At 40.0% G+C, this 72,089-nt stretch overlaps 1 protein-coding gene and 1 pseudogene across 1 annotated transcript; one reads left to right on the top strand and one right to left on the bottom strand.

Annotated features, from left to right (window-relative positions):
- The first annotated feature begins 4,660 nt into the window (after nucleotides 1–4,660).
- LOC138873658 (uncharacterized) lies at nucleotides 4,661–5,503 on the top strand. The gene has a single exon (XM_070152134.1). It carries the CDS (start codon nucleotides 4,661–4,663, stop codon nucleotides 5,501–5,503), a length of 843 nt encoding a protein of 280 aa, XP_070008235.1.
- A 28,847-nt stretch (nucleotides 5,504–34,350) lies between these two features.
- Nucleotides 34,351–49,519, bottom strand: LOC104250086 (protein HYPER-SENSITIVITY-RELATED 4-like; annotated as a pseudogene).
- Nucleotides 49,520–72,089: the final 22,570 nt, after the last annotated feature.

The following is a 72,089-nucleotide window of genomic DNA, read 5'->3' on the forward strand; positions in this document are numbered from 1 at the left end:
TAAGACTTCAAAGCTCCAAATAGCTTAATTTCATTTTGTAATATCTATATAGCTTAGAATCACTCCTACAGGGCATAGAACACATAAGTAGTGCAAAAACTAGCGATTAAACCTCAAACTCAATTAAAGTGCGATAAGCGACTAAAATACGTAATTATAGCCTACCATAAACACCCCACACTTAAAACACTGCTCATACTCGAGCAATCAAACTACACTTTATATAGACACGATATTTTTAAACAATTCTCCTAACTCGTCACACCAAGAATATTTAAAATAGACTAAGCACAAGAGTGCAATATCTTTACCTCAAGATTTGACTCACAAGTAACACACATTGTTCACACTCACTCACTTACTCTAACATAGATGTCAATGACATTACCTCTCCTTCATGAATCAAGTGCCCTCACACGATAAAAGAGAGTAGTTGTAATGACCCGACTGGTCGTCTTGCTTTTTAGAACCCTGTTCTCCTAAATGAAACTTTCCATGCTTGCTTTAACTAATTTATGACCTACGGGGATGGTTGGTTCGGGATTTGGAAGAACTTAGGTTGAAATATGCTCATTTGATTCCTTAAGATTTCTAAAAAGGCTAAGTTTGACTTTGGTCAACATTTTTAGCAAATGGACTCAGATTCGTGTTTTGATGGTCCCAAAGGATCTGTAGGAAAATATAGGACCTGGGCGTATGCCTGGAATTGAATTCTGAGGTCCCTAGCCCGAGTAGTGAATTTTTGTTAGAAATTGTTAAACTGAAATTCTAAGGATTTAAATAGAAAGTAATAATGCTTGATCATGTTTGTACCGGGCCCGTATGTTAGTTCCGGATCCTGGTACAGGTCCAATATAATATTTTAATCTTATCTATGAAATTTGGTGAGAAACGGGACTGATTTGACGTGATTCTGACATCCGGTTGTAAAAATAGGAATTTGAATGTTCTTAAATATTTCATGCGTCATAGTCTTAGGTGTTATTTTGACGATTTGATCGCTCGAGCAAGTTTGTACAATATTGTTGGACATGTGTGAGTGTTCAGAGTGGAGCTCCAAGGGCTCGGGTGAGTTTCGGGCATGGGTTGGGAGTAGAAAAGCACACCAGTTTTCTAGTGTTTTTGCTATTGCTGTAGATCTCGCAATTGCGAGATATTAATCTCAATTGCGATCTCGCAATTACGAGTTTAACTTCGCATTTGCGATGAGGCCGGCTGGGGGGCAGTGGTCGCAATTGCGACTTTTTCTTCGCATTTGCGAACCCAACAGGGTCCGCATTTCCGACCCCTCTATCGCAATTGCGATCAAGGCAGAAGGAGGCCCAGTTTGCATTTGCGAACATTTTGTCGCAATTGCGGCTTCGCATTTGCGAGCCTGGTGTTGCAAATGCGACATCAGAGGCTTGGACACAGTTCTTAAAAATGGGACTTAGGCAATTTATTTCATTTCACTTCTACACTTGGGCGATTTGGGAACTTTCAAAGAGAGGATTTCAACCTAGCATTGTGAGGTAAGCTATTCCAACTTAATGTGAGTTTAATACTTGGGTTTTGGGTAGATTAGCACACTAGAATTAATGAAAATCATGGGATTTGAGTGAAAACCTAGGATTTTAATAAAAGTTAGATTTGCCCACAAAATTTGTTATGAAATGGATTAGAAATCATATACTATTGATCCTTGGGTATAAAGAACAACTTTCTTCAAAAAATTTCAGAATCCGGGCACGTGGGCCCGGGGCCGAATTTTAGAAAACTTGTGTTTAAGGTTGGGAAATTGCTTAAGTAGTTAGAATACAATCTTGTGAGTTTTTATTGACTAGTTCCTACATTGTTTATCTAGTTTTGGATCGTTCGGCTCCAAATTTGAGAGTTTGAGCTCGTTCTTGGTATTGGAAGTACGCTTTAAAGCGAGGTGAGTCTCCTATCTAACCTTGTAAGAGGGAATTGTCCTCATAGTTGATGTAGTCTAATAATTTTCCATTAAATGCGGGGGCTACATATGCACTAGGTGACGAGAGTCTGTGCGTAGCTAATATTGAGCTAAGTCCGGGTAGTTTAGGACCCAAAAACATGCTTTTTGTGGTATTCTTGCAACTCTATGTTTAATTTTAATTTTTTAATTCATGGAGATTTTGATAAATGAGATTAGTTAAGAGGAACATGATCTTTCTTGGCTTTTAAAAGAGAATTTGATAGTTATGTGAGTAATTGCTCCCCAGTTATATGTTCATGTCTTCTTGTTGTTGTGTTTAATTATGTTTGACCGCGTCGCATGGTTGATTCGCTAGCGGGGTAATAGATGCATCTATGGTTCGTGTTGTTCGACCCTTGGCATTGCACAATTTACTTTTATGTTGGATCGAGCCGTACGACCTCGGCACTACTTGCGCATGCTTTACTCAGTATTTTCTATGACTTGAGTTAATTATTTGTCCTAGAATGGAAGTTTCCAGCTGAGACATTATCTAGGAGAGGACCTATTAGCTCTTGCTATACACTGCTAATTAATTATTTTATCCATGCTTAGTATTATTCATCTCTCATATTATTTGACCCTAGTAAGTGTCAAGTCGACTTCTCGTCTCTACTTCTTTGAGATTAGAGAGGATACTTACTAAGTACATATTGTTTATGTACTCATACTACACTTCTGTACCTAATGGTACAGGATCTGAGGTAGGTACATGCTATCAGTTTGGTGCGCATCCCTGAGCATATTTTGAGACTTCCACGGTGAGTTGCTTCCCTTCCTGTGCCGATTAGCAGCTTGATAGAGCCTTTCTTACTTCTGACTGTCTATTCTGTTTCAGACAGTAGGATAGGTCTATTATTTTGTATATTCTACTAGTTGCCCACAGCTTGTGACACCAAGTCTTGGCACACATATTAGTAGACTATTCTTTTTGGGTTGTATAACTTTTATTGAATATTGCTTATCCTCACATGTTTTTAATTGCAAATTAAGAAAATTATTTTAAGTGTTTTTAGTAAGTAAAATAAGGATTCACTAATATTTCCGCGTTGGCTTGCCTGAGAACGGGGTTGGGCGCCATCACGACCTGAGGTGAAATTGGGTTGTGACAACATGGTATCAGAGCACTAGGTTCACCTAGGTCTCACAAGTCATGGGCAAACCTAATAGAGTCTTGCGGATCGGTATGTAAACGTTTGTATTTATCTTCGAGAGGCTATAGGGTGTTAGGAAAACAATTCTTCATTTATTTCCTATCGTGCAGTGGTTGGTATACTAAATTTCCCTCTTCTATTCTCTCACAGATGGTGAGGACACGTATGACTGATATTCCATAACCGGGGGGAGCTTGTTGGAGGCCGAGATAGAGGCCGGGGGAGGGCACCGGCCTGAGGTAAGGGATGAGGGTGTCCCAGAGCTGTCCTAGTAGCACCACCAGTAGATCCTACGGGAGATCCTATCGTTGAGGAGCAGGGCGAGGTGCCCGCAGCCGAGCCTACCCTAACGGACATTATGATAGCACCGAGCTTCCAAGAGGTCATAGGACATATGCAGCGGTTCATGGACACCATGACTCAGGCTAGTTTATGTCCAGCAGACCCAGCTACATCACAGGCAAGAGGGGGAGCACAACCCCTACTGCTCAGGCTCCTGGTCACGCAGCTGTAGTGTATCAAACTTCGGGTGCACTACCCACAGATGGGGCTTAGCCAATCGCTGCAGTGGTGCCCGAGCCCAGACCAGCTACGGATGGTGACCGACCCGCAGAAGTTATTAGATAGATGGACTAGACTTCACCCTCCTATCTTCGGGGGTGAGCATCATGAGGATGCCCATGATTTCATTGATAGGTGCAGGGATAGACTGCACAATATGAGGATACTAGAGTCACATGGAGTTGACTTCACTACTTTTCAGTTGGAGGGTAGGGCCCGTAGATGATGGGAATCCTATGTTCTTGGCAGGCCAGCAGATTCTCCTCCCCTCACTTGGGGTCAGTTCACACAGTTATTTTTGGATAGGTATATTCCACCCTCTAAGAGGGAAGTGCTGCGGTATCAGTTTGAGCATCTTGAGCAGGGTCAGATATCCGTGACCGATTATGAGGCGAGGTTCTCTGAGTTATCTTGCTATGCACTCATGATACTTCCCATGGATGCAGAGAGAGTGCGGAGATTTGTTGCGGGGTTTCACCCCGATATTCGAGCTAGCATGGACCGAGAGGTAGAGATGGGTACTAAGTATCAGCTAGTGGTAGAGATTGCTCGCAGGATTAAGGGTTATCGCCAGAGGGGTAGAGAGCAGTTTCAGCAGGACAAGAGAGCCCAATTTTCTAGAGATTTTAGAGGTGCCCCAGCTAGGGGTTGGGGGCACACAGGTAGAGGTCAGCCTAGTAGGCCCCCGTATTCAGCACCACCACCACCTCCCCGAGGTGCTCCAGTGAGACCTTATTTCAGTGCGATGCTTGAGAGTTCTTACCGCCCACCAGCTATTAAGGGTTCCTCCGGCGAGTATTTTGGTCATTAGGGTTCTTCCAGTGCTTACTTCAGTGCCATGCAATAGAGTTCGTATTTCCCGCCAGCCATTTAGGGTTCTTCTGGTATATATTTAGGTTAGCAGACTCAGACTTCAGGGCAACAGGCTATGGTGCCGAGGGGTTGCTATGAGTGTCGAGATCCGGGTCACATGAAGAGGACCTGCCCCAGGCTTCGGGGTAAGGCAGTACAACAAGGTCAACAGCCTATGATTTTAGCACTGGTTGCACAGCCTCCTAGAGGCAGGGGACAGGCGGGTAGAGACCATCCTAGAGGTGGAGGCCAAGCAAGGAGAAGTCAGTCAGCTACTGCTCAATCAGGTGGAGGCCAGCCAGCCGACGCTCCAGCCAGATTCTATGCCCTTCCAGCTAGGCCAGATGCATTGGCCTTAGATACCGTCATCACAAGTATTATTTCCATCTACGGTAGAGATGCTTCGATATTGTTTGATCCAGGGTCCACCTGTTTATATGTATCATCTCTGTTTGCTCGTTTCCTAGTTGTTCCTCCTGTGCCTTTGGGCACTCTTGTTCATGTGTCCATTCTTGTGGGAGATTCTGTGGTTGTGGATCTGATCTATCGGTTTTGTGTGGTCACATTCTGTGGTTTCGAGACTAGAGTGGATTTCCTGTTGCTTGATATGATCGACTTTGAGATCATCCTTGGCATGGATTGGCTATCTCCATATCACACCATCCTAGATTGTCATGCCAAGACTGTTACATTAGCAATGCCAGGATTGCCAAGGTTGGAATGGAAGGGTTCCACAGTTGATACATCTAGCCGGGTTATCTCTTTCTTGAAGGCTCGGCATATGGTCGAGAAGGGGTGTTTGGCTTATTTGGCTTATGTTCGGGATACCACCGCAGAGACTCCGACGATTGATTCAGTTCCAGTAGTTCGAGAGTTCTCCGATGTGTTTCCTTCTGATCTTCCTAACATACCACCAGATCGTGACATTGATTTCTGTATTGATTTGGCTCCAGGAACCTAGCCTATATCTATCACACCGTACAGTATGGCTCTGAAGGAGTTTAAGGAGTTGAAGGGCAGCTTGAGGAGTTGTTAGCAAAGGGGTTTGTTAGACCCAGTGTATCACCTTAGGGTGCACCCGTGTTATTTGTGAAGAAGAAGGATGGGACTATGTGGATGTGCATTGATTACCGCTAGTTGAACAAAGTTACCATCAAGAACAAGTATCCATTGCCTCGTATCGACGATTTGTTTGACCAGTTGCAGGGTGCTAGGGTGTTCTCTAAGATCAACTTGAGGTTAGGGTACCATCAGTTGAAGATTCGGGACTCAGATGTTTCGAAGACTGCATTTCGGACTAGATATGGCCATTATGAGTTTCTGGTGATGTCCTTTGGCTTGACTAATTCCCCAGCAACATTTATGGACTTGATGAACAGTGTGTTCAGACCTTATATTGATTTCTTTGTCATCATCTTCATTGACGACATCTTGATATACTCACGTAGCCTGGGGGAGCACGAGCAACATTTGAGAGTAGTGCTTCAGACCTTGTGAGAACAGAAGCTATATTCTAAGTTCTCCAAGTATGAGTTTTGGCTAGAGTCAGTGGTATTCTTGGGGCATGTTGTATCAGGAGAGGGTATTAAGGTGGATCCCAAGAAGATTGAGGCAGTTCAGGGTTGGCCACGCCTTACTTCCGTGACCAAGATCAGGCGTTTCCTGGGGTTAGCAGGTTATTACAGATGATTCGTGCAGGGCTTTTCATCTATTGCATCACCTCAGACTAGATTGACCCAGAAGGGTGCTCCATTCCATTGGTTCAATGATTGTGAGGCGAACTTTCAGAAGCTCAAGACAGCTTTGACTACAACACCAGTTCTTGTGTTGCCTTCCGGTTCAGGGATGTATACGGTATATTGCGACGCTTCACACGTTATATTAGGATGTGTATTGATGCAGGAGGGGCGAGTTATTGCATATGCTTTGCGTCAGCTGAAGATCTATGAGAAGAATTATCTTGTGCACGATTTGGAGTTGGCCACGATTGTTCATGCTCTGAAGATATGGAGGCATTATCTGTATGGGGCATCATGTGAGGTTTATACTGATTATCTCAGCTTACATCACTTGTTCAAGCATAGGGATCTCAATTTGAGACAGCGTAGATGGCTTGAGTTGCTGAAGGATTATGACTTCTTTATCATCCAGGCAAGGCAAATGTGGTTGCGGATGCCTTAAGCAGGAAAGCAGAGAGTATGGGTAGCTTGGCATTCATTCCAGCAGAGGAGAGACCACTAGCTTCGGACATTCAGTCCTTGGCTAACAGACTTGTGAGGTTGGATATTTCAGAGCCCAGCCGATTTCTTGTGTGTGTTGTTGCTCAGTCTTCATTATTGGGGCAGATCAAGGCCCGACAGTTCGATGATCCACATTTGGCGGTTCTCAGAGAGACGATGATTCAGGCCAGTGCCAAGGAGGTTTCTATTGGAGAGGATGATGTTCTGCGACTCCAGGGTCTCCTATGTGTTCCTAATGTGGATGGTATGAGGGAGAGGATACTAGAGGAGGCACACAATTTGCGATATTCCATCCATCCGGGTACGATGAAGATGTATCGTGACTTGAGACAGCATTATTAGTGGTGGATAATTAAGAAGGACATAGTGGAGTATGTGGCTAAGTGTTTGAATTGCCAGCAAGCTAAGTATGAGCACCACAGGCCGGGTAGCCTATTTCAGCAGATGCCTATACTATAGCGGAAGTGGGAGCGCATTACTATGGACTTCGTAGTTGGATTGTCCCAGACCTTGCGGAAGTTTAATGCAGTTGGGTCATTATTGACAGACTGACCAAGTCGGCGCACTTTATTCCGGTTGTGACTACTTACACTTCAGAGAGACTGACCCAGATTTACATTCGGGAGATAGTCAGGTTGCACGGTGTGCCCATTTACATCGTATTAGATAGAGGCCCTCAGTTCACTTCCTATTTCTGGAGAGCCGTTCAGAATGGGTTAGGGACACGTGTAGAGCTTAGCATAATATTTCATCCTCAGACTAACAGGCAGTCAGAGTGGACAGTTCAGATTTTGGAGGACATGCTTAGAGCATGTGTGATTGACTTTGGAGGACATTGGGATCAGTTCTTGCCTTTGGTAGAGTTTGCTTACAACAACAGCTATCAGTCCAGCATTGAGATGGCTCTATTTGAGGCTTTATACGGTCGACGGTGTCGTTCTCCTATCGGGTGGTTTGAGCCTGGTGAGGCTATGTTATACGGTACAAATTTGGTGCAAGATGTCTTGGACAAGGTAAAGTTGATTCAGGAGAGGCTTCGCACAGCTCAGTCCAGACAGAAGAGTTACGCGGATCAGAAGGCGCGTGATGTATCATTCATGGTTGGTGAGAAGGTCCTCTTGAAAGTCTCGCCAATGAAGGTCGTTGTGAGGTTCAGGAATAAGGGCAAGTTGAGCCCAAGGTTTATTGGCCCATTTGAGGTATTGAGGCAAGTTGGGGAGGTTTCTTACGAGCTTGCTCCACCCCCAGTTTATCGGGAGTTCACCTAGTTTTTCATGTGTCTATGCTTTGGAGGTATCACGCCGACTTGTCCCATGTGTTAGACTTCAGTACTATTCAACTGGATGAGAGTCTGAGTTATAAAGAGGAGCCAGTTGCCATTATTGATAGGCAGGATTGCCAGCTAAGATCCAAGAGGATTTCAGCGGTGAATGTCCAGTGAAAGGGCCAACCAGTCGAGGAGGCAACCTGGGAGTCCGAGGAGGATGTGCGGAGTAGATATCCACATTTACTCAGCACCTCAGGTACTTTTCTATGTCCATTCGAGGACGAACGTTTGTTTAAGCGGTGGAGAATGTAACAACCCAACTAGTCGTCTTGCTTTTTAGAACCCCGTTCACCTAAATGAAACTTCTTGTGCTTGCTTTAACAAATTTACGACCTGCGGGGATGGTTGGTTCGGGATTTGAAAGAACTTGGGTAGAAATATGCTCATTTGATTCCTTAAGATTTCTTAAAAGGCTAAGTTTGGCTTTGGTTAATATTATTAGCAAACGGAACAGTCCCAGAGGGTCCGTAGGAAAATATGGGACCTGGGCGTATGCTTGGAATCAAATTTCGAGGTCCCTAGCATGAGTAGTGAATTTTTGTTAGAAATTGTTAAACTAGAATTCTAAGGATTTAAATGGAAAGGAATAATGCTTGATCATGTTGGTACCGGGCCTGTATATTGGTTCCGGAGCCCGGTACAGGTCCAATATAATATTTTATTCTTGTCTGCGAAATTTGGTGAGAAACGGGACTAATTTGACGTGATTTGGACGTACGGTTGTAAAGATAGGAATTTGAATGTTCTTAAGGATTTCATGCGTTTTGGTCTTGAATCCATGGTTTTTGGTGTTATTTCGGTGATTTGATCACTCCAGCAAGTTTGTACAATGTTGTTGGATGTGTGTGAGTGTTCGGAGTGGAGCCCCGAGGGCTCGGGTGAGTTTCGGGCATGGGTTGGGAGTAGAAAAGCACACTAGTTTTCTGGTGTTGTTGCTGTTGCTGTTGTAGATCTCACAATTGCGAGATATTGATTGCAATTGCGATCTCGCAATTGCGAGATATTGATCGCAATTGCGAGGTTAACTTCGCATTTGCGGTGAGGCCGGCTGGGGGCAGTGGTCGCAATTGCGACTTTTGCTTCGCATTTGCCAACCCAGCAGGGTCCGCATTTGCGACCCCTCTATTGCAATTGTGATCAAGGCAGAAGGAGGGACAGTTCGCATTTGTGAACATTTTGTCGCAATTGCGGCTTCGCATTTTTGAGCCTGGTGTCGCAAATGCGATATCAGAGGCCTGGACACAGCTCTTAAAAACGGGACCTAGGCCATTTATTTTATTTCACTTCTACACTTAGGCGATTTGGGAACTTTAAAACAGAGGATTTCAACCTAGCATTGTCAGGTAAGTTATTCCTACTTAATGTTAGTTTAATACTTGGGTTTTGGGTAGATTAACACACTAGAATTAGTGAAAATCATGGGATTTGAGTGAAAACCTAGGGTTTTGATAAAAGTTAGATTTGCCCACGAAATGTGTTATGAAATGGATTAGAAATCATATATTATTGATCCTTGGGTTATAAAGAACACTTTCTTCGAAAAATTTTGGAATCCGGGCACGTGGGCCCGGGGTCGGATTTTAGGAAACTTGTGTTTAAGGTTGGGAAATTGCTTAAGTAGTTAGAATATGATCTTGTGAGCTTGTATTGACTAGTTCCTACCCCGTTTATCTAGTTTTGAATCATTCGGCTCCAAATTTGAGAGTCTGAGCTCGTTCTTGGTATTGGAAGTACGCTTTGGAGCGAGGTGAGTCTCCTATCTAACCTTGTAAGAGGTAATTGTCCCCATAGATGATGTAATCTAGTAATTTGCCATTAAATGCGGGGGCTACGTAGGCACTAGGTGACGAGAGTCCATGTGTAGCTACTATTGTGCTATGTCCGGGTAGTTTAGGACCCAAAAGCATGCTTTTTGTGGTATTCTTGCAACTCTATGTTTAATTTGGATTGTTTAAGTCATGGAGATTATGATAAATGAGATTAGTTAAGAGTAAAATGATCTTTCTTGGCTTTTAAAAGAAAAGTTGATAGTTCAGTGAGTAATTGCTCCCCAGTTATGTTCTTGTCTGCTTGTTGCTGTGTTTAATTACATTTGACTGCATCGCATGGTTGATTCGCGAGCGGGGTAATAGATGCATCTATGGTTTGTGTTGTTCGACCCTCGGTAGTGCATAATTTACTTTTATGTTGGATCAGGCCGTACGACCTCGGCACTACATGCGCATGCTTTACTCAGTATTTTCTATGAATTGAGTTTATTATTTGTCCTGGAATGGAAGTTGCCAGCTGAGAAATTATCTAGGAGAGGACCTATTAGTTCTTGCTATACACTGCTAATTAATTTTTTTATCCATGCTCAGTATAATTCATCTCTCATATTATTTGACCCTAGTAAGTGTCAAGTCAACTTCTCGTCTCTACTTATTTGAGATTAGATAGGATACTTACTGGGTACATATTATTTATGTACTCATACTACACTTATGTACTTAATGGTACGGGATCTGAGGCAGGTACATCTGGCTATCAGTCTGGTGCGCATCCCTGAGCATATTTCGAGACTTCCACGGTGAGCTGCTTCCCTTCCTGTGCCGATCAGCAGCTTGATGGAGTCTTTCTTACTTTTGACTATCTATTCTATTTCAGACAGTAGGATAGGTCTATTATTTTGTATATTCTACTAATTGTCCACAACTTGTGACACCAGGTCTTGGCACACACATTAGTAGACTATTCTTTTTGGGTTGTATAACTTTTAATGAATATTGCTTATCTTCACATGTTTTTAATTGCAAATTAAGAAAACTGTTTTAACTGTTTTTAGTAAGTATAATAAGAATTCACTAATATTTCCGCGTTGGCTTGCCTGATAACGGGGTTTGGCGCCATCACGACCTGAGGTGAAATTTGGTCGTGACAGTAGTTCCACACACAATAAAATTAAGAACAATTAGGAACTCAAGATGGAAAGAATTCACTCGCTCTTAAAAATAACATTCACATGCCACACAAGATGCACCATAGGCTTGCTCGTAGTATACTACTCTACTAATCGAGCTCAGTAAGTCTAGGCTCAAGTAGGACTTTAATTGGTTGTAATGTAGGTTTTGGGACGGGTAAGATACTTTTAGATATAAGAGTGACTACACCTCCCAAAGAACTTTAATACATACACTATAATATTTAAAACCACACACTTATGTCAAACCATAACTCCACCTTCACATCAATATATATTAACTCCATACTTCTTTAAGCACAATTACATCAAGAGTTACCACTATCATGAAATATTTTTCACAACAATACAATTATTTTTCTTTCTTTTTCAATTCAAGTGGCTCATACTTTTTCAAAACAATGCACATTTCTCCTTATTTCATTAGTTCCAATCAAAAGCTAAACCAACCACCCCACACTTTAACTTTTACAAAGTTCATAACAATTCAAGTGCTCATGAGAGGTGAAAAGGTTCAAACAGAAGTTAATTCAAATAAATGGGTAAGGCTTGTTATGTGATTGCCAAAGAAACAGGATTACGGTCTAAAATGGTTAACTACGATACATAACAATTAGGCGGGTAAATTATATATATATATATATATATATATATATATATATATATATATATATATATATATCAATTAGAATGCATAGAATAACACACAAACCTCTCACACACATGGCACATAACTCACTTAGGATTGGACTCATCAAGACGCTCTAGTCAAAGCAGTTAAGCAAAGTTAAGATCATACAATTTAAGGTACTTATACAAGAGTAAAAAACTGAGCCTAAGCGTTACCACCAAAGTACTCACTCTCAAGGCATAACAAAGTCAAGAGATATTACTTCAATTCCAATCATATCACAATGGCTCCTACTCCTAAAAAAATTAAACTAACTACACCCGGTTCGACTTAAATCCCTTAAGAAAACTGTCTAAGAGATCCATCATCGAGAAAAGTCTCAAATTTCTAATTTTTTAAAACAAAAACTACTACATTAAGAATGGGTACTATAACTAAGCTAAGATAGCACAGAAAATCATCCGGACAATCTCTTCACCCCACACTTAAATTTTTTGCAATGTCCTCAATGCACACTATAAATAACAAGAGGGTAAAAGAGACTCCCTGGTAGTCCAAAGGCAGAGGAATTAGTAGCTCACGGGATATTCAACTTCTCCCGATTGTTATCCTTTGTGTGGGCACCCCACACCTAGTTCTCACCATCTAGCTCGCTTTTGCACCCTTCCAATGGCTTTGCTTCCTATGCTTATAATCCTACAAAAGAAAAAAGACACTACACAAATACTATAATACAAAAATAAGAAAACAAAAAGCAGTAAAGCTGGGTTGCCTTCCAACAAGCACTTGATTTAACGTCGCAACACGACACCATCACTTTCAGCACTTTTCCTTCCACTTTGAGGATAGGAATTGCGCCCCCAGTATTGCATGAACTTTTCTGTAACGTTCTTGAGGCGATGGTGTCACGACTCAGGTTCTCCCTCCATGAATTGTCATGACGGCACCTAGTCTCTATGACTAGGTAAGCCTAACCATTTGCAGAAAATGAAACAAAGATACGAAAACTAACAATTAACAAGTAAATATAATAAAGGAGTTTAAAATGTTGCTCGTCATATACAATAAAACACTGTCGAGCTGAACATAAGCACTCCCAAAACCCAGAATCTCATGAATCACAAGCTACAAAAGTACATAGTGTTTTTAGCTCCAAAAATCTACCAACGAAGAAGTAATACAGGAAGTCTATAACTGAAGGAGGAATAGAGAGGGACTTCTAGGTCCGGGGATGCGGCAAATATACCTTGAAGTCTCTGAGATTGTCTTGCCTCACTGGAAGTATGGCTGAGAAGAAGTACTTGGATCTGCATACGAAAAATATGTGCAGGAGAGGGCATGAGTACACCACAACAGTACCGAGTAAGTGCCAAGCCTAACCTATGTCTAGTAGTGATGAGATCAGGTCAAGGCCCTACTGGTTTATACAGTTAATAAGATTATACAATATGAAATATAGTAGTAAAGTAAAAATGCTAACAGTTAATGAAAAACAAAATCATAGGAAGAAATAACTCAGTACACAGAGATAGCAACAGGGGATCTCCGGGATACCGTCCCGTAGTCCCAAACGAAAATGTACAGAGGATCTTCTGGGATACCGTCCTATAGTCCAAATCGTAAATGTGCAGGAAAATCTCCCGAAATACCATTCCGTAGTCCCAAAGTAAATATCCAATTATTACGCCCTGTTGTATTACGTCAATATTACACCCTGCAATATTATATTATGACGATGTTACACCATGTAGTATTATACGAGAAATTGTCATAAGATAATTAACCTGAGTTCAAGGACAAGATTATTTGGAGATTATAAACATTATGCTATTTCAAACAAGTGATAAATTAATTCGTGAAGATGAGAGGGTAAGCAAATCAAAAAAAAAATTGTCCTCAAAGTTTGACATTTTGGGATAAAATATGATACGAGCTAAAATATCTGGTACTTATGGACTAGTACTATACAAGGTACCACATGACCATGATAGTAAGGTGTATAAGGTGTGTTAAAAGTGAGTAGTATTCTAAGTAATTCGAGATAATCCTTAATTATGTGGATAATTGATTAATTGTGGAGATAATTATAATATTAAGTGGAAAAATATCTTTTGGGGATTGCCACATGGAATAGACTAAGCCAAAGTGGCAAAATGCATAAAATGAGTCATAAGGCAAAAAGGCCATCTTGTTTACACGTATAGATACTTTGCCTATCTATTAGTAAGGTATGGAGTTTTTCTAAGACTAAGTAAAATGACATTCCAACATTATTAAGAGAGAAATAATAGTGAGCAACGTGAGATTCTCTAAAATACTACAAGGTGCAACGTGAAATTCTAATTCAAAGAAGGCCCGATACAATCGTTCTCAAGAATATCATAAGGATCTTTCCTTACTTCGGTCCTCAGTTACGTGTTTTCACAAAAGAGAATCGGTTCAGGTATGTTAAGGCTAAGCTTTTCCTTCATTTTGCATGATCTGGTAATTACACGAGTTTGATAACGAAGCATAAAGAAAAATTTATATCCCGGAATTTACGTATATTTTGCTAGTCTCGCAAGTTACAATATTCTCTTTATCGGGACTTCATATTTATTTAGTATTTCCTTTTTTCAGTCAAGAGAGCAGAGAGTCTACATATACAGTATTACAATATTTTCATTACCATCGAGCTATAATCGATGGGCAGGCCCCTATTTGGCTACCTTTGATCAGATGGTAAGTTATATACCGAGCCTACTGTGGTCGAGCGCCTATGAGCGAGCTAGTTGGTCGAGATACAGAGCCTAGTATGGCCGAACGCCTATGAGCGAGTCTACTATGGCAGAGTAGTTATATATATACCGAGCCTTATAGGGTCGGACAACTATTTTACTTACTATATTGAGAGAGTTAAGTCAGTATCAGCAGGTAAGTATATCCTCAGATTATCTTTGACTTCCAGTTACTTTTAGTTATTATATTATTAGTGTAGTTTTAGCTTTCAGTATATTGCTTTACATACTCAGTACATTATTTCATACTGATGTCCCTTTTCTGGAGGCGCTGCATTTCATGCGTGCAGGTTCAGACAGATAGGCGGGTAGACATTCTCATTAAGTGTTGCCGAGTTTAGCTTGATTGTTAAGCTCCATGCCTTTCTGAGTTGCCGGGTCTAGAGCTTTATGTACATCTTGTGTATATATGTTATGAGTAGGTTTGGGAGCTATTACGATCATAATATATCCATCAGTAGAGGCTTGTAGACATATCTTGGCAGTTAGTCCAATATGTTGGGCTTGTAGGCCTTGTATGTATATTTGGTTGGTTTGTCAGCCATAATAATTATGATGGCCTTGTCCGCCCAGCTTTATATTGATATTCCGTCAGCATTTGAAGTTGTCTTGCAATGTGGCCCATGGCTAAGTATGACATCATATGTCTAGAGTCTCTTAGTCGCAAGTTGGTACACAAGGATAGGTGAGGCACCAGGTGCCGGTCTTGCCCCACAGGGTCGGGGCGTGACACCAATGCAGGGGGATCTTTCAGGATACCGTCCTGTAGTCCCAAACGTAAATGTACAGAGGATCTCCTGGAATACCGTCCCTTCGTCCAAATCGTAAATGTATAGGGGAATCTCCCGGAATACCATTCCGTAGTCCCAAAGTAAATATCCAGTGCAAGGGTATCTCCCGGGATACCATCCCGTAGTCCCAAACATAAACATACAGCGGTATCTCCCAGTATACCGTTCCATAGTCCCAAAGTAAATACACAACTCATTTAATATACACAACAATTCCAACAAGGAAAAATCTACAGATCTAATCAAGTTCTAATCAAGAAGACAAGTAATTCTTACTCTAAACATGTTACACATGGAGGCAGTTAAAGTAGATAAGATAGGTAAGGCACGTAAGCATGCTTTCCTAATCTAAACAAGAGGCTACAATATACTAGTATTGCTCAATTAAAGGAAAACATAGATATTCACTTAATGAAAATGAGGTTTGTCAACAATTAGCATGTGTACGCACTTGTCACCCCACGTACATGGCATTCATATAACAACAGTACCAAATCCTAAGGGCAGTTCCCCTACACAAGGTTAGGCAAGCCACTTACCTCAAACCAAGCTCAAAATCAATCTGAAATCACGCTATTGCCACGAGTATCCAACTCCGAGTGGCCCAAATCTAATCAAATCAATTACATAATATAAATACAGCTACAAGCAACTAATTTAGCTAATGAATTCAAAGTTAAGGCAAGAAAATAGCAAAACGCCCAAAAATCCTCCCCGGGCCCACATCTTGAAATCGGGTAAAAGTCAAAAATTATGAACACCCATTCACTCACAAGTTCACTCATACAAAAATCATCCCAATATGACGTCAAATTCCTATCCCAACCTCTCATTTTCAATTTGGGAACTTTTTCCCCCATTTCCAAACTTCCACCCTCAAATACTTTAATTAGATGATGAAAACAACAACACATTAATATACTAGTATCAAATTAGAGTTAGAATTCGTTACCCAATAGTTCTCCTTCAAAATCCCTCAAGAAATCGCCTCTCACCGAGCTCTAAATCAAATTTTGTGTTGTGAAATTTCAAACCCTCTAAATCCTCTTTTCTGCCTAGCGATTTCTGCATCTGCGCCTCATGGGGCCGCATCTGCAGTATCGCATCTGTAGAAAAATCATCGTAGGTGCGAAGGTCACTTATCTGGGCTGGGGCCGCATCTGCGGTTACTGGGTCGCATCTGCAGTCCCCAAACCGTACCTGCGGTTCCTGATGCCCAATCCAAATTCTACATCTGCGGCTTCCTAGCTACTTATACGCCTCCGTATCTACGGCTTCCTAGCCGCTTCTATGGCTCTGCACCTGCGGTCCCACATCTGCAGGTGCGATTATAGCAGGTGCAGCAACTTTAGAAAATGCCTAAGTCAAAACCAAATTCGTTAAGCATCCAAAACTCACCCGAGGCCTCCGGGACCTCAACCAAACATACCAACCAATCCTAAAACATCATACAAACATAGTCGAGCCCTCAAATCACATCAAAAAAAGCTAAAACCATGAATCACCCCCAAATCCAAACTTAAGGAACTTGAAATTCAAAAATTCAACAACCGACACTGAAACTAACCAAACCATGTCCGATTTACCCCAATTTTGCACACAAGTCATATTCACCACTACGAACCTATTCCATTTTTCGGAATCAGGTTCTGACCCCGATATCAAAATTTCACTATCGGCCCGAAACTCCAAAAATTCAACTTTCGCTATTTCAAGTCTAAATAAGCTACGGACCTCTAAAACACAATCCGGACAAGCCCCTAAGCCCGAAATCACCCAACGGAACTAACGGAATTGACGAAATTCTATTCCGTAGTTATCTTCGCACTGCTCCGACTACGATCCAAATTCTAAGACTTAAACTCTCATTTAGGGACTAAGTGTCCCAAAACACTTCGAAATTCAAAATGAATCATCCCGACAAATCACAATAGCAGAAAAAGACATGGGGGAAGCAGTTAATAGGGGATCGGGGAGTTAATTCTCAAAATGACCGGCTAGGCCGTTACATCCTCCCCCTTTTAAAATATTCGTTCATCCTCGAACGAGCATAAAGACATACCTGAAGTGGTGAAAAGATGAGGATAACAGTTGCGCATATCCTGATCGGCCTCCCAAGTTGCCTCCTTAGCCAGTTGACCTCACCACTGAACCTTTACTGATGTAATGTTCTTTGACCTTGCTTTCGAACCTGTCTGTCCAATATAGCCACTGGCTCCTCAACATAAGATAGGTCCTTGTCCAACTAGACTGAACTCAAATCCAACACATGAGACGGATCATCGTGATACCTACGGAGCATCGAAATATAAAATACCGGATGAACTCCTGCCAAGCTGGGAGGTAAGGCAAGCTCATAAGCAACCTCCCCAACACGTTGCAACACCTCAAAAGGATCAATAAACCTTGGGCTCAACTTGCCCTTCTTTCTAAATCTCATAACTGTTGTGCCCCTTTTCTCGCGAAATCAGGTTTTGACACTTCTGGGACAACCTTTTTTGAGAGGGTAGGGAATTGGAATTGAAAAAGTCGCCACCTAATGGGTTAAGGCGCGTTCGGACACCTGGAGCAGATAACTCATGTTGTATTAGTTTACTTCACCAGAGATCGGGTAAGGGCTCGAAATTACCTTGAGGGGAAGGTGTTAGGCACCCCTCGAGGTCCACAACAGTAGGCCCTGACCGAACTTAAACTATAAATTAGTCTAATAAGAAGCGAGCGATTATTTAATAGGGATGGGGGGTCCTAAGTTTTTTAGCCTAAAGGATCACCCCGTGCAATATAAATAATTCTTTGTAACTCTCTCGAGGTAGGGTGTTACTCATATTATTCAGCGAGCACAGACTATCATCTCCTACTACCCGATTACTATCTTTGAGTTTTTACTTAAAGCGCTCTAATCAGTTCTAATGTGTACCCTATGCGTGCGCTACCCGTCCCATACCTATGGTCCTAGAGGCATCGGGACCTCTATCTTGGATGGTCCTATACTCAATTTAGGTTTCTCAAAATTTTAAAACTAAGCAACATACAAAACACATTAGACTTTCACTTATAAGCAAGTAAGGGTTCAAGTTAGCCTCCGTAAGTTAAGCAACAAAATACACACAGGTTAGATTGGTACAGATAATGATGGATCTTAGATGAGTTAAGTATATTGGATCCTATAGGCATGATTTCTACGTGACTCTAGACTTTAAAACATGTTAGCAGTTATGCAAAGTAGCCTTAGGCAATTCTGTAATGTAAACATGCTGATAGTAATTTCTAGGTGATCCTGTAATTGCCAATTGATTTCAGTTAGAGCACTTGAGCCTTCAGGCAGGCTATCTGAGTGATAATTGATAACAGAAATACTCAGAATTATCACTTGCTCCTATAAGCATGCTTTCTAGTGGTACTTAGCAAAGCATTCATGCATAATTCCCGTTTTAGCATTTAATAGAAATGGCTATTATCCCTATGAGCATGAGTAATACCTTTGGTGATTGTAAATTTATTACCTCCTAAGGATATGCATGTTATCTAAGCGATCATAAAAATTGATTAAGCCTATAGATATGATTTCTAAGCGAACGTGTCTGAATTTGATTATTGTATTTCCTATAGATATGGTATCTAGGTGCAGTGGTGTGAGACATGAAGAATGTTCAAAATTACTTGTTTTGATCCTATAGGGATGATATCTAATAAAACATGAATCAGAACATGTTGAACGAATTAAATCCTATAGGCAAATTATCTAACATACATTAGTAGAACGTATTGAATGACATAAACACATATAGGCATGTTATCTACCGTACCCAGTAACAGAGCATAACTGAACAAATAAACCTATAGGCAGGATATCTAACATATAGTAACGGAAAATATTTGAAAGGAACAGACACCTATAGGCAGGTTTTCTACCCATTCTCATGCAACATTAAAACTAAGCCTAGTTTTCCCAATTCACTATTGCCCCGATTGTTATTACAAATACTTATTACAGAACATAATCGAATGAATAAATTACAAAGTATATAACTATAGGAAGCCTACAGTAGGCCCAAATGCACCTGGATAGCCCAGGACTTCGACCCATAACAACTCCAATTCTCAGAGATACACAACAACCAGTGGTGAATGGTTCACCCATAGCACATAAAACCCAATTCTCTAGTGTGTCAAAGTTCCCAGGGGCCTCAGGGACCCAGGGCAATGCACACACCAGAACCATACATTCAGAATATAGCTTATAAGAGATTGGAAAATCAATCTCCAGTGTGTCAGAGTTCACAAGAGTCTCATGTGGACCATGAGCAGTGCCCACACTGGATTGATTGAGAACTTAAGGGACTAAGAGTGGGGGTTTTAAAATCATTACATAAAAGATGCAGGTATAGGTTTTTTAAAAACATTCTGGTTTCAGAAGAAACAAGATTTAGAACACAGAGTTTCAGGTAGAATTGCACCAAACAAAGTTATGCTCAAGAACATAGTTCAAGTAAGTTAAAGGTCTCGTTAAGCTAAACATTTATGCTAGTACCTAGGAAAATCATTGTTTAATCATAGAAGCAACTAGACAAAACAGATAAGTTGGCCAGATACATGAATCAAGCAACCATACAAGAACTTGTAGAGTTAGGACTAGTGAACCAATTTCATGCTAAAGTATTATAGGGATACTAAGTTCAGAACAAGTGTAGGATTAACAAATAATGCATGAAACAAATTTAGACATTAGGCTAACTTATAAGAGGGTTCATATTATTCAAACTAGTTAATCTTAAATTAACAGTCTTATTCATAGGACTAGGTAAGATCATAGAATCATATGAAATGACAGAATCGTACTTGGAATTAGAACATGCTAGCCGAGCAAAGTATAGAGAATGAAATTCCAAAGGATTAGAGCATACCAGTTAAGTAAGAAAACAAGTAAATATGCCACAGCAGTTAAGTTCCAGAATAATTTGGCCTTGGATTTCCGCCGGCCAAAACCAAAACAATGAGCATAGAATCAGAGTGAAAGAACCAAGTTTTTAGTGAGAGTATAAGAGTTCGAGTCTTTTCTAAAGGGGAAAGGGGAAAGGGTTTAAATAGTGTTCATCTAAGTGAAAAAATAAGGGAAGCAATGAAGCAACATAAACAAGGGAAGAAAATAATCACAGAATCAATTGAAATCTTGTTTAAGGATAGATAGTGCAGAGTTCAGTCAATTAACAAGGCATAATAGCGTGTAATCAGGCGAGTAATACTGAAAATAAGGAAGATATAAATTAACAAATAGTTTCAAGGCAAAATAAGTTAAGAAATTAAAGAAAACATGGTAGATTGAATAGAATAAGAAAAATATCAGTCCCATACGAGGAAGGAAAGAGCACGAAGAATTAGTAAGAGTCTCAAACCCTAGTTTTAGGGAAAATCATAGTACCAAGATATACACAAAAGCAATAACATAAGATGAATATACACCTAAATGGCACTAAAAATGAAAGAGTCAAACTAATTTTGGTCTAATTTAAGAGAATTTGAGAACCCTAAGTTTAGGGTAAGTAAAAATTAGTCAGGAATATTTATGAAAAATCATATAGAGATGCACATAGATAGATACACGGAAACATTACAGAAGATATTAAACCAAATAGAACCAGAAGAGATCTTAAAAGATCTAAGCCCTAATTTCATGGCAAAAATAAATTAGGCGGAAAACTTTTCAATGAAAATCACGAAAAATATTCATAGATAGACATGCGAAAACATAGATGACATTTTTAGCAAAAAAAGAACGAAATATTAATAGATCTTAAAAGATCTAAACCCCAGCTTTGGAGTAAACAAATATTAAAGAAAATTTGGAGATTCGTACTCGAGAAGGTGAAGAATGAACATAGGTGAAGAAAGGAGAAAGATTCGAACCAGATTTGGTCCAAAAATAAGGAAATCGGCTTACCATGTTAGGCAAGTTATTAGGTTATATCATAATCGAATACCCAGTAGTGAGATAAGACAAATAAGGTAAGAAACCATCAAGGGATTCCATATCCGATTGGAATCGAAGAAGGAAATTAGGTGACGACAGATTAGGGTTTGACACAGATGGAGAGGCGTTGAGAGAGTTTAAGGGCGGTGGGTTGAGTGAAATGGGGTAGGGTTTTGGGGTTGGGTTAGTAAGAAAAGGGGGGAAAGGATGATGGTCGTTGATCTCTCAAGATCAATGGCTGGGGTAAAAAAATAGATGGGGCGGGTCGTTTAGGAGCGGGTCGCGACCGGGTTATGGATTAGGGGTTGTTTGGTTTGGGCTATGCCGGACTGCGCTAGTTTTTAAGTAGTTGGGTTGGGTAATTGGGTTGGTTTGGGTAGCCTAGGTTCGATTTTAAATAAAATGGGGCCACATTTAAATACCCATTTTTAATTAATAAAATAATTTGTAAAAAATGATAAATGAAATAGTAAAATTATCATTTGTGCCTAAAAATGATTAATGACAATTATTTATCCTTATAAAAATATAAAAGCTATTTTTTGCAAAAATAAATTAATTATAAGTATATATGGGCTATTATTGCAAAGTACAATTTTAATCTAAAAAATATAAATGTAATTATAAAAATACAATTAAAATATTTAAACACTATATGGGCATAAATTAATGAATTTAGATGATTAAATCATCATAAAAATAATATGAGGGATAATTATTGGATATTTGTACAATAAAAATACAGAAATAAATTGATTTAAAGCCTTTAAAATTATTAAAATAAATTATAAAATACTTGTGCTTGTTTGTAAATCTAATAATAATGCATGTGCACTAATTGAAAATATATATGCATATTTAAAATATATGAGAGAAAAATTGGGTATCAACAACAACGCCCTTCTTAGACGAAACCCGAAGCAAGACACGTTCTCCCACCATAAATGAAACACCGTGAACCTTCTGGTTCGCATAACTCTTCTGTCTGGACTGGGCTGTGCAAAGTCTAACTTGAATCACCTTAACGTTCTCCAAAGCATCCCGAAACCCGAAGCAAGACACGTTCTCCCACAATAAATGAAACATCGCGAACCTTCCGGTTCACATAACTTTTCTATCTGGACTGGGCTGTGCAAAGTCTAACCTGAATCACCTTAACCTTCTCCAAAGTATCCCGAACCAAGTCTGTGTCCAATAATCTAGCCTCGCCCAGCTCGAATAACCCACCGGGGATCTACACCGCCCACCATACAAAGCATTATACAGTGCCATCTGAATGTTGGATTAATAACTGTTGTTGTAGGCAAACTCCGCAAGTGGCAAGAACTGGTCCCAAGAACCTCCAAACTCCATCACACACGCACGGAGCATATCCTCAAGAATCTAAATAGTGCGCTCAGACTGTCAATCCGTCTGGGGGTGAAATACTATGCTCAACTCCACCCGAGTACCCAACTCTTGTTGTACGGCTCTCCGAAACCGTGATGTAAACTGAGTACCTCTATCTGAAATGATGGAAACTGGAATACCATGCAGGCGAACAATCTTTCAGATATGAATCTCAGCCAACCGCTCTAAAGAATAGGTAGTACACATAGGAATAAAGTGTGCGGACTTGGTCAGCCGATCTACAATCACCCAAATAGCATCAAACTTCCTCAAAGTCTATGGGAGTCCAACTACGAAGTCCATGGTGATCCGCTCCCACTTCCACTCTAAAATCTCTATTTGCTGAAGCAAGCCACCCAGCCTCTGATGCTTACACTTCACCTGCTGATAATTGAGGCACCGAGCTACAAACCTAAATATATCTTTCTTCATTTGTCTCCACCAATAGTGTTGTCTCAATCCTGATACATCTTTGCGGTACCCAGATGGATGGAATATCGCGAACTATGGGCCTCCTCCAGAATCAACTCCCGAAGCCCATCCACATTGGTTACACATATCCGACCCTACATCCTCAATACCCCGTCATCACCAATGGTCACATCTCTGGCATCATCATGCAGAACCTTGTCCTTGAGGACAAAAAATGAGGGTCATCATACTGACGCTCTCTGATACGGTCAAACAAAGAAGATCGAAAAACCACACAAGCTAGGACCCGACTGGGCTCCAAAATATCAGATCTCATAAACTCCCCGGCTAAGGCCTGAATATCTATCGCCATGGGCCTCTCTATTGCTGTTAAATAATCCAGACTGACCGAACTATTTTCCCGGTGACTCAAAGCATCGACCACCACATTGGCCTTACCCGGATGGTAAAAAATAGTGATATCATAATTCTTAAGCAGCTCTAACCACATCCTCTGACGCAAATTAAGGTCCTTATGTTTGAACAAATGCTGAAAACTCCGGTGATCAGTATAGATCTCACAAGGAACACCGTACAAATAATAAAGCTAGATATTCAAGGCATGAACGATAGCAGCTAACTCGAGATCATGGACAGGATAATTCTTCTCATGCACCTTCAGCTGTCTAGACGTGTAGGCAATCACCCTACCGTCCTGCATTAATACCGCTCCAAGGCCAATCCCCGAGTCATCACAATAGACAGTATAAGATCCCGAACCTGTAGGTAATATCAATAGTGGGGCTATAGACAAAGCCGTCTTGAGATTCTTAAAGCTCTCCTCACACTCTTCCGTCCACCTAAACGGAGCACCCTTCTGGGTCAGCCTGGTTATAGGTGCTGCAATAGATGAGAATACCTAAATAAATTGACGGTAATAACCCGCCAAACTAAGGAAATTACGGATCTCTATAGCTGAGGATGGTCTGGGCCAACTCTGCACTGCTTCCACTTTCTTCAGATCTACCTTGATCCCTTCACTCGATACTATGTGTCCCAAGAATGCTATGGAATCCAACCAGAACTCATATTTCGAGAACTTCGCATATAAATTCTTTTCACTCGAGGTCTAAAGCACTGTCCTCAGGTGTTTCTCATGATCTTCCCGACTCCGGGAGTACACCAGAATGCCATCAATAAAGACAATGACGAATGAGTCAACATATAGTTGGAATACACAATGGATCAAATGCATATATGCTGCTGGGGCATTGGTCAACCTAAATAACATAACAAGGAACTCGTAATGACCATACAGAGTCCTAAAAGCAATCTTCTGGATATATGGTTCCCGAATCTTCTACTGATGATAACCTCAATGCAAGTCAATCTTTGAAAAAACTCGAGCATCCTGTAACTGATCAAATAGGTCATCAATACGAGGCGAAGGAAACTGGTTCTTTATTATAACTTTGTTCAACTAGGGATAATCAGTGCACATACGCATAGAACCATCTTTTTTCTTCACAAAAAAGACAGAAACACCCCAAGGTGACACACTGGGCCGAATAAAGCCCTTATCAAGCAATTCATGTAACTGTTCCTTCAACTTCTTCAACTCAAGAGGAGCCATATAATAAGGAGGAATAGAGATGGGTTGAGTGCCCATCAACAAATCAATGCCAAAATCAACATCTTTGTCGGGCGGCATGCCCGAAAGATCAACTAGAAACACATCAGAGAAATCCCGTACTACTAGGACTGAATCAACTGTAGGGGTATTAATACTGACATCTATCAAATAATCTAGATACGCGTTACACCCCTTTTCCACCATTCACTGAGCTTTAAGAAATGAAATAACTCTACTGGGAGTGTAATCTAAAGTACCCCTCCACTCTTATCACGGTAAACCTGGCATAGCCAGCGTCAAGGTCTTGGCGTGACAATCAAGAATAGAATAATGGGGCGACAACCAGTCCATGCCCAAGATAACATCAAAATCTACCATGATGAACAATAATAAATCGGCTCTGGTCTCAAAACCATTAAGAGCAATCAAACAGAACCGATAAATGCGGTCCACAACAAGAGAATCTCTCACATGAGTAGAAACATAAGCAGGGGAACTCAAAGAATCCCGAGATACGCCCAAATGCGGGGAAAAATAAGAGGACACACAGGAATAAGTGGAGCCTGGATCTAATAGAACCGATGCATCTTTATGACAGACCAGAACAGTACCTATGATGAAAGAATTGGAGCCAACAACCTTTGTACGGGCAGGAAGGGCATAATATATATTTTGGACTCCCCCTCTTGGGCGAATTCTACCTCCCCGACCTCCACCTCTAGCTAGCTGAGCAGGTGGGGTAGCAACTGGTGCTGTGATCAAAGCCTGGGAACTTTGTGGAGCACGTTGTGGCTGAGAAGTTTGTGAAGGTGCACCTCTCCTAAGTCTAGGACAATCCCTCACCATATGGCGTGTGTCATCATACTCAAAACAAGCTCTGGGAGGGCATGGTGGATATGACTGGCTCATGCCAAGTTTGCCAGACTGACTACTGAAAGCACACTATGCAGGAGGCACACTAGATACTGGAGGTGCATAATAAGGCTCCTAAGGTCTAGGAGGAGCTGGAATACCACTGGCTGCTGGAAGAACTGAATGAACGGGGCGACTTACATAACCCTTACCATGATGAACTGTAGCTGGGCCACGGGCACCAGAATAATGGCCCAACTCTCGAGACCTCTTGGCCTTTCTCTCCTCTCTATCTCGAGCAAGCATTCCATCTACTCTCCTAGCAATACTCACCACCTGCTGATATGCGATATTCATCTCTAGCTCCCAGGCCATGCTATACCTGATACTGGGAATGAGCCCCTCAATAAATTGGAAAACTCGCTCACGAACTGTAGAAACCAAGGCCGGTACATGTCTAGCCAAGTCACTGAAACAGACAGCATGCTCCAAAATAGTCATAACACCCTGGCGCAAATTCTCAAACTCCAACGTGCCATGTGTTCCTGAGGCTCTGAGGGACATACTCCCTCAAAAACATATCCGAAAATTGGGTTCATGTAAGGTAAGCTGCCTCAGCCAGACTGTCCAACTCAAAAGTATGCCACCATTGATAGCCTGCCCCTCGAAGTTGGAAGGGGGTAAAAAAAACCCCACTCAACTCTTCTATACCCATAATACAGAGGATACGGTGGCACTCCTCTAGGAATCCCTGAGCATCCTCTGATGCTAGACCACTAAATGTATGAGGGTTGTAATTCTTGTACCTCTCAAACCTCTGCTGCTCCTACTCTGAAACTACTGCCTTACCCTCGGGCAGTACCGGTATAACCTCTAGGATCTTATCAAACTGAACCCGCTACTCTGGAGTGCGGGCGGCGGGAGTCTGTGCTCCTCCCCCGACCTAAGATATGGCTGCAGTAAGGGGAATTAACCTTGCCTGGGCTAGAGTGTTGTACATGCTCATGAACTGTGCAAACGTCTCCTGGAGAGCTGGAGTAGTAGTAGCAGTAGGCGTATCAGGAACCTGGGCTCTAGCTGGAGCTGCTGGTGGCTCCTTTCTAGCAGCTCGTGCAGATGTTTTAGCTACACCACGTGTGCGTCCTTGTCCACTACCCCGGCCCCAACCTCTGGTGGATCCAGTAGGAGGCGCAGGTGCCTGGTCATCTCCGGTAGTACGTGTCCTCGCCATCTGTGAGAGAATAGAAGACAGAATTTTAGAATTTCGAAATCAATAATCTCGCATGGCAAGGAATCAAATGAAGTAGAATTTTCCTAATAGTTCCATAGCCTCTCGAAGATCAGTACAGACGTCTTCGTACTGATCTGCAAAACTCTAACAAATTGGCTTGTGATTGATGACTTCTATGAAGCTAGAGCTCTCATCCAACTTTTCACGACCCAAGTTCTCCCTTTGTGAACTGTCATGACAGCACCTAGTCTCTACGACTAGGTAAGCCTAATCATTTTCGGAAAATGAAACAAAGATACGAAAACTAACAATTATCACGTAAATATAGTAAAGAAGTTTAAAATGTCGCTCGGCATATACAATAAAACACTCTCGAACTGAACATAAGCACTCCCAAAACCCGGAATCTCATGAATCACAAGCTACCAAAGTACATAGTGTTTCTAACTCCAGAAATCTACCAGCGAAGAAGTAATACAGGAAGTCTATAACTGAAAGAAGAATAGAGAGGGACTTCTAGGTCTGCAGACGTGGCAAATATATCTCGAAGTCTCTGAGATTGCCTCGCCTAACTGGAAGTATAGCTGAGAAGAAGTACTTGGATCTGCATACGAAAAATATGCAGGAGAGGGCACGAGTACACCACAGCGGTACCCAGTAAGTGCCAAGCCTAACCTCGGTCGAGTAGTGACGAGAGCAGGTCAGGTCCCTATTGGTTTATACATATAAAAAGATAAAACAATATGAAATATAGTAGTAAAGTAAAAATGCTAACACTCAATGAAAAACGAAATCACAAGAAGAAATAACTTAGTACATAGAGATTGCAACAGGGGATCTCCTGGGATACTGTCCCGTAGTCCCAAAGGTAAATGTACAGAGGATCTCCCGGGATACCGTCACATAGTCCAAATCGTAAATGTGCAGGGGAATCTCCTAGAATACAGTTCTGTAATCCCAAAGTAAATATCCAGTGCAAAGGGGATCTCCCGGGATACCGTCCCGTAGTCCCAAACATAAATGTACAGAGGATCTCCTGGGATACCCTCTCGTAGTCCAAATTGTAAATGTGTAGGAAAATCTCCCGGAATACCATTCTGTAGTCCCAAAATAAATATCCAGTGCAGGGGATATCCCGGGATACCATCCCGTAGTCCCAAAGTAAATATCCAGTGCAGGGGATATCCCGGGATACCATCACGTAGTCTTAAACATAAACATACAGGGGGATCTCACAGAATACCATTCCATAGTCCCAAAGTAAATACACAACTCATTTAATATACATAAAAATTCTAACAAGGAAAAATCTACAGTTCAAATCAAGAAGACAGGTAATTCTTACTCTAAACATGCTACACAAAATCCAGGTAGGCAGTTAAAGCGGATAATACAGTTAAGGCACGTAAGCATGCTTTCCTAATCTAAATAGGAGGCTACAATATACTAGTATTGCTCAATTAAAGGAAAACATAGATATTTACTTAATGAAAAGGGGGTTTGTCAACAATTAGCACGTGTACGCACTCGTCACCTCACGTACACGACATTCATATAACAACAGTACCAAATCCTAAGGGCAGTTACCCCACATAGGGTTAGGAAAGTCACTTACCTCGAACCAAGCTCAAAATCAATCCGAAACCACGCTCTTGCCACGAGTATCCAACTCCGAGTGGCCCAAATCTAATCAAATCAATTACATAACATAAATATAGCTATAAGCAACTAATTTAGCTAATGAATTCAAAGCTAAGGCAAGAAAATAGGAAAACGCCCAAAAATCCTCCCCGGGACCACATCTCAGAATCGGGTAAAAGTCACAAATTATGAACACCTATTCACTCACGAGTTCACTCGTACAAAAATCATCCCAATCCGACGTCAAATTCCTATGCCAACCTCTCATTTTCAATTGGGGAACTTTTTCCCCCATTTCCAAACTTCCACCCTCAGATACTTTAATTAGATGAGGAAAACAACAATAGATTAATGTACTAGTATCAAATTAGAGTTAGAATTCGTTACCCAATAGTTCTCCTTCAAAATCCCTCAAGAGATCACCTTCTACCGAGATCTAAATCAAATTTTGTGTTATGAAATTTCAAACCCTCTAAATCCTCTTTTCTGCCTAGCGATTTTTGCATATGCGCCTCATGGGGATGCATCTGCGGTCCCGCACCTGCGTAAAAATCATCGTAGGTGCTAAGGTCACTTATCCGGGCTAGGCCGCAACTGCAGTCACTAGGCCGCAGCTGCGGTCCCCCAGCCGCACCTGATGCCCAAGCCAGATTCTGCATATGTGGCTTCCTAGCCGCTTCTGCGGTCCCACATCCGCAGGTGCGGTTATAGCAGGTGCAGCAATTTCAAAAAATGCTTAAGTGCAAACCAAATCCGTTAAGCATCCGAAACTCAAATCATATGAACCAATCCTAAAGCATCATAAGAACTTAGTCGAGCTCTCAAATCACATCAAACAACGCTAAAACCGCAAATCACACTCCAATCCAAACTTAATGAACTTGAAATTCTAAAATTCTACAACTGATGTCGAAACCAACCAAACCATGTATTATTGATCCCAAAATTTGTACATAAGTCATATTCACCACTACGGACCTATTCTAACTTTCTGAATCGGGTTCCGACCCTGATATAAAAATTCCACTATAGACCCAAAACTCCAAAAATTTAACTTTCGCCATTTCAAGCCTAAATAAGCTATGGACCTCCAAAACATAATTCGAACAAGCCCCTAAGCCCGAAATCACTAAAAAGAGCTAACGGAATCGACAGAATTCCATTCTGAAGTTGTCTTCACACCGCTTCGACTACGGTCAAATTCTAAGACTTAAACTCTCATTTAGGGACTAAGTGTCCCAAAACACTCCGAAATTCAAAATGAACCATCCCGACAAATCACAATAGTAGGAACAGACAGGGGGAAGCAGTTAATAGGGGATCAGAGTGTTAATTCTCAAAACGATCGGCCGGATCGTTACAGGTGGTGTGAAAATATAGGAACCAAGCAATAAATATCGCATCTTGCAATTCTTGGCCCTTAAGTGAGGGATGTCATTTTTTCTCCTTGGCATCACAAATTTCAGAATGTATGCACTTTGTTCCCCATTCATTGACTCCTTCATAGGCTCGAATAGATCAATTCTCGTGTCACCAACCAAGCACAATATTGAAAAATGTTTAGAATGAGGTCCAATGCGCTCTAACTCTAGAATCGCTTCACTTTTGACATTCTCACTTTTACCCACTTCGTCAACCTTGGCATCATTAATAATATTTTGGTCGAATGGTTGGAACTCCACTTTTGCTCCATAAGCTAACCAGTATCAACAAAAATTGTTTGTAAGGCATCAGACGCCTCAACCTTTTTATTCAATTTATCCTGCAAGTCATGGATATCTGAGCCAAATTGGTCTATCTCTTCCCTGAGCTCAGTTCTTCCTTCTATCAGTTGTTACTGTCATATTTGAAAGACCATCACGAAGAAACTCATGAGATTTTATCAGTTGAGCTTGTTCCTCTAGCCAAGATTGGCTCACTATATCTGCTTCTTCAAAATTATCTTCTGGTGGGAACTCGCTCTCTTTAGCCACTTCGTCTGCCTCAACCTTCATTCTTATAATTGTTGCACTAATTCTTTGTATAGCCTTTTGAGTTTCATCTCGTTGCTCGGCTACTTGCCTTATCATGTCCATAATACGAGCAACATGCTCTACATCCTCCACTTCATTGCTCCTATCAAACTCATAAATATTATTAGAAATATCATAATAAAGGCTCAGAGAAGGGTAAAAAGAATTAGGACAACCATCTCAATGGCCACCTTGACAACCACACACATTACAAAAATTCCACTCATAAGATGGAGATTCACAATTTTGCCACAAGTGTGTTCCTCTACAATATGGATAGGGATCACCAAAATAAGAATAACCAGTATTCGACCAATTCTCATTCCAAGATGCCACATCAACAAAGATAATTAAATATTAAACTAATTTAAAATTTTAAAACTCGAATAGATAAAAATTAAAAGTCTAATATAGAAAAACAGTTGATTTCTATGTCCCCGACAACGACGCCAAAAATTTGTTGCTCCCAGTGCACATGCAAGTATACGTGGTCGACAAGTAATATAAGATTGTAAGTCCAGATATAGTACCCACATGAACTTGTTATTAACTATTAACTAAATTAGACTGAAATAATTAATCTATTCAAGTGACTCCTAAAGTATGAATAATTAACTAAAATTAATCTAGAGTAGCAAACTAAGAAATTAAAGAAACAAGTTGGTGAAAGTTTAAAGATGAATTCAATAGGAGAAAATATTCCAGAGCTATGGGTTAGCTAACAATCCTGTTGAGTTTTCCACTTAAATCGTCTAATTAATTTATCTGGTTTATTGGTTGACATGGTCAATATTACTCGTAGCGTTCTCCCGAAGTACTACTCGCCTACTCATGCTAACATAACGCCTAAATTCCCATGGAATTAGGATTAACAAGAAGGCATTAATAATTTTCGTATAATAACCAAGCAAGTCGATTAGGTATATTCCTATCCTAACTGCAAATCTGTTCCCGATGCTCGAGTTCAAGATCTCGCTCTACTCAATCTTATATGCAATCTAGAATTTTATCTCCCGAGTTCAATCCTAGATTCGTAGATAGTATTCAATTGGTGATCAAGCAATCAAATAATTAAGCGCAAGATTGAATAAATAAACCAATGTGATAAAATAATAAGAATAATTCAAGCTTCAAACCACGACGTTCATGTGGCACCCAAAACTCTAGAAATTAAACTATGAGATTAAAGGAAGAGAAGAGAAGAAAAACTAGTTAGAAGCCGCCTCTAAGCGTGGTGTGTGTTCCTCTATGTGAATTCTCCCTCAAAGTATGTTAGATCCCTAGGTGTAAAGTATGTCAAAAGTCCCCCTAAAATAACGTTTTACATGTATATATACCAAGTATAGTTGGACCCAAATGAAACCACCTTCTCCTTTGCGAAATAGGATTGTTACTCTGAAAAAATTGCACAGGCGCACCGCATGGGGAGACGCACCACGCGGAGTGGTAGTGGGCTTTATGAGAGAGCGTGCAAAATTGACAGCAGCAGAAAATGGGCAGCCGCCGCGTGTGGTGGATTCTCAGAGCTAGGCGTTTTCCTTGGTTTTTGACATCCGGATGTGGTTCTCGACCCCCAAACGTGATCCCGACTTAATCCCTTGGGCTTTTACCCAGATTTCAAAGCTCCAAATAGCTCGATTTCATTTCGTAACATCTACATAACTTGGAATCACTCTTACACGGCATAAAACATATAATTAGTGCAAAGCACTAGCGATTAAAGCTTAAACTCAATTAAAGTGCAGTAAATTAGAGTGCGATAAGCGACTAAAATACGTAATAATAGTCTACCATCACTATTTCTTTGGAAATTTGGTTTTATAGTCCATTAGAAATGTTATTTCGGTTCCTAGGGTAAGGGTAAGGTCTGCGTGCACACTACTCTCCCTAACCCCCACTTGTGGGATTATACTGGATTGTTATTGTAGAAATATTATTTTGGCTATATAAATTTTATCGGTAATCACTAAAGACTAACATAGGAAATATAAAATTAAAATATATAAAATCTTTGTATAATCATTTTCTTTTCAGTTAATTATAACCATTCACCAATCATGATTAAATGATAAATAGACCATAATTTGTATATAATAATATACTACTATAATTTATTAGATAGGCTCCTTTGTATAGACAAAATTAAAAGGGAAAAAGGTGTCATATTTAGGAGTATTCAAACCAAACTGGGAAATCATACCAAACCGAGAAGTCAAACCAAATCGATTAAAAACCTTGACTAGGTTTGGTTTGATTTGGTTTGGTAGTATACCAAACTGACATAATATATAATTTTTATATATACTTTTAAGACCTTGTATTACAATTTTCTCTTAAAAATATCTTGAAATATTTGGGATCTCTTATGTGATGTAATATTTAAAAGAAATATGAAGTGATCCATTTATATTTACTTTAAATAATGGGTTGTGGAATCAATTTCTTATCAAAGTGTTATTGAAATGTATCAATCTTTTTGTTCTTCCATATTCATATGTCAAGCTCTATTAAATTCTTATATCTTTTTAGAATTTGAAATAGTTTTTCGGTAATTTAAAATTAATCAGAATATATTATTGTTTAGGTAACATATTGATTACTATGTTTACTTATTAAATTCAGTAAATTTTGAAAGTATACATCAATGAAAAATTATTGTTAGATGACTAAGAAAATAATCATCTTGTGTTACTAAGAAAATTCTCCTATAAGAATATTTTTATAGAATATATGCTTGTCACTTTTTCTTTTTTATTTGGCGAAATAAATAAAGCGTCCCTTTAAGTTCGAGTAACTGAACACCTTTTCAAATGTCCAACTAGACACTTCCCCGTGATATATATGTGTCATTTAAACACATGTAGCTGATGTGGCATATGCCTGATAGCTACTAAGATTTTGAGGGCGTGAACTCATTTTTTCAAACTATTTTTGTTTTCTTTGAAAACGAAATATTTTTTCTGTTGGTTTCTTTTTCACTTTACAGTCACCTCCGTTACCGACCACCATTAACGGCAGCTTCATCTACGCCCCCTTCAACCTGCAGCCCCTTCAACCTGCAGCCCCTTCAACCACTACCGACAACAATACCTTCCTTCCAAGTGAAACACATAAACAACAACCAATTACTTGAATTGGCCAAACAATAATTTTAAGGAAAAAATTACACACAAAAATAAAACAATAAATTAGAGAAAGAAAAGTGATACAAGTCCAAATTCATAATTAAAAAAATGACAGAGAGAGAGAGGATTAAAAATTCCAATACATTTGAATCTTTCAAATTTTTTCAGCGATGAGCTTTTCCGGCGAGAGAGGCCACAGGATGAGAATTTTCGGCGAGGTCCGAGGGTGACTAGGTTATTCGCTTGGCTATACGATGTTTTTTCATATTTGTATTAGTTTTAAGAAAAGGTTTTAGATTAATTTCTGAATATGGATAGGATAGGTTTTGGGCGAAGGTGTGTCGGAGAAGAAGGTAGGAACTGGGAAGGGGAAGTGGAAGGGGTCTGACGGGAAAAACTTAGGTTTGTTTGGAAGGAGGATGGTTTTGGAAAAAGGGAATGGGGATCGGGAATTGCAAATGGGTTTGCTTGGGTTTTTCTTTTCTTTTTATTTTTTAGTTTATTGAATTTCTTTTTAAATTATTGTTTACTATTTTAATTCAACATTACACGTGTTATTATCTTATTGGCTCATTTACGGTTAGCAATTGCATTTGAAGCATGTGATCTGTTGAACTAAGGTGTCCAAATGACACACATATATTCGGTAGAAGTGTCTAATTGGACATTTGGGAAATGGAGGTGTTTAGGAAAGGGAGGTATTCAGCTGATCGTCGGTGACAACTTAAAAATGCCCTTTATGTATTTCGCCTTTTTTATTTTTACTAAACATATAATGTATTTACTTAATAAAACTTTAACAAAGTAAGATTGAAATAATATTCATGTAACAAAAAACTCGATAGAATCGAACCAATCCAAATCAATATAGTTAGTTTGATTTGGTTTTGATAAAAACCGAACCAACCTGGTCCATATACACCCCTACTCATATTTCATAATATGCATTTAACATGTAACAACACAACAATTCATTTCTATGTGGTTCTAACTTTCCCCATTTGGTAATCCATTTTCTTCATCCCTTTCTTTACTCCTGTTTTCAACACTTTCCTTCTTCTCATCAACAGACTCTACTTGAGTTATTTCCACTTTCTTAGCCTTAGTCTCTTCCTTCTCTTTTCTCTTTGCATTTAGAAAATTAATTAACCCTTTAAGGGAATGCTCAATCTCATCTTCCTTCAACAGCTGCTCTGCCACTTCTGCAGGCGTCACCATTGCTATGTCTAATTCCTCAATTTCTTTGAAAAGTTTGTGCTCTTTAATCCCAAGGCAATTAGAAGCAAGAAGCTTAAAACCAGAAGGTGTGCAATATGCCATATGAATATGTACGTCCATTCTACCAGGCCGTAATAGTGCGGGGTCGAGTTTTTTTATGTGATTTGTTGTGAAAATTATGATTCTTTCATCTCCACAACTTGACCGTAGTCCATCAATAAAATTCAGTAAACCAGACAATGTCATCTGCAATTAAAAAAATATTACTAGTAAGGGAAAGTATTACAATACATTAATACCAAATCAAAATTTTCCCAATATTTGACTAACTGTTCGTGGTCGTTTGATAGAGTGTATAAGAATAGTAATGAATATTGTATATTAGTAATGCTGAGATTAGTAATGTTGAAATTAGCTATACTGGATTATTTCTTATCCACTGTTTAATTTAGTGTATTAAAAGTAATATACATTGCATAGGGTTGTATATATGCTTATATATTTATTAAAAATCATAGTATTATGATAGTAGGCTATATAGTTGATATTTACACCTTAATATGACCATACTTTGTTGTTGTTTTATAGATAAATTGCCAACAAAATGCTCTGAATAGTGTTCTTTTGTTTCGTAGGGAATATTATATGAGAGGAAACAACATGGAGTGTTATGGAGACGATAATGTGAAGAAAACGCCCATTCGAGAAGTACCCGAGTACTAAGAAGCAAAAAATGGCCTCAGCAAGAAGTCCACTGCGACCGCGGTGAACCACGATAGATTAAAATCGTGAGGCAGAAAGATCAGCTCTTACCGCGGTCGACCGCGACCACGGTGCACTGTTCACTATGCTGAAAGTTTGAGGACCAAAGTGTAATTTCGGGGAAACTTTTGTAAACCCTTATAAGCTTTAGAAACTCGCCCAAGATTGTTCCAAGTTTTTTTAAAACTATTTTTGGAGGCAAGAACAAGTGTGAGAAGATCAACCAAACATTAGAGTTTTTCTATTCCTTTTAATTCTTGCAATTTTACATTATGAACAATTTAGTAGTTTCCTCTTATTTTGTTATGAGTAGCTAAACACTTATCTAGGGTTGATTGAACAAATTGTTGGTTGAAGTTTTGACTCAAATTGTTATATCGAGCCGGATTTATGATATAATTGTTCAACTACGTTTTGTATGGTGATTAATTGAATGAACCCTTGATTAATCATGTTTAATTACCTTATATTGCTTGAGAAAGAGTATTAGGTTAGATAGCTGTTGAACAACACCACTTTTGGGTAATTGAAGAGATTCATTACTGTGGGTTTAGAGATAACAGAACTTTGATGGGATAATTTAGAGTTGCACACATATTGTCAGCTAGAGTAGTTCGAGAGAATGCTCTAGTAAATTGTTGTAGTTGATCGAGAGATAATTACGATAACCCATAACTCTTAATGCTCATAGAGTATTACGGCGAGATTATAGCGAAAGAGTCAAGACCTAAACTAGCAATTGGGGAAATCACTGCCCTAGACCTTTTTACCATTGAATTATCTTTGTATTAGCTTACTGTTGTTTTTCATAGTATTTGAAGTAGTTAAACAAAAATCCAATCTTAATTGATCAAAAATCTTGCATTTAGAGATTGATTGAGTTGATAATAACATTGTCGAAGAGTGTAATAGATAGGTTAGTTCCCTGAGGATTCTATTCCGGACTTAAAACTGGATTATATTTGCAGCGACCGCTTTGTCCTTTAAAAGGCATAGTTTGGCGTTATCAAATTTTGGCGCCATTGTCGGAGAACTAACGGTGTTATTTATTACAACTTAGAAGTAGTGTTAAAATTATTAGTTCAAATCAATTTCCAAAGGTGTTAAACAATTTTCATTGAAATTCTAACGTTTGAACTCTTGTGGAATTCAGGTGTATGCCTAGAAATTCTTCGAGGACTGGAGAACTACTTGAAGGACTTTCAGACCCCGAGAAAACATTCAGGGTATTGAACCGTGCCAATAAGAGGATCCAACAATCACAACAACCACACCAGCTTGAAATTGACATGGGTGACGTAAAGAACGTCAACAGAAACATCAGGGATGAGCCAGCTGACCCAAACGCTAGAGTGGTGGAACTTCTTGTGCCAGAAGTTACACTTTATGATTGGGCTCAACCCACAGCTGACAACCTGGCAACTGCTATAGCTGTGCCCGTAATTCAAGCGGAGACATTCCAGATCACCAACAATATGCTGCATCTGCTGCAGAATAAGGTATTGTTCTCTGGGTCACACATTGAAGACCCTCATCAACATTTGAAAAAATTTCTGTCAATTTGTGTGACTCAAAGGCAGCCAAATGTGACCCTAGAAGCTATCAAGTTATTACTGTTCCCGTTCTCTGTGACTGGGGAAGCTCAGACTTGGCTGAATTCACTCCCAATCAATTCCATTGTCACCTGGGAGGAATTAGTAAAGTAGTTCCTGAATAAGTTCTACCCGCCCAACAAAACTGCAAGGCAGATTGATGAAATATTGCAGTACAAGCAACAGCCGACTAAGACCTTGCAAGAAACTTGGGAAAGATTTAAAGGGATGCTGGTGAAGTGTCCTCACCATGGCATTCTAGACCAGATGCTTGGTCAGAGGTTCTACATAGGGTTAGCTGACAATCTAAAGGCCAATGTGGATGCTTCAGCTGGAGGTGCATTTTTGAGTAAGACATTCACCGAGTGCAAAGTCCTTCTTGACAAGATGTCCCAGAATTTGGGGTGGATGACTAGAGGTACAACACTGGCACCCATAGTGCATTCAGTTCCTCTTGACCCAAATAATTCGCATTCAGAGAACATGGCCACACTCATGACTCAGATGAGTATTTTGACAAAGAAGATAGATGAGATGGGTATCAAACACGTGCATATTGTTGACACAACAAATGTAGGACTGTGTACACCTTGTGTTAATCAGTCTTATGTGTGTTCATGGAGCGGAGAAGGTGAAAATCAAGGGGCAAGAGAAGATATGAATTATGTTAACAACTTTGGAGGTCTGAGACAAGGAGGACATCAGTGGAGACCGGCACCAAATCAGCAATACAGACCCAACATGCCTTAGCCTGGGGGCATGCAAGCTCAAGGCCAAATGGTGCCATACCACCAGAGACAACAGGGCTACCCATAGCAGAACCAGCAACAGTTGACATATCAGTCATCTCCTCAGCAGCAAAATAACAACATGGTAGAGATCAGGGGGATGCTCCAACAACTCATTGGGACAAATGGTAAGATGCAAGAAAAGTTGGCAGTAGATGATTCAGCTATAAAGAACATTGAAACTTAGTTGGGGCAGTTGTCTATGGCTTTAAACAATTGCCCCGAGGGAACATTGCCAGGGGATACAAATATTAACCCCAAGGAGCAAAACCCGAATCAGCTGATGGCAGTAAGTCTTCAGAATGGGAGAGATTTAGACAAAGAGCAGGAGGTTGCACAAGCCAGCAAGGAGACTACGCCAGCCACTCCAACTCCACTAGAGGTAGATGAACCAACAAATCTGACTAAAGTGGTGGTTGAACAGGGTCAAGATGAAAAGGGTAAGGCTAAGGTAAATGAACAAGCTGCAGAACAAGTGGTGCCTCTTGTACCACAGAACCCTAACAGAAAGAAGCCAGCAAGCAGTGCACAAAGGGTGATACATGCACCATTCCCTCAGAGACTGGTAAAACAAAAGAAGGAAGATCAATACAAGAAATTCATGGAGATACTGCGTCAAATTCAGTTGAATATTCCTTTGATGGATGCCTTGAGGGAGATGCCATGTTATGCGAAGATGATGAAAGACCTAATGTCACGGAAGTTTGATTTTCAGGACCTATCCACAGTGACTCTGACGCAGACCTACAGCGCAGTAGTGACCAAACTGATGGCTCAAAAGATGTCCGACCCAGGTAGCTTCACTATTCCATCCACGATTGGGATTTATGCCTTTGCAAAGGCATTATGTGATTTGGGAGCCAACATAAATTTGATGCCTCTGGTTGTATATACCAAACTGAGCATTGGCTGACCTAGATCAACTTCGATGTTGCTGCAGCTGGCTGACCACACGGTAAAAAGGCCTACTGGGATTCTTGATGATGTGTTGGTGCAAGTGGAGAAGTTCGTGTTCCCTGCAGACTTTGTTATTCTGGACTGTTAGGTAGATGAGGAGATATCTATAATTTTAGGTAGGCCATTTTTGGCCACTGGGAGAGCACTGATCAATTGTGAAACTGGGGAATTAAAAATGAGACTGAACGATGAAGAAGTCATATTCAATGTTCAGCAATATATGAGGAGACCCAGTGAATATGCTAATTGCTCTCTAGTGGAGGAAGTGGATGTGATCCTGTAAGAAAATGATGTGACTGTGACTGCTAAAGACCATTGGAGGCATGTGTGACAAATTTAGAAGAGATGGATGGTGAAGGGTTAGCTGAGTGGGTCATGGCACTTGAAGGCAAAGGATTCTGGAAAAGGGAACCTCAGTTCGAGCCCCTTGAGTTAGAAAAAAGGGCTACACCTCCAGCAAAGCCATCAGTAGAGGAACCACCCAAGATGGAGCTAAAACCGCTCCTAGCTCACCTCAGGTACGTTTTCTTAGGCCCCGATTCTACTTTGCCTGTTATTATATCATTCGGTTTGCTAGATGTGTAGGTACAACAGCTCTTACAGGTATTGCAGGAAAGTAAGACTGCCATTGGCTGGACCATGACAGACATAAAGGGTATCAGCCCAGCCTTCTGTATGCACAAGATCCTCCGTGAAGAATGGAACAAACCTTCCAGAGAACATCAACGAAGTCTAAACCCGAACATGAAAGAGGTAGTAAAGAAGGAAGTGATCAATAGTTAGATGCGGGAATCATTTTCCCCATATCTGATAGCAATTGGGTCAGCCCTGCCTAATATGTGCCGAAAAAGGAGGAATGACTGTTGTGTAAAATGAGTTGATCTCAACTCGTACAGTCACGGGATGGCAGATTTGCATGGATTACCGAAAATTGAACACAGCCACCCGGAAGGACCACTTCCCCTTGCCTTTCATTGAACAAATGTTGGACAAGCTGGCCGGGCGATCACACTTCTGTTTCTTGGATGGATATTTGGGGTAAAATCAGATATCAATAGCCCCCAAAGATAGAGAGAAAACATCTTTCACTTGTTCGTATGGCATCTTCGCCTTTCGGAGAATGCCTTTTGGGCTTTGCAATGCACCGTCGACATTTCAACGGTGCATGTTAGCCATTTTCACAGACATGGTGGAGGATATTATGGAGGTCTTTATGGATGATTTCTCTGTGGTAGGAGATTCATTCGAGGACTATCTTCACAACTTAAGAAGAGTGCTCAAAAGATGTGTAGAGACAAATTTAGTATTGAACTGAGAGAAGTGCCATTTTATAGTACAGGAAGGGATAGTGTTGGGGCATCGAGTGTCCAGTAAAGGAATTGAGTTTGACCATGCTAAGGTTGACGTGATTGAAAAATTACCACTGCCCACTTCAGTCAAGGCGGTGAGAGGTTTCCTTGGGCACGCCGGGTTCTACAGGCGATTCATAAAAGATTTCTCTAAAATTGCTAACCCATTATGCAAACTCCTTGAAAAGGATCACCCCTTTGTGTTTTCTAATGATTGCAGGTTGGCATTTGAGGAGCTGAAGAAGAGATTGGTAACTGCATCCATCATTGTTGCACCCAACTAGGAGCAACCATTTGAGCTCATGTGCGACGCAAGTGACTATGCCATAGGAGTAGTCTTGGGGCAGCGAAAGGATAAACTAATACACCCGATTTATTATGCAAGCAGAACGCTAAACGGTGCACAACTCAATTACACTATGACGGAAAAGGAGATGTTGGCTGTTGTTTTTGCATTCAACAAATTCAGGTCATACTTGATTGGCTCGAAAGTTATTGTTTACACTGACCATGCATCAATTAGGTACGTGATAGAAAAAAAGGAGTCAAAGCCATGCTTGATTCGTTGGGTTCTTCTGTTATAAGAATTCGATCTGGAAATACGTGATCGAAAAGGGACAGAGAACCAAGTAGCTGACCACCTCTCAAGGTTGGAAGGAGCTAAAAAGAAGGTAGAGGTTGAGGATATAACAGAGACATTCCCGGATGAACAGTTACTGGCAATGACAATGGAGGAGGAACCTTGGTATGCTGATATTGCTAATTATTTAGCAAGTGGTATTGTACCTTATGAACTCTCCTCAATTCAAAAGAAAAATTTCTTTCGTGATTGTCGGTATTATTATTGGGATGAACCTCTATTGTTTAAAATATGTGTAGATAACATGATCCGGCGGTGTATCCACAAGAAAGATCAACATTCTGTTTTGCGGGCTTGCCATGCTTCACCATATGGTGGACACTTTGGAGGAATTCGGACAGTAGCTATGGTGTTTGAGTCAGGCTTGTACTGGCCTACTCTATTCAAGGATGCCCATGCTTGGGTTAAAAGCTGTGATGATTGCCAAAGGACTAGCAACATATCTCGTAGACACGAGATGCCAATGACCACAATTCAAGTGGTGGAGATTTTTGACATGTGGGGAATTGACTTCATGGGGCCATTCGTCACCTCGTATGGTAACAAGTACATATTGGTAGCAGTTGACTATGTCTCCAAGTGGGTCGAAATAGTGCCTCTCCCGACCAATGATGCTAAAGGGGTACTAGGCTTTCTAAAGAAGAATATTTTCACACGTTTTGGTACCCCAAGAGCTATACTCAGTGATGGCGGAACCCATTTCTGCAATAGAGCATTCGCACGGCTGTTGAAAAAATATGGAGTTCGTCATAAAGTGACCACCCCGTACCACCCACAATCGAGCAAGCAAGTTGAAGTGTCCAACAGGGAGATTAAAAGTATCCTCACAAAAACAGTGAATGCAACAAGGACTGACTGGGCAAAGAAATTGGATGATGCATTGTGGGCGTACCGCACAACCTTCAAAACCCCAATTGGTATGTCACCGTACAAGTTGGTATTTGGCAAGGCATGCCACCTCCCAGTTGAGCTAGAGCATAAAGCACTTTGGGCATTGCGGCAGTTACACTTAGACATTGAGACAACAGGTTCTAACAGAATCACTGGGTTACATGAGCTCGAGGAATTCAGGTTTCAGGCCTTTGAGAGTGCTAGATTATACAAAGAAAGGATGAAATTAATGCATGATAAGCACATCTTGGATCGAAACTTCAAACCCGAAGATCTAGTGTTGTTATACAACTCGAGATTGAGATTGTTTCTGGATAAGTTAAAGTCCCGATGGTCAGGACCCTTCAGAGTAGTGCAAATATTCTTAAGTGAAGCTGTAGAGATTGAATCAGAAGATGGGACAAACAAGTTCACAGTAAATGGGCAAAGGTTAAAACATTACCTTGGAATGACTGAAGAAAAAGAGGATAGAGTGGTAATCAATTTGGAAGAGCCCCAGTACGCTAATGAGGAGTGATGATAAAATGCTTGCGTCATCCCGCGACGTTAAATCAGGCACTGCGTGGGAGGCAACCCACGAGTGTGTTGTTAGTGTGTTCATGTAACTTAAAAAAAAATAACGCCAGCACTGCGACCGCGGTGAACCGCGGTAAATCGCGGTGGAAGGCAAACATTCTTCCCCAGATGTTTCATCCTACCGCGACCGTGGTAAACCGCGGTGAGGCGTGAACATTCTGCCTCAAAATTTTAAACCCACCGCAGCCGCGGTGGACCGCGGTCGACCGCGGGGGTACCAGGTATTTTGAATTATTTTTTTATTTTTTCTGTTTTTTTTCTCTTTTTCTCTTTTCTTCTTCTTTTAATTTTAAAACCCAAACCCCTCCCCCCATAACGTTACAATACCCAATCCCTTTCCCCCAAATCCTCAATCTCTCTCTCTCTCTCTAAACCCTAACCTCCCAAATACTCTCTTCTTCTCCTTCTTCTTCTTTACTCACACTACCCCCCCCCCCAATCTCCATTCCTCTCCTCTTTCCTCCCTTAAGATGTGATTCAAACCCTCCCTTGTCTTTTCTTTTTGTATTTTGTTATTGTTCATGATAGTTTGAGGTTTATATGGTGTTGTAATTGTAGTAGATTGTTTTTTGTAGTTTCTTCTCCTTGTTTTTTCTATTTTAATTTTGTTTTTGAGAATGTTTGGTGAAGGGTCTGTAATTAATGTTTGGAATGGTGTTTGTTGGTGGGTGATTGAATGACACAAGTGTGGGGTGTGTTGGTGTAGTTGCATACTTAATTTTGGGAGGAGTTTTGATAGACTCATGAGGGCTAAATGTGTGTGGATAATGCCCAGCCCACAAGGTGTTTGGGAAATTACCCCAATGGAGATATAAGGAGCTATTGTGACATGGTTATGGTGAAGTCTGAGTAACCATCCATAGTCACATATTTTGCGCACTCACTAATAGGTGTTTCATTGTTTGACAGGTGAAATGAGTTCAGCTAGAAAGAGACGAAACACCGGGGCCTACACTACTGGACTGGGAGGCTCCTCACGAGCTAGGAGCCAAGCCAGTGCACCTTAGTTTGATAGCACTCGGTTTGTATCCAAAGCAGCGGAGAATAGGTACAACCAGAAAGAAGATAAGAAGTTACAACATGAGGTGCACATTGATCGAACGGCTTTGGAGGTGGAATGCCCCAATATGTTTAATGAGCTGAGGCGGTGTCAGCTGGACATCTTCTTCGAGGTACCGGAGGAGTCTAATGTTCAACTAGTAAGGGAGTTCTATGCGAACTTGCCAGAACATGAGAATGGGTTTGTGACGGTGCACAATACCCCGGTAAATGCATTCCTCGACACCATCCGCAGGGTATACAAGCTGCCAGTGTTTATAGGTCCTTATCGCACTTTTAGCGGTACACGGGCCTTGTGGGAAACTCTTCTTGATACTATCTGTGTGCCAGACGGAGAACACCTATGGATCAAGCACATGATTACTCTCAACTCCCACTATCTGAATTGGGAGGCTAAGTGTTGGCTCACCATTATCAACAGTCGATTATTTCCATCCAGCAACACGACAGATGTTAATCTACCACGGGCATCCGCAATCCACTGTTTCATGTCCTACAGTGATTTTGATGTGGCTCGGCTCATCCATGAAAAGATGTTCATTAGATCACCTGAGCTAACCAAGGGCCACTACTTCCCTTCGCTGATCACCCGGCTATGTCGTATGGCTAGAGTCCCTGAAGACCTTCAGGTTGATGGGAGATTGCCACCAAAAGCCCCATTTTGAGCGAAAAAAATTGGAATTGGACGAGAGCTGGTGGTAAATGTTGATGACTTTGATGATGATTCAGCTGATGATAATGATGATGATGTTAAAGTAACTGCGGTTCCCCCTCCTCCGAGAATGTGGCAGGCCCATCACAGCCACACCGGAGCACCCGTATGACAGCTTTGGAGCAGGATATGGCTGGGTTGCGTACCTCAGCCACTGATCTGGGTGCCTGTGTTGATGCGGTGGCTGAGAGGCAAGTGAAGTCAGAGAAGAAATCCTTGGGTTGGTTGAGAGCGCTGGGACGTGCGTGAAACGTGAACCCAGACACTGTCTCCGATCAGGAGTGAGCCTTCAGGGAAGTTCCTTAACCTCACTGTTCTTCAAATTTTTAAGCCATGGGGACATGTCTTCATTTTAAGTGTGGGGTGGGGATACTTCATTGTATGTTTGTAATTGTAACAATTGACTGTTTGATTTTGCTTATTTTGTCTTGCTTTGATTGTTTTGATGTAGAGTAATAGTTCATCAGGAAAGCTAAAATAGTAAGTGACTTGTCCCGACGACGGATCTCTTTCGGCGGGGTTCTTGAGGGACTAAGTCGAAGAAAAAATTGGAATATGGAGACTCTTCCTGATGACAGATCCTTTAGAAAATTTTCTTGAGGGAAGTTAGTCTAGAGAAAAAACCAAAAAGATTTTTATTTTATTTTATTGTTATTTTAAGGTAGTGTAGTAACTCCCCCTTGGTTTTTATTTGGGTCACGGTTCTTTTCCAAGGGTTTAGCTTGAATCGAGTATAGGTAGTTTTTGTTTAATTTTGTTCTTTTTAGTTTTTAAATTAGGACTAATGGGCTACGAGCTAAATTCGAAGGAAAACCCTTAGCGTTGATACACCTAAGCACAATAGACACTAGAGTATAATGCCTAGCTTCATTGGTTGAATCATGTTAGAGTGCCTTAAAATTGTACGTTTGTATCTAACTTGAACACTCAAAAGAGAATGTCTTGATAAACCAATCTGGAGTGAGTCATGTGCCATGTGTATGTGAGTTTTACTGTGTTCCATGTTTCATATTTGATGCCTAGAACTTGCCCTGTGTGTTTGCAAAGCGAAATAGTAGTTTCTTTCAGTTTTAGAAGCGATATAGGGATTTATTTGTTGAGCCAGACATAATAAAGTAAACCCACCTGAATGCAATACATCTTAGTTAACTCCGTTGAACCTATAAGCCTATTTCTTTGGCAACCACATTGCGAACCTTACCCAATTTTTTGAATAGCTTGCTGTTTGAACCCTTTTACCTCCCAATAAGCACTTGAATGGTAGTGGAAATATGCAAAAGCAAAAGTGTTGGGTGGTGGTTTGGTTTTTGAGTGGAATCATTGAGATAGAGAAAAGGTGTGGAATTTTTAAGCATAAAAGAAAAAGCACCACGAAAAAAATATATGGGTTATAAATAATTATAGTGGTTGATAAGTGGTGGCTTGTACAAATTGCACCTAATGGATGGGGATGTTTTAAACAAATGAGGTGGAGTGTTTGGTTGGCACAACTATGAACTTTAAATTTAATGTAATTGTATTAAAAGTGCTTAGGGAGGTTAGTCACTATATCTAAATATATTCTACCCGTCCCTTAGCCTACATTACAACCAAGTAAAGTACTATTGATCTTAGACTGAGTGGGCTCAATTAGTAAAGTATTACACTACGGGCAAGCCTATGGTGCATCTTTGTGGCATGTGAATGTTCTTTATGAGAGTGAGCGAATTTTGTCTATCTTAGTTCCTACTTGTTCTAATTATCATTATATGTGGAACTACTCTCTTCTGTGATGTGAGGGCATGTGATTCACAAAGAAAGGAAAGTCTTGACTCTTGTATAGAGTAGTTTGAGTAAGTGCAAATGTTGCATGGTACAAAAGATTTGACTCTTGAGGTAAAGGTTGTTCACTACTAGGTGCAACTTTTGTAAAATGTTCATGGTGTTAGTCGTTAAGGGAAAAGCTTAGGGAAGGAATTTTGATGGAGTGTGGTGGATCGCTCGAGGACTACCAATAATTTAAGTATGGGGTGTTGATAGTAGGCTATATAGTTGATATTTACAGCTTAATATGACCATACTTTGTTGTTGTTTTATAGATAAATTGCCAATAAAATGCTCTAAATAGTGTTCTTTTGTTTCGCAGGGAATATAATATGAGAGGAAGCAACATAGGGTGTTTTGAAGATGATAATGTGAAGAAAATGCCCACTCGAGAAGTACCCGACCGCTAAGAAGCAGAAAATGGCCTGGGCAAGAAGTCCACCGCGATAGATTAAAATTGTGAGATAGAAAGGTCAGCTCTCACCGCGGTCGACCGCGGTTGGCCGCGACCGCGGTGCACTGTTCACGTTGCTGGAAGTTTGAGGACCAAAGTGTAATTTCGGAGAAACTTTTGTAAAGCCTTATAAGCTTTAGAAACTCGCCCAAGATTGTTCCAAGTTTTTTTAAAACTATTTTTGGAGGCAAGAACAAGTGTGAGAAGATCAACCAAACATTAGAGTTTTTCTATCTCCTTTTAATTCTTGCAATTTTACATTATGAACAGTTTAGTAGTTTCCTCTTATTTTGTTATGAATAGCTAAACACTTATCTATGGTTGATGGAACCAATTGTTGGTTGAGGTTTTGACTCAAGTTGTTATAATCGAGTCGGATTTATGATATGATTGTTCAACTACATTTTGTATGGTGATTAATTGAATGGGACCTTGATTAATCGTGTCTAATTACCTTATATTGCTTGAGAAAGAGTATTAGGTTAGACTGTTGTTGAACAACACCACTCTTGGGTAATTGAAGAGATTCATTACTTGAACTTAAAAGTGGGTTTAGAGATAACGGAACTTTGGTGGGATAATTTAGAGTTGCACACATATTATCTGCTAGAGTAGTTCGAGAGAATGCTCTAGTAAATTATTGTAGTTGATCGAGAGATAATTACGATAACCCATAATTCTTAATCCTCATAGAGTATTACGGCGAGATTATAGCGGAAGACTCAAGACCTAAACTAGCAATTGGGGAAATCACTGCCCTAGACCTTTTTACCATTGCATTATCTTTGTTTTAGCTTACTGTTGTTTTTCATAGTATTTGAAGTAGTTAAACAAAAATCCAATCTTAATTGAGCAAAAATCTTGCATCTAGAGATTGATTGAGTTGATAATAACATTGCCGAAAAGTGTAATAGACAGGTTAGTTCCTTAAGGATTCGATTCCGGACTTAAAATCGAATTATATTTGCAGCGACCACTTTATCCTTTAAAAGTCATAGTTGGGCGTTATCATATTACTAATGTCATGGTTTGTTATGTGGTTCACTTTCTCGATCATGATTTGTCTACCCCAGAGGCCAGTATTTTCCTTTTGGGCTGGTTGTGCGCGATAAGGGGCTTGAACCCTTGACACCATGTTTCGTAGACACTTTTGCTAATCCTATGAGCTATAGGTCCCACCCCTTCTCCACTGGATCTTTCCCAGGAGTGCAAATTGGAGAGAATTTTGCTTTAAAAGGAGATATTTACGACATAAATTTGCATTAGTCGGATTAGTAGATTTCGGATATTGCATATGGTTAACAACAAGAACAAACCAAGTAGTTTCCCACAAGTGGGGTCTGGGGAGGGTAAGATGTACGCAACCTTACCCCTACCCCTAGAAGGAAAAAGAAGCTATTTCCGATAGACTCTCGGCTAGAGAACGACCGAATAAGAAAAGATAATTGCAACAAATAGGAATAACAGCAAGATGAAATAAGATTGAATTCAAGAATGCAGCCAAACTCTATATACGGATATCGCATATGGTTAAATAAATAAATAAATAAATAAAAAGAAGCTGTACAATAGGAGATAGAATATATAAGACTAACCTTGCTTTCTTGCTGATGAAAACCATGTGAAGTAGCAACAACAGCTCGATTAGCCAAATTATCTTGCAAGTCAATGGTACAGTCAATGTCCTCTACCACCAAAATGGACTTATTAGTTGTGGCAACCAACAACTTCCTTAACTCTGAGTTCCTCCTCAGCTCAGTCAACTCCAAATCATATATATCAAAGTTCAAATAATTAGCCATTGTAGCAATAAAACTTGATTTCCCAGTCCTTGGAGGACCAAACAATAAATACCCTCTTTTCCATGCTTTCCCTACTTTCCTATAATACTCCTTCTTTACAAATCTCTCCAAATCTTTTAAAATCATGTCTTTTTGTCTAATTCCATTGCAATTGTCTCAAAAGTTGAAGGATGATCAAGATTTACTGGCTTCCACATGTTATGTAAATTGTACATGTTCTCATAATCTACGGTGTGAATATTGATTGTCTTGTTTTCATGTTTTTGTAATTCTGCTTCTTTTATAATGTAAGGCAAGTAAGAATTAAGGACAAGGTCTTTGTTTTTCTTGTGAAATGTTAGCTCAAAAGATCTTACTTCTGAGTTTAGAATGGAATTCATGTCTCTAGGATTATGGAACTGTTTAGCCTCTGTTTGCATGCAGAGCCAAATCCACTTGAATTTTTGTCCATTATAAATATCTGTCACTTATTACAATAAAACGTTAAGGTAAAAGTCATCATTTTCACAAGATCTATTATGTCAAATTATCAAAAAGACAAATTAAATATCACGCCCTACGTAGTGCATAGTGGCCTACCACGCCCGATGTCATGACCTGCCATGGCCAACGTCGTGTCATTGGTATAAGCATGCCATGGCCGATCTCGTGCCATAGTGGCCTGCCACGACTGACTCATGTCATTGACATAGGCATGCCATGGGCGCCGACCTCATGCCGGCCTCGTGCCATAGTGGCCTGCCACAGCCGACCTCGTGTCATTGACACAGGAGGCTTACCTGAATTTATGAAAATAAATGATCTTCCAAACCAAGATAGTATAATATTTTAAAGAAGGTGACTCTCTCTTTCCAACAATGGTATATTAAAGAAAAAATCATATGTCGGATTTGGAGACTATCACCCTATTTATAATTGCACGTAGTTTCTTTATTTCTAGCCTATCATTAAATTAGAAATTATACAACATATTTACACATTAAAATACACACTTTATGATAGATACTAAATGCAATTATCATTATATATATGTGCAAAACATCACCTCTTCATTACGTTCCATCGCAATGTTGAAATTCTTCTCCTTCTCAGGCTTACTGATTTTGAGTCTGTGGGTGTTAGGAGATAACTTGTTACCCAAATAGATTTCAGCAGCTTCATAAATTTCATTGTTGACAAGGCCATCAAATTCGTCAATTACCATTGTGAGCTCAGTTGAGAATTTGGTGAATATATTTTTTAGTCCAAAAAAGATATATTCATGGAATTCTGGTGGGATATAATCATGGACTATTGTACGAACCAACATGACTGTTGCAGCAACAGAGCGCACTGTCGATAAAACAGTCTTGGCCAAAGCCATTCTTGATTCTGCTGAAGATGACATTTTTTTTAAAATTATAAAGAGGGAATTTCTGCTAGTGGGAATTCAAGATTTTGGTATTGCAAATGAATAAATGAGGAATATGATAAATTTATAGGAAAAGTATGTGTAGAAAAGACCAAAAATGGAGGGAGAAATTGGAAGAAGAAGCAGGAAAATTGGAGCAAGACTTACTATTATAGTAGTTGGAATTGACTCTGTAGACTTTGAAAATATCTTTGAAACTTTCCATGTTCCCATATATCTTCTTAATACTTTAACTACAATATCTTCCTAAGGACGTATATGTCATTGCATTAGAGTAGACTGTTTATATTTTGGATGCGACCTTTTTTCGAATCCTATATGAATGCGAGATATCTTGTTTACCGGGATAAATTTGCTAGGAACGGAGCTAACATTGATTAAGAAAAAAATTATACTGAGTATATTGTTCAGATATTAATTTTTGTGCATATATATATATATATATATATTAAATTTTATATATTACTAGTAAAATTTGTGGCTTTTGCTACTATTGTCCGACATGTTTCTATTTGCCATTTCATAAAGATAATATAGGAAAAACTCAAAGTCAACGTGAACATATAGGTGCTTGGAAAATAAGTGTATGAAGTTTCCGGTTTGCAATGAATTACTTTTCAAATTTTGATAAACTAGTACTCAGTCAAACCCCACAGATTACTCAATAGAACACCGGCAAACTAGTAGTCTTTTCCTGTGACTTGACTCTAAATTTAATATAAAAATTACATGTGTCGTTCTATTTGGTCGCTCCCATTTAATTTTACTTATCTTTTATTTTTTTTAATTTGTACCCACTATTTAAATAACTTCATGTCTTTTTCTCCTCTTTCTTCTTCTTCTTCTTCTTCTTTTGGGTAATAACGATTTTATATGGTGTTTGTGAACATATTTTAAGATCGTTTATAATGTTTTACAATAGTGAGCTATTGTGTCGCTTTAATTTTTACTATTGTTTAGGGTCTCTTCTTTTCTTTTTCTTAATTGCAAAATGAGTTTGTTGATTTATTGTTATTTTGGCAAATTGATGATTGTAGTTTGTTCTTGATGATATTTGGAGGTTATGTTTCAAATTTGATTTTATTTGGGGTAGATTTAGGTATTAAATCATATATTGGATTGTTAAATTCAAAGAACAAATTTCTGTTTCTGAACAATTTGCACTTCAGGACTATTTGGCTTTAAGTGAATGAAAACGTTAGTTGTACTTTAGACCTTTTAGCCTTAAGTGCATTTAAAATGTAATTGTTCACTTTAGACTTATTGGCCTTTAAGTGTAGGAAAATATTTATTGCACTTCAGACCTTTCGGTCTTAAGTGCATCAGAAGTACAATTTTTCACTTCAGACTTATTGGCCTTAAGTGCATGAAACCATTAGCCTTCAGACCTTTTGGCCTTAAGTGCATATTATATATGGCAAAAATCAGAGGGTCCGATTTTGTGACTGTTGAGGCACCTCGTAAAGATTGCCCCTAGAAGACTCGAAATTTAGCTCGGGGCTCGACCCTGAGGGTTCATAATGACCGACCTCGATGCAAGTACAAATCAGTGGCTATGATGGACTAACGGGAAGTTCTCAAGGCACGTGACTAAAGCTGACCAAGTCTATTAGGCTAGTTCAAGCCCGTACCGAGACATTAAATGGATGTACCAGCCATATATCTTTGTAATAAATGCATTTGTACTATGTTGGGATTCCCCCTGATATATAAAGGAGACCCTTGTCATTTTGTATGGGAGGATACATTACACAATATTGAATACAAGAACATTCTCTACTCTCTAACTTAGACATATTCTCTTGATTTTCACTACTTACATTTATTGCTTACATGTATTGTGTTCTACTTGTTGTTCTTCATTTATTGCTCATTATTGACTATAAAGAGCCTTTATCAAAGCTCCCAAAACTGTTAGACATTCATCGACTACCCATAGCTCAATATCGAGATCGACCTCGAGTCCCCGTATAACTTGGTTCGAGGCCCCGATTCTCAACTGTTCGTTTTGCTTAAACATATTATTTTAAAGTTCTTATCTTATTTTCTAGTTTCATACTTAGCATCTATTGCCTAACAAATAGCATAAAAACAGATCACGTATTTTTAGAACCACAAAATCAAATTTAATTGTATTTACCATTTTCAGGGTAAACAGTTTGGCGCCCACCGTGGGGCTAAAAATAATAGTGATTTGTTTTCTTGCTGGTTTGACACATAGCACAAGTTATCTTTCACGCTTTTTCTTGCCCAAGAATCTTCGATTTCAGGTCAAAATGTCTAACTCAGTGAATGCATATGAAAAGAACGGTCTTAAAGACCATGGAGAGAATGGTGTAGCTGTTCTAGGTATTGGTGTACCACCACGAAACCCTGAGGATGCATCAAAACCAATCCCTATGGATATGGTCTCACGTGATGCTCAACACATTGATATAAGCTCCCACACTAACAGGAGCGTGCGCCAAGGAGACTAACAAGAATCTTAGAAAACCCCAGCTCGGTAGGAACAAGAGGTTTGCCTTCATGTTATTTTTGAAGTGTTACAGGCACAACAGCCGGCGATTACTCAACTGCAAAGCCATAAAAAACTCCAAGCACAGCAGCACAGGAAACGGCTCCTCGAGCCGAATAGGTACTGGAAAGATCGAGTAACAACGGGTCAGCAGCCGACCCCGCTATTATGAAGATGCTTGAGGACCTCACAAAGAGGATTGAATTGGGCGAAAAAATGATAGAAGCCAACGACAAAAATCTAGAGACCTACAACTCGAGGGTTGACCAGATCCCGGGCGCACCCCCGATCCTAAATGGTGTTGATTCAAAGAAATTCGTACAAAAACCATTCTCATCAGATGGCACTCCAAAGCCCATCTCGAAGAAATTCAGAATGCCCGATCTAACGAAGTACAATGGGACCTCGGACCCCAACGAGCACGTCACATCTTACACTTGTGCGATAAAGGGCAACAGCCTGAAGGACGACGAGATAGAATCCATCCTGCTAAAAATGTTCGTAGAAACGCTCTCGAAATGGGCCATGATGTGGTACCACAACCTAGCTCCGAATTTAATAGACTCATTTGCCATGCTGGAAGACTCTTTCATAAAGGCGCATGTCGGTGCCATCAAGGTGGCTACAAGGATATCTGACGTCTTCAAAATCAAACAAAGGGAAAATGAGATGCTACAGGAGTTCGTATCTCGCTTTCAAATGGAGCGAATGGAATTACCACTGGTCTCCGAAGACTGGGAAGTGCAAGCCTTCACCCAAGGCTTGAATGAGCGAAGCTTGGTGGCTTTGAAGTAGCTGAAGTAAAATTTGGTTGAATACCCCACCGTGACTTGGTCGGATGTCCACAACCGATATCAGGGTTGAGGACGACCAACTAGGAGCCCCATCTGGCTCGGTATATCCAAGCAGACTCTTGGCAAAGGAGCCAAAGCCAAACAAGGAAAGGTACCAACCATACACTGAAGATCGAAGAAACTCCCCAAGGCGAAACATACCCCGGAACGACCGAAGGACAGAACGAGGTCAGAATCCTCAGGGACTCGTAAACAGAGCCGGATTCGACAGATACATAGGGCTGACAGAGGCACCCGGTTATCCGAGTATAACTTCAATATAGATGTTTCGGACATTGTGTCAGCCATAAGTAAATCAAAGTCACCAGGTGGCCAAGGCCCATACAATTAGATCCGTCACAAAGGAACCCCAACTTAGTGTGCGAATTTCACGACACACATGGTCATAGGACCGAAGAATGCTGACAGCTCCGAGAAGAAGTAGCCCGACTGCTCAGCAAAGGGCACCTCCGAGAGTTCCTTACGACCGAGCCAAAAATTAGTTCCGGTAAAGAGAGGCAAATAGGAAGAATGAAACAAATAAACCACAACATGTCATCCACAATATTGTTGGGGGAATCGACATCCCATAGGAACCCACTATCACAAAAACAAAAATATCCATCACCAAGGAAAAGCGAACTCGAGGTTACATACCCAAGGACGCTCTCACATTTAGTGACGAGGACATCGAGAGCCTGTCTCAGCCTCATAATGACGCTCTGGTAATCTCTTTTCTTGTGAATACTTTTCAAATTAAACGTATACTTGTGGATCCAGGTAGCTCGGCCAACATTATTAGGTCGAGGGTGGTGGAGCAGCTCAGACTGCTTGACCAAATCGTGCCCGCCTCTCGAGTCCTCAACGGATTGAACATGGCAAGTGAAACAATGAAAGGGGAAATCACCCTCCCGGTCAACGTGGCTGGGATGACCCAAAATGCCAAATTCCATGTCATCGAAGGAGACATGAGGTACTACGCCTTGCTCGAAAGGCCGTGGACACATTGCATAAGAGTAGTACCATCAACCCTTCATCAAATGATGAAGTTTTTGATGAAGGACAGAATAAAAACCATGTATGGGGAACAACACGCAGCAAGAGATATGTTCGTAGTGCACGACGTAGCACCAGCATCGACGCCTTCGACATCGAAGGAGCCACAGGATAAGCAAACAACGAAATAGCAATCACGAGACACATTCTCGGTTGTACCCAAATAAAACAAGCAAAGGACCGTGCCGCGCCCTTAAAGCAAACATTGAAGGCATATCGAGGCTCGAAGCGCCATCGCTACTGAGGTATAACCATCCCCCTTTTTATTTACATCCTACACTAACCTTTGTGCAGGTGCTCGATCAAAATAGTCGAAGCACTGTCCATTTCAAAGACCTTAAAGTTTCAAAGGAAACGTTGCACTCTTTTCCTTCGATCGGGTTTTATCCCAAGAAGGGTTTTACCGACAAGGTTTTTAATGAGGCAACATCTATATGATACCTAAGGAGAATTTCACGAGTGTTCAAGGCTTCTCTTTAATCAACCTCAAACACTAGGGGGCATCCCCCGGAAGATCACCTTCTCGAAGAATCCAAGATGAGCCAAAAAGGGTCTCAATAGGAAAATGATGTATCGGGCCAAATGGTCAAATGAACTATGCCCGCATAGAATAATTGAGCCCTTGACGGCAAAAACATGTATACTTGTACCAAGTAATCAAAGAATATCTTCTCCTCCATCAATACGCTTTATGCCTCAAAGAAGTACGCTACTTTAACAAGAAACGGCTTTAGAGCTAGAAAAATTCCCGAACACTTGGGGTTTGATGCCAAAAAATCGAGGCCACATGACCTCCGGGTCGAAAACTTCGAAATAGTAAGCCCTCAATAAGGAAATACCAAGTTTACAAGGAACGGCTCCAGAAGCCAAGAAACTGTCGATGACTCGGGGACTGTCGTCGACTGTCACCACCATCGATTTACCTATAAGACCCCATGCAGGCAACCTCGGGCTCATAGGACCTTCAAAAGGTAAAACCAAATATGTAAGACCTCAAACAAGGCATGGATTATACTTGTACCAATTAACCAAATCTATAAGACCTCAAGCAAGACATGAGCTACACTTGTACCAAGTGACCAAATTTATAAGACCTTGCAAAAGGCATAATCCCAATCTTAAAGCTAAGGCTATATATTCGAACTTATAAGACCCCTAAAAAAACATACCCTCGATATGGACACTAAAGTTACTTCACTCGGGGACTGAAAGGCTCTGACCAAACGCAGTGACTCTGGTCACAAAGCTCCGGCCAAACTCACGTGACTCGGGGACGCCCGACCGTCGCTATAAAATAATAGGCCTTCAATTACTTCAAAAATACTTCGAAAAGATCCGGTTAATCAGGCTACCCTCGGCATAAAAAAAATAGTTTCGATCATATCAGCTCCAAACAATAAACTTCGAAACAATTCAGCCATCGAGCGAAACCTCCCGAGGTGCTCATTTATCGCTACATAACGACTCACAATCAAGGTTCTTATCGAACCGTCGAAGAGTCGGGCGAGCACAAAAACTTCAAAAAGTCATTAGAAAGGGAAAACCAAAGCCCACATTAGAGGTCGTATCGACCCAATACGTAAGTGACACTATCGCCAGCCCACATTAGAGGTCATACCGACCCAACACGTAAAAGCCACTATTGCCAGCCCACATTAGAGGTCGTATCGACCCAACGCGTAAGAGCCACTATCACCAGCCTATATTAAGAGGTCGTACCAACGCTACACGTAAGAGCCTTAGGGCCAACTTAAAATTCAAAAGCTTAAGGGTCAATAAGCTCGAGTCGAAATACGATTCAGAGACTGAGCCCGAAATAGTTAACTAAAAACGCCTAAAGGGAAATGCGTAAGAGCCTACGAGCTAGCCTAGAAAGCCCTAAGGATGAATTATAAACCAAAGGGTTTCTACTCAAAGACCAATTCGTCTGGCTAATCATTGACAAAACGTCAAAACTCAAGACAAAGAAAGGCGTACACAAGCGAATAGAGATTCATGAAAGGAGAAAACCGAAAGGTTTCGTTTACATATACTCATGGATGGAACAATGCAAGGCTACATTTACAAAGTTCTCTAAGAATACTGTATGAGGAATCAAATAAAAAAAAGCCTATTCTATTTTCCCCTCAGGGACTGCAACCCCATCGGCCTCTTCTCTACTATCTTCAGCATCGGACAAAAGGAACTCGGCGTCGTATTCATCCGCCTTGGCTTGCGTTATCTCTTCCGAGAGATTGAAGCCCTTATCATAAATCTCTCTAAGATTTGCACCAGGCATATACTTTGCTTCTGCTCTCTTGATCGGAAGCACCTCTCAACTTAGATCGAGCATCGACAGTGTCTTTTAAATAGATGACTACTTTCTTGTCGACCTTAGCCCGAATATCTTTAGCCTCTGCCCGGGCATCCACGACCTCGGCCTTCATCTACAAAAGCTCGGACTCGAGCCTTACAATCTTGCTCGTCTGAACCGAGCTGTTCTCACGGGCGTTTCGGAGATGCACCTCGAGCGCAAAAACCTTGGCTAGAGCATTCTTCTTGGCCACAACGTGGGCATCTATTTGAACCATTATCTCGCTACACTCATGCTTATCCTGGCCGACCTCACACCAAAGGCATTCCAAATCTTCTGCCTTGCTCTGCCACTGAGGTATCAAAATGTTAATCCCTGAGGATAGAAAAAGAAGTATGCATTCCTCGGAGCAAAGGTTACCTGTTTCTCAAGATGACTTTCGTAGTCCAGGGTCCGATTTGCTTCATACCGCAGGTATACCAACTCATCTCCCCTCATATCACAAAGAAGCCTAAGGTATTTCTCCCCATACAAGCCTTTCCTCAACCTGGCTTCACGACGGAGTAGCTCGAACTTGAGCTTGTCAAAGGCCTATAAAAAAGGATCTCAATAAGAAAGTGGGAGTGCAAAATAGAAAAACTGATACAATCGGCTAAAACTCACCACAGAATAGAGCCATTGAGCCTTTTCAAAGGTCGAACGCACACCTACTGGCCTGGTTTCATCGGCTCCAGCAGAACTGCTCCCAATAGGAACATGCTCGTTTGAGATCTCGCTTGAGCTAGGCGGCCCCTGGCCCCGAACATCCCTTGAAGTACCTTCGACGGGAAGAGATGACGGCAGCAAAGAATCCTTCTCCCTCGAAGTACCTTCGACGGGATGAGAAAATGGCAGCAAATGATCCTTGTACCTCGAAGTACCTTCAACGGGAAAAGAAGACGATGGCAAATGAGGAACCATTTCTCCAAGGCCGGAAGACTCGGGGGTTGTAGGTTCAGTCGATACATCTTCTCTGGGCCTCCGGGGCAGGACTTGTCTTGCTGTGGGTGCCTTCGCCCTGCGAGGGTTCTTTTCGTTTGTTATTACTCCTCAGTCCTAAAGCCGACAACCCCTCTTCCTCTCCTAGGGAGAACGATCTCACCTCGGGAAACTCTCCAACACCTACAGTGACGAGGTTAGTACACACAGAGTGCCCTCCAAAGAAAGCAAGTCACACAACACGTACTGTGGTGTTTTGCCTCCCATCTACCCTTGGATATATCTCTCCACTTATGCTCGTCATAGGTCGAACGGACTGCCAGCTTCCAAGCCCAATCCGCCAGGTTAGGAACCTTGTATGGCATCCATAGGGTTGCTGCAAAAAAAATGTCTTTACATAATCCGTCTCCATCATGAGAAAAAACAACAAAAACAAAAGTGCACCATTTATGTATAATATTCCATTTCTTAGGAAATGACAGGAACTCTATGGGGATAACATCGATAGTCCTTACTCGGATGAATAGATTCATCCATCCTCGGTCTCCGTTTTCTTCATCATCAATAATGAAGGGTCTGGTGGATCAACATCGCAAAGCTATCAGGCCTCAGCAATGAAAGGGTCGGTACAATCTGATGAGATGACTAAGGGTGAACTCGAGTCTGACTTCTTCCGCAAAGAACCTAATGTTTTATGCGTCAATACCATACAAGAGGGGGGGTGATTTGTGTAGTACCCAATTTTCACTTAACTAAACTATAGAAGGACCTGGTTCTTCTAGGTGTTCCAACTACTACTGTTTGCGAAATAATAAATACAGAAAATAAAGAACACATAGATTTTTACATGGAAAATACCTGGCTCAAAAGGCGAAAAAACCACGAACTACTACTCAGCAGGATTTTCCTAAACTTCCACTAAAATCACTGAGCCAAAACAACATTTACAAAACTCTTTGTAAACCTAAGGATTAACTCTAATCTCGTTGTGGCACACAACCTCAACTATTGCGACAATTTCAAGTTAACTCTAACTTGAACACTCTAGGTACCTAATACAATTGCTTCTATAAAAGCTGAAAGGTATAATGTAAAATCACCTACTACAATTGAACTAGAATAAAAGATAGACACATGGAACTGGTTCTTCTATCTCGTTCAAGTAGCTTCCGGATTGCACACTCAAATCACATATAAATTGCTTGCAAAATCGCCTTGCTCTTTTGCTCTCAATTTAAGTTTAACTTCTGCTTATGTGCATTACCTATAAAAGAGAACAACACTGACATTTAATAGGTTAGTAATCAGAGTTTGACTGGGATTCAATTGCTACTCTTTTATCGTAAAAGAGTTCATGGTGATCTCAAACTCTAACACTATATTCTTCCTAAACTGTGTTCTCTTCATGTAAGGAGTCTTTCCCTCCTTATCCAATATACAACCTTTTCAATCAGATCAGTAGATATTACTTCTTGATCAGTTAGATTTATCTCCTTCACATGCATCTCACATGTACAGGTTGATCATGACTGTGCTTCACAAGATGGACCTAGTCTATGTCTGAGTTCTTTTGTCAATCTTCAAAACTTCACCTGTTCTTGGGCCAACAAATTCCCTCTTTTTGATGATAACAAACTCTGTGTTTTTTACTTATTTGGATCCTATAAGAACTCAGATTAACCATCAATACAAAGTTTATAAAATTCATTATCATCAAGGAGCAGGTTAATTAAGTTATAAATATCACTTAATTCAGAATGTGTAAAGCACAATATCTCTTCCTCCTTTTGGCATCATCGAAAAGTTGCATACAAAGTATGATTCCCAGATTTTAATAAGTACTCATGTCCACTGAGGCAACTGCAAGTGCAATCATGGTTTAATCATCAGTAATCAAGCAAACATATTTAAACTATCAAGGAAAGATTAACATTGGACAAGTGCAAAAATAATAGATACCATTGATAGATGATATGTTTCTACCACAATCCACAACCAGAAAGCAAAAAAACATTTAAAACATGAGCAAAAAAGATAAAAAAATCCCTAATCTGGGTCATTAAAGGTACTAGACAGGTTCAGGAGACAAAAGATAGAATTCCTAAGGCTTGGGGGAGCTAGAGGGTTGGTTTTGGGCTTGGAGAAGATTCAGCATATTATGAAGAATTCCATCATTCTTCTCTTTTTCCTTGGTAAGGTCAGTTCTGATAGCATCCCTCTTAGATCCCACCTCTGCCACACGAGCCTTGAGCCTAGCTATCTCAGCATCCTTGGCTTCACATTCCTGAACAAGAGCCCTAAATTTACTGTTGATAGGAATCTTTTTGGATGAACCAGGTTTATTTGGGATGGCACTGACTAAGTAGTCACAAGCAATCAAAGTGTTAATGCCAAAGTGATCCATGCTTGAGGCCATTTCCCATTTCTTTAGAGGCACATTGCACCTATCTAGAATCGTAGTCAGAATAAAGCCATAGGGGGTAGCATGATCCTTGGAGCCATTGATGGCCCTGTCCAGCAGCTTGATGATGAAGGCAGGCCAATTAATTTGCCTTCCACTTTCTAGGCACTCCATAAGAACTAGGTCCATATAATTTGAAATAAGCCTTCTCTCATGTCTGGGCAATAGGCACTTATTGACAAATTCAAACAAGACCTTGTGCTGAGGCCTCATTTCACTTTTTTGAACAACCCTAGCCTCATTCACATCTTCAGCATCACAAAACCTCCTGGTAATGTCAAGCACAGTAGGAAGGGAGTCCAAACAAGGCCACCTTTGCCTTGTATAGTCATCAAACCCTTCAGAGGGTATATCAAGGATCTCTCCCAATTTTTCTGCATCAAAGGACACTTGAACTCCTTTCACCAGGCTGCTAACCTTGTCATCCTTAACCTCTGCATTTGCCATGAACTTAATGATCTCATTCTTGGCTAGACTACAATCCATCTGAAGGACCATTTCCTTCCACCCCTGAGTAGCTAAGGCATCCACCAGTCTCATCATTCCTGGTTCCACCAGGTCTTTCAGCAGTCTACCCTTCAAAATCTTTCTTTTGCCAAACATGGAAAGCTTGTCTTGTTCACCATCAGACTCATCTTCTTCTTCTTCTTCTTCTCCACTCCATTACTCATCTTCAGAAATTCTTACTTGTTTAATTTTCACTACATACCTTGTCCTCTTGACTAATGAAGGTTCAACAGCCTTAGACACAGAGGAAGACTTCCTGGAAGAAGTCTTAGGTTTTTTGGGCTTGGGGGTCTGAACCTCTACTGTTTGAACTTCCTCCTGATGGACCTATTCCATCTCCTCAACCTCCACAGTCTCTGAGGACTCTTCAACCTTCCTTTGTCCTTTAGCCATCCTTTTCTTCTTACTCTCAGCTAAAGCCTTTTATAGATCACTCTCACTCTACTTCACCCTGCATCTTGTAGCGCTTCCCTTTGGCAATGACATTTCAGTAGTTGTTGGGGATGAAGCCTTTCTTTTCTTGGAGGGTTTAGGAGAATTGGGGCTTTTTGGTGTGGGAGTTCTTCGTTTCTTTGGATCATAACTTGCCCCAACCTTTTTCAACAGGTCTGCTAGGGTCTCTTCAGTAGATGAACCAAGTTTATCTCCTTGTGTTCTTAGATTAACTAACCCTTCAGCAGCTTCACCAGAACCACTTCCCCCTGACTTTTTGCCGCTCTCTTCTACCTTTTCTTGGTCAACCCCACAGATAGTAGGCATAGACAAATCAGCAGTAGGTGAATGATCAACCACTCTTTTCCCATTTCTCCTCTCTTCACCACATGCACCCTCTCTCTCTTTTTATTTTTTAGATTTCTTTTTACCTCCACTCCTTCGTAACTTAGGTAATTCTACATCCTTGATAGGCCCAACCAGAACAAACCTAGTTTCTAAATTTTTAGACAAAGAAGAACTTACTTTAGAAGGGGACTCTTGAGTCTTTTCAGAGTTAGAAGACCCAGGTCCTTCCCCCCACTAACGGATTTGTATGACTTAGAATCAGAGTTGGAGTCAGAGTCTTGGACCTGGCTTGCCTTTAATTTCTAATTTAATTTCTTTTTGGGAGCCCAGACGCTACTGTTTTTTGAGAAAGCATTTTCACCCTTCTCAGCCTGGGTTTGGGAGATGTACTGGGTGGAGGAGGGGTAGATGAACTAGAGGGGGTGGGTAGTGGAGGAGTTCCAGGATTGTCTTGTGGGTTTTTCATGATCATTGTTTTCTTGGGAGAATTGGTGAGTTAGAATTTTGGAGAAGAAAATAAATGAAAGTGAAGAAGGATTTTTGACTGTTTAGAATTATGGAGATGGCAGGAGGTAATGATGTATATTTAAAGAGAAATACACATTTAATGTATAATGGCAGCTTTAACAGTGGTCAATTAGAGGTCTAATCAACCTGAAATTGCAGGTTTGAATAATCAGTTAAGCTTTCCTAGATTTTAGGCAATTTTTGTGGTTTAGAGTTCTAAGGCTGACAGAACTGGTTCAAAGCTAACAGATAGAATTTTCTAAGGAATTGAACAATGGTAGGACTTTTTCTCATGATTTAAATATTTATATTTCTAATTCTGCAGAGTATAGAAAACATACCTTAGCTTTCAGATGAACCCATACTGATGGACCAGGTTCTTCATTTTGAATTCTCTTGAACATGCCTCAATTTACCATAATAGAGAAAATTTTGTAAGAGATCAGTGATTCATATTAACACATGTCACAAGAGTATACTAATTACAGTATAAAGCTGAGTAGAAATTAATCTAGATATTTACACAAGTTCAGATTTCCTAGCCAAAATAAAAAAAATCATTTTTCCATTTTTTTTTCATTGTGCATTCTGAGCTGGTCCTATTAGGTGATCATAATCATCCCTAATTCTAACCTGTTCCTCTCAAAGTTTTCTCTACTCAATGCTTTAGTGAAGATGTCAACAATTTGTTTATCAGTAGCACAGAATTTTATGGAGATCAATCCTTTCTCATAGTTATCTCTTAAGAAGTGGTGTCTAACATCTATGTGCTTAGTCCTCTTATAATAAACAAGGTTCTTTGTCATACTTATAACACTAGTGTTATCACAGAAGATAGGAATGCAACCAACTTCAATGCCAAAATCTACCAGCTGTTGTTTGATCCATAACAATTGAGCACAACAAGAGGCAACAACAACATATTCAGCCTCAGCAGTGGATAAGGCCAGTGAATTTTGCTTTTTAGTGGCCCATGATACAAGACATGAACCAAGAAAATGAGCCATACCTGAGGTGCTTTTCCTATCCACAAGGAAACCTGCATAATCAACATCAACATACCCTACTAGATTGAAATTACTACCTTTAGGGTACCAAAGACACAGATCAGTAGTGCTTTTCAAATATCTCAGTATCCTCTTAACAGTAGTCAAGTGAGATTCCTTTGGATTAGCCTGAAAGTGAGCACAAAGCCCTACACTGAAAACTATGTCAGGTCTGCTGGAAGTAAGATACAATAGTGAACCAATCATACCCCTATTCAACTTCTGATCAATAGATGAACCAGGTTTATCTATGTCTAATTTAGTGGCAGTTGCAATGGGGGTGTCTATTTCCTTTGATTCATCCATTTTAAACTTTTTGATCAGCTCCTTTGCATATTTCTGCTGATGGATCATGGTTCCATTTGGGCTTTGTTTGATCTGTAAGCCTAAGAAAAAGTTAAGCTCACCCATCATACTCATTTCAAACTCACTCCCCATTAATTTGGCAAAATCCTTACTTAGTTTGTCAGTAGTTGCCCTAAAAATTATGTCATCAACATATATTTGTACCACAAGAAGATCCTTACCTTTTTCCCTCAAGAATAAAATACTGTCAATTTTACCTCTTTTGTAGCCATGCTCAAGCAGGAATTTGGACAATCGTCCATACCATGCTCTAGGAGCCTGCTTGAGTCCATAGAGAGTCTTGTCTAATTTTTACACATGTTCAGGACATTCCTTGCTCTCAAACCCTAGAGGTTGTTTAACAAAGACTTATTCTTTTAGGTAGCCATTCAGGAAGACACTTTTGACATCCATCTGATGAAGAGTGAATTCCATGTGTGTTGTAAAGGCTATGAGAAGTCTTATTGCCTCCAGTCTTGCGACTGGAGCAAAAGTCTCATCATAATCTATACCCTCCTCTTGGTTGTAACCTTGGACCACCAGTCTTGCCTTGTTTCTTGTAACTGTTCCATCTTCATTAAGCTTGTTTCTGAAGATCCATTTTGTGCCAATCACTGATATGTCCTTGGGTCTTGGAACTAGATACAAAACTTGACTTCTCTCGAACTGATTGAGTTCATCTTGCATTATATTTACCCAATATGCATCCTGCAAAGTCTCAATAACATTTTTAGGTTCAATAAGAGATAGAAAAGCATCAAAAGTACACAGATTCTTTAATTGTGGTCTAGTTTTGACTCTAGAGGTTGGATTAGTAATTATGTTCTCAATAGGATGAGAACTTTGATACTTGTGAGGTTTCACAACCAACTGATTTTTGCTTGATGTTTCTCCCATATTCTGTTGCTGAGGAACAGGGTCATGAACAAGTTCCTTTAGAGGATTGGTTTCAGTTCCTCTTTGATCGGTTCCCCCTGTCAGGTTGCCCTGGATGGAAGAACCTGTTCCATCACCTGTTCCTTCTTTTGGTGCCATTTTAGCTTGAGCTGAGACTTCACTCAAATCTTTTACTAGCCCAATAGCTTAATCTTTATGTTCTTGTCTCTCAAAAAGAATGTTAGTTTCATCAAACACTACATGTACACTTTCTTCTACACACAAAGTTCTTTTATTGAACATTTTATATGCTTTTCTATGTGAAGAATATCCCAAGAATACTCTCTCATCACTTCTGGGATCAAACTTACCTAGAGAGTCCTTTCTATTATTGTGCACAAAGCACTTGCATCCAAATGCCCTAAGATGGGATATATTTGGTTTTCTCCCTTTAAGTAATTCATAGGGAGTATTCTATACAAGAGGTCTAGTCATGCATCGATTTATGATATAACATGCAGTGTTTACAGCCTCTGCCCAGAAGCTATGGGGCGGTTTACTAGAAAAAAGCATAGTCCTAGCCATATCTTCAAGAGCCTTGTTCTTTCTTTCAACTGCTCCATTTTGTTGAGGAGTCATAGGGGCAGAGAAGTTATGATCTATACCATTCTCATCACAAAATTCAGCAAACTTAGCATTTTCAAATTTAGTTCCATGATCAGACCTGATGGATGCAAGTTGATTACCTAGTTGTTTCCGAGTTTTTCTAACAAAGGTAGTAAACATGTCAAATGTTTCATCCTTAGATGTTAAGAATAGTACTCAGGTAAACCTAGAATGATCATCAACAAGTACCATCACATATTTCGTACCACCTCTACTCAATGTTCTCATTGGACCACACAAATCCATATGAACCAGTTCCAACGTCCTGGTTGTGCTTACCAATTTCTTGCTTTTAAATGATGATCTTACCTGCTTCCCCCTTGCACATGCCTCACAAACTTTGTCTTCCTTGAACTTGATGTTAGGTAACCCTATCACCAAGTCCTTAGAGACTAATTTGTTGAGTTGATTCAGACTTGCATGACTAAGTCTCTTATGCCACAAGAAGGGATCATTGTCCAACACACTCAAGCAAGTGAGTTCATTTTCTGAGAGAGTGGACAAATCTACAATGTAAATAATGTTAACTCTTTTTCCCTGCAAAACAATCTTGTCAGTGGTAAGATTAATTACAAAGCATTTGGTAGAGGTAAATGCTACAAGGTTACCTCTGTCACACAGTTGTGATACACTAATTAGGCTATATTTCAAGCCATCTATCAAATAGACATCTCAATGGAGTGTGAGTCTATCTTACCTACCTTTCCAAACCCAATAATATCATCTTTATTCCCATTTCCAAAGGAGACATTACCTCCTTTTAAATCCTCAAGTGAAAGGAATTGGTTCTTTCTTCCAGTCATATGTTTTGAGTAGCCATTATCCATGTACCATATTTGGCTACTTCCCTTTACTTGGACTTGCAAAAAGAAATCAGGGGTTAGTCTTAGGAACCCAAACTAGTTTGGGTCCCTTTCTATAGGCAAAGGGGTAAATCAAATTCCTTTTAGCCCACCCAGGCAACCTATTTTTCTCTTGAACAAAAGCTTTGTTCTTTTGACTGGCCTTTTCTTTTGCATTACATTCATTTTTGTAATGACCAGTCTTGCCACAGTGTGTGCAGATTTTGTTTTCAGGAAGAGTGAGGTACTTGCTTTTGGGGTCCCACTTAGGTATTTGTGCCCCATAGCCAAGTCCTCTCTTGTTGCTACTGTGATGTCCTTATAGCCAGGATAGTGCATCAGAAGCCTTATTCCATTTGTAAGTTCTATCTAGTTCATGCTTTACCTTCCCTAGGTCTTCTTTTAAGACTCTTATCTGCTCATCTTTCCTGTACAACTCATCCTTCATTTTTCCTATGTTTTCTTATAAGGTGAAATGTGTGTGATCAACTTTCTTCTTACCTGTTCCTAATTTTAGTTTCAAATTTTCAGACCTAAGTTCTAGGACACTGGTGTCAAGTTCAAGAACCTGGTTCTTCAACTCAGTATTTTTACTATCACTCTCATTATCCCTAGATTCTAGATTTTTGCACTTAACTTTTAAGATCACACACTCCCTAGACAACTCTTCCTTCTCATTGTTAATTATCTCAGACTCATCAATGAAGTCCAACAATAGTTCAGACAACCTTTCTTTAGACAGAAATTTAATCTTGTCTTTGAGATGAAAGACAATTACCTCTTGTTCATCATCTGATTCTCTGATGGTCATAAGTGCTTGTTCAACTCCAGCTTCATCTTCCGAATTCTCATATGATGTTTCTCCCCAAGCAGCAACTATAGCCTTTGTTGATCCTTTATTCCTTTTGGGTTGAACCTGTTCCTTCTTCATGTTCCTTCGTTCAACCCTTTTCTTCTTCTATTCTATTTCCCACTGAGGACAGTTCTTGATCATGTGATCAGTCTTACCACATTTGTAGCAACCCTCGTTGGTATGTTTCTCAGGAGCCCTTGGTTTATTAAAGGTTGTACCTCTTGAAGAACCCTTTCCTCTCATTAGGTACTTTTTGAAATCCCTTGTGATCATGGCCATTTCATCATCCTCCATATCTGCACCTTCAGCTATTCTGAGAGCCAAACTCCTTTCTTTCTTGGGTGCATCTATTTTCATGGTTTGCCTTCTCAGTTCATAGATAGTGAGGTTTCCAATAAGTTTATCCAACTTGAGAGTAGCAATGTTCTTTGATTCCTGAATAGCAGTGATTTTTCTTTACCAAGTCACTAGTAAGACCCTTGTCGAGATTTTCTCAACCTTGTCTTCTTCAAGGATAATTCTCCCAAGAGATTTAAGTTCATTTGTTAGTGTAGTGAACCTTGAGTACATCTCCTGGATAGTTTCTCCTTCCTTTATACTGAAATTCTCATATTTAGAATATAGCAGTGTTCCTCTTGATCTCTTTACTTGAAGAGTTCCTTCATGAGCCACTTGTAAAGTGTCCTATATCTCCTTAGTAGTGGTACAACTTTGAATCCTACTGTACTTATCTGGACCCAGTCCACACACAAGCCATTTCTTGGCCTTGGAATTCTTCTCCCATTTCTTCAAGTCTTCAGCAGTACAGTCAGCTCTTGTCTTTGTCACATCCACTCCTTTAGCATTCTTCTTTGTAGTCGCCAGGGGACCATTAGTCACTATGTCCCAGAGTTCATAGTCTTCTCGTATAATATGATCTCTCATCATGTTCTTCCACCAAGAATAGTACTGACCATTAAAGAGCGGATCCCTAGCAGTGGATTGCCCTTCCCAGTTTCTAGGTGGTGCACTCATTTTGATCTTTTCCTAAGGTGTTAACCTCTTCAAGGATAACCCGCTCTGATACCAATTGATGTTTTATGCGTCAATACCACACAAGAGGGGAGGTGATTTGTGTGGTACCCAATTTTCGCTTAACTGAACTACAGAAGGACCTGGTTTTTCTAGGTGTTCCAACTACTACTGTTTGCGGAATAATAAATATAGAAAATAAAGAGCATAGAGATTTTTACGTGGAAAACACCTCACTCAAAAGGTGAAAAAACCAAGACCTACTACTCAATAGGATTTTCCTAAACTTCCACTAAAATATCTAAGCCAAAACAACATTTACAAAACTCTTTGTAAACCTAAGGATTAACTCTAGTCCCATTGTGGCACACAACCTCAACTGTTTCGACAACTTCAAGTTAACTCTAACTTGAACACTCTAGGTACCTAATATAGTTGCTTCTATAAAAGCTGAAAGGTACACTGTAAAATCACCTACTACAATTGAACTAGAATAAAAGATAGACACATGGAACTGGTTCTTCAATCCCGTTCAAGTGGCTTCAGGATTGCACACTCAAATCACACATAAATTGCTTGCAAAATCGCCTTGCTCTTTTGCTCTCAATTTAAGTTTAACTTCTGCTTATGTACATTACCTGTAAAAGAGAACAACACTGACATTTAATAGGTTACTAATCAGAGTTTGACTGGGATTCAATTGCTACTCTTTTATCGTAAAAGAGTTCATGGTGATCTCAAACTCTAACACTATCTTCTTCCTAAACTGTGTTCTCTTCATGTAAAGAGTCTTTCCCTCCTTATTCAATATGCAACATTTTCGATCAGATCAGTAGATATTGCTTCTTTATCAGTTAGATTTATCTCCTTCATGTGCATCTCACATGTACAGGTTGATCATGACTGTGCTTCACAAGATGGACCTGGTCCATGTCTGAGTTCTTTTGTCAATCTTCAAAACATCACCTGTTCTTGGGCCAACAGAAACTCATCATCAGCACTGTCCTCCAGAACGACGAGTGAACATGTGCCAGGGTAGCCCGATAACTTCGACAGAAGTCAAGCACGACTATATCGATAGGACCCAATGTGAAGGAGTACGTGTATATTTACTCTATTGAAGAAGCATTTTTGTATTAGTAAATGATGATTACAAAATCCCACGAAGGGTCCTTACACATGGTTACAAAACCCCATAGAGGGTCCTTACATAGAAACAAAGAAAAAACATAATAGCTAAATGTCTAATCTACTCTCGGAGATACACCCTCGGGGGAAATATATTCGAGAACCATTTCCTCGGAGGCCTCATCTAGGTCTTCCAAACGGCATCTTCAAGGATCTAGAAGAAGCAGAAAACGATGAAGAAGAATCAGAAAAAGATGAAGAAGCCGAAAAAAATGAAGAAGTGGCTGGGTGAAAAATTTGGCGAGTATGGGTCTCGCCAGCACTACTATTGGGAAGCCACTTCTTAAGACATTGCACCAGTGTGGGATGCAAAAGTTAGTAGATGGCACCACCTCACTCCATGGAAAGCAAAAGGAGTAAAGCGCCACACCAGGTGGAAATTAAGAGAGATGAGCAACAGTTTACGATCCACATATCCTGTAATGCGAAGATAATTTAAGATTCCTCTCTCATTATTTCGGGCCAACAACAACAATAATAAAAACAACAAACCAGTGCGATCCCACTTAGTAGGGAAAAGCTCTGAAAAAGAGCCACAACATAACTGGCGAGAACACTACCGCATGACCTTACGGCCACAGGCTTTAAACATGGGAAATAGAGTTGGACGAGGATGAAGAGAAGAAAGGAGTTATAGGCTTTTGAGGAATGACTGAATGAAGTTTTGATTCAAGAAAGCTTCAATTTATAGAAAGCTGGCAGCGTAACCAACGGCGCAATCAATGCCTTTGGGAAACGTATCGACAAGCGCAATTAATACTTTTTGGGAGACGGATCGGCGACGACATTATTGCTTTGAGAAAATAAATCGGCACTACACTGAATGCTTCTAGAAAGTTGTACTGATGGGACGTGTCAGTTATCATAAAAGCTTATGTCATAAGCATGATGTTGTCACAAGAGGCTCGAGGAGGTCAGTGTCAAAATCGTTTCTTATCATTTTAATCTAAGAAACGTGGGGACTATCTGTATACGGCAAAAATCAGAGGTCCGATTTTGTGACAGTTGAGGCACCTCGTAAAGACCGCCCCATAAGGCTCAAAGTTCAGCTCGGGGCTCGACCCCGAGGGTTCACAATGATCGACCTCGATGCAAGTACAAATCAGCGGCTATGATGGACTAACGGAAAGTTCCCAAGGCACGTGACTAAAGCCGACCAAGTCTATTAGGCTAGTTCAAGCCCGTACCGAGGCATTAAATGGATGTACCAGCCATATATCTTTGTAATAAATGCATTTGTACTATGTTGGGATTCCCCCTGGTATATAAAGAGGACCCTTGTCATTTGTAAGGGAGGATATCATTATACAATATTGAATACAAGAACATTCTTTGCTCTCTAACTTAGACATATTCTCTCTATTTCGCTACTTACATTTATTGCTTATATTTATTGTGTTCTACTTGTTGTTCTTCATTTATTGCTCATTATTGACTATAAAGAGCCTTCATCAAAGCTCCCAAAACTGTTAGACCTTCATCGGCTGCCCATAGCTTAGTATCGAGATCGACCTCGAGGCCCCGTATAACTTGGTTCGAGGCCCCGATTCTCAACTGCTCGGTTTGCTTAAACATATTGTTTTCAAGTTCTTATCTTATTGTCTAGTTTCATACTTAGCATCTATTGCCTAACAACTAGCATAAAAACAGATCACGTATTTTTAGAACCACAAAATCAAATCTAATTGTAATTACCATTTTCAAGGTAAACACATATGAACTACAATTTTTCACTTCAGACTTATTGGACTTTACTGTAGGAAATCGTTTCTTGCACTTCAGACCTTTAGGCCTTAAGTACATCTGAAGTGCGATTTTTTACTTCAGACTTATTGGCCTTAAGTGCATGAAACCATTGATTGCACTACAGACCTATTTGGCCTTAAGTGCATCTGATGTTTAATTTTTTTACTTCAGACTAATTTTTTTTAATTTCAAACACGATAAGGTTGAAGTTGATCGTAAAGTGGGTAGGCTTGCAATTTTTTTTACAAAATGAGTATAAGTTTAATTGTGAACCAAAACCGAATATAGATGCAGAATCCTCAAATTTAATTGGGTCTATGTGACGTGTAAATAGGGCTTTTTGAAACTGAACAATCATGTGTCGACCTGCCTAAAGGTTGTTTGGGTCATTACAAGTTCGAGTAAGATTAGTTGAGCAACGTGTTATATCCCAATTTGCTTAACGCAAAATCACTGAACTTCTCAATCTTTTTTTTTTTTTGGTTGTAATTGGTAGCTATACAATTTGCTAAGACATGATTCATTTTCAACAAGTAAAATTGTATCCTATAGTTTAAACTAACTGTTTGTCTTTTTTAATTTCTATTTTTATTTTAGCTAATTATTTAGTCCAAATTGATCCAATCTTTTGAATGTATTGATTTACTTTTTATTTTTTTAGCAATTTTTTCCCTGTTGGATTTTAGACTCAAGGAATGACCCTTCCATCCTCTTATATTTGCACGAACTATATCCTTGATGAAGGAGAACATTTCCTTATTTGATCTCTGCAATCGACTAAGAGTTACATGTGAAAGTAAAAATATCGAAACCGAAGAAAAGTACGTTTTTTTTTGTGAAAGATAAAAAATATTTATTAATCACCACGACCAAAAAGAAAAGTACAGTTCTCGCTATCGAAAGTATGATGTTGAATATCAAGGAGCCTTATTGGGTAGTGTGAATAATTTTCTAAAAATACTTTTTGTATTCTTTAGGTGGATAAATTTAGGAGAAAATCAAGAATAGTCTTTTGTATTTCCTAGATGATAAAATAAACTTATCAAGAAAGTGATTCTTGATGATCTTCTGTAAAGGAACACCCAAACCAAGAGCAAAGAGTAATGGAGGCATTATTACATTTCAGCAAAGTAACAAGGCTGGTGGCCGATATGGATAAGTCTAAGTATTTTTGTGGCTGGAGTGGATGATCAAATGAAGGATACACTGGTATAACAGACTGGTTTCATATTAGGAACATTCCCTATAAGATATCTGGGATTGCTCCTATCATCTAAAAACTAGAATAAGATGGAGTGTCATCAACTAATTGATAAGATCACTATCAGAATCAACACTGTCTACTCCAAAAATTTATCCTATGTTGGGAGATTACAGGTAGTTACTGCAGTCTTATTCTCATTATACAGCTTCTGGGGATCGGCATTTATACTTCCACAAAGTGTATTGGAGGAGGTTGATAAAAAATGCATAGAGTACCTATGGGGTAGTACTGAAGGCAAGAGGAAGATATCACCTGTAGTCTCGGGAAAATTTTGTTGTCCAAAAAAGTCTGGTGGTTTCAATATCAAAGGAAGCAGAATGTGGAACATTGCATCAGTTGGGAAATTGTTCTGTTTGGCAGTTAGCAAACAAAGAAGATTCACTAGGGTGAAATGGGTGCATGAGATTTATATGAGGAACAATAATGACATATGGAGTCACCAAATTCCCACTGACTGCAGTTGGTATTGGAAGAAGATTAACTTATTAAAAGAGTTAATGCAACACTGGTATCAACAAGGAAATTATATCTTAGGACCCTAGGGGAAATAATCTATTTCAAGTAGCTATAACAATCTGATAGGGCCTCGAGGAAGAATGAGATGTGCTGAACTGATCTAGAACTCCATCTCACAACCAAAGCCTAGGTTTATAACATGGCTGACCGTATAGGATAGGTTACTCACAAAGGAAAGGCTGAGGAAACTGCAGATTCATGTTGATAATGAGCAATGTTGTTTGTGTGATCAACTGACGGAGGAATCATCTCGATACCTATTT

The sequence above is a fragment of the Nicotiana sylvestris genome, chromosome 7 (genome assembly GCF_000393655.2).
Source record: "Nicotiana sylvestris chromosome 7, ASM39365v2, whole genome shotgun sequence".
Classification (NCBI taxonomy): Eukaryota; Viridiplantae; Streptophyta; class Magnoliopsida; order Solanales; family Solanaceae; genus Nicotiana; species Nicotiana sylvestris.

Excerpts from the sequence above, each read along its gene's own strand:
- LOC138873658 (XM_070152134.1), top strand. The coding sequence starts at position 4,661 with ATGAAGAGGACCTGCCCCAGGCTTCGGGGTAAGGCAGTACAACAAGGT.